The sequence below is a fragment of the Macaca nemestrina genome, chromosome 3, assembly GCF_043159975.1.
Source record: "Macaca nemestrina isolate mMacNem1 chromosome 3, mMacNem.hap1, whole genome shotgun sequence".
NCBI classification, from domain to species: domain Eukaryota; kingdom Metazoa; phylum Chordata; class Mammalia; order Primates; family Cercopithecidae; genus Macaca; species Macaca nemestrina.
Genome location: NC_092127.1, coordinates 18,555,383 through 18,627,471, shown reverse-complemented (window position 1 = coordinate 18,627,471; position 72,089 = coordinate 18,555,383). Strand labels below are relative to the sequence as shown.

General features: G+C 34.0%; 1 long non-coding RNA gene across 1 annotated transcript; it reads right to left on the bottom strand.

The window, feature by feature from the left end:
- Positions 1-41,678: 41,678 nt before the first annotated feature.
- Positions 41,679-70,175, bottom strand: LOC139362148 (uncharacterized). Its single transcript, XR_011620485.1, has 3 exons — positions 70,071-70,175; positions 42,140-42,327; positions 41,679-41,768 (listed from the first exon to the last, which is right to left on the bottom strand). It is a non-coding gene; the product is annotated as an uncharacterized lncRNA (long non-coding RNA).
- Between the last annotated feature and the right edge of the window lie 1,914 nt (positions 70,176-72,089).

Below are 72,089 nucleotides of genomic sequence, written 5' to 3'. Positions count from 1 at the left end.
ACATTTTTGTATTTCTAATATCCCAGGTGATGCTCAGTATATTAAGGGACACAATAATGTATGTTTATTAAGGTAACTACATTTGAAACCAATTAATGTAGTTTAATGTAGGTGATCAACACACCATTAGGAAATCATTGCATTCATATGTTTATATACATGACAAATATTTTAAAACTAGTGTTTTGAGATGCAAAAGGCAATATTCTCTTATAAGATTCATGAGTCCATTAAGCTGGTACTAATTAAAATATATATCTATATCCATAAAAGTCAAATTCATAATTTATGTATTCAAGTTAAAAAGTCTAATTCAGAATTCAAATGTTTATGTTTATGTAGATTTATAAGGCATTTTCCTAATGCTTTTTCATAATTCAGACTAAAACCTGATTCTAGGCCAGGAGCGGTGGCTCACGCCTGTAATCCCAACACTTTGGAAGGCTGAGGCAGGTGGATCATGAGGTCATGAGATCGAGACCATCCTGGCTAACATGGTGAAATCCCATCTCTATTGAAAATACAAAAAAAGTAGCCGGGTGTGGTGGTGGGCACCTGTCATCCCAGCTACTCAGGAGGCTGAGGCAGGAGAATGGCATGAACCCGGGATGTGGAGCTTGCAGTGAGCTGAGATCATGCCACTGCACTCCAGCCTGGGCGACAGAGCAAGACTCGGTCTCAAAAAAAAAAAACCAAAAAACAAACAAAGAAACCTGACTCTAATATTAGATATGACCGTAGACAATAGAAGACTAGATTGCCTACCAATAGAGCAAAGATATCACTCTCCTGGTCGCTGCCTTCATCAGGAAGACTGTTAATATTCCTTCTCTACATCGCAGAAACTGAGAGTTCAGTAGATTAGGTTATATATGAAATTATCTAAAAATTCACAAAACCAATTAATTGTTGGAAAGACGACCTTGAGGATTGAAGAAAATTAACATCTATTTTATAATTTTATGTAAGATGCTGCTATTTACATATCTTAAGACATACATTAAGAATTTCTGCTCTGTTCCTTATCACAGATTTCTGTCTTAACCATAGCATTTTACCCTCGAATTTATAACTTTGGTTACATAGAGAATGGGATGTGTTAATTCAGACTAAATTCTCCCATAATTGAAAACAAAATTAACAATATGTAAAATACAAACAAGGCAAGGAATAATAAGAAATTAAGACTATAATGGGATTACAAAATCTCTTACATTTTAATGTAATTTTTGAAACTAAATTTTTCTAGGAGTGCTTTTACAAGCAAATACTTGGTATGAAGTTTGAATTCCATAGAATGTTAATGTTACTTAATGTCTACATCAATTTGTTAAGAATAAGTCACACGCCTTTTACTCACTATACAACAATGAATGCTTTTCAAGAAAAATACTTAAAATACCAAAATGAGAAAAAGTGACTTTAAATTTGAGGAACATGAGGAAGCTATGACAAAGGAACCATTCATGATTGTTTATACTTACCATGTTTTGTTTCCTTAAATAATTCGGGATTTCTAATTTCTAATGGAAGGCTTTCAATCCTATGGCATCGCAGACATACTGTATGGATTCCTGTCAGTTTGTACAAAGCATTATATAGCATTATAAATTAAATGATAGTGAATATGCTATAATATTGGTAATAAAATCTGTAAAAATGGCTGGGCGTGGTGGCTCATGCCTGTAATCCCAGCAGTTTGGGAGGCTGAAGAGGGTGGATCATGAGGTCAGGAGATCCAGACCATCCTGGCTAACACGGTGAAATCCATCTCTACTAAAACACAAAAAATTAGCTGGGGGTGGCAGCACATGCCTGTAGTCCCAACTACTCAAGAGGCCGAGGCAAGGGGAATTTCTTGAACCCGGGAGGTGGAAGTTGCAGTGAGCCGAGATCACACCACTGCACTCCAAGACTCCGTCTCAAAAAAAAAAAAAAAAAAAAAATCTGTAAAAATAAGATATGTTTATATTTTCTTCCTCTGAACTTTTAATAAGCATATAAATGGGCAAAGTTCCCTCAAGTACTGCCTCATAGATTTTATTTTTTCAAAACTGTCTTAAACAGAATACACTGTTTTTATCCTTTCACGAGGCTAATAATTGGTCTACATCTCTGGCAATTCACTTTCCTTTGTGTTTAGTTATTTTGGACTTCTCTTATCTCATAGATTCTAAGGCCCTTAAGGTCTTAATTTTAAGCATTTTCCCCTCTCTGTTAGTGAATTCCATGTTTAGTAATTGCAAATATGTTTTGTTCAATCATTCCAAGTAAAGACTCAATGTATAAGAATTTTAAACAATGTAAATATATTATCATTTTCATTAGTTACTTTGCCTAGGTGCTGATGAATACTCAAAAAAAAAATCATCGTGATTACAACTGTCTCCTAAATATCTATCATTCTGATTTTAATTGGTATGAAAAATGTAAGCAACATACAAACCTATTTATTATATAACATTATTACTTATATCTTTTAAAATTAAAGTTGAATTAGTATGTTTATAAAGTGATATTTAGATTTATTTTCATCTAAATAACAAAATATCAATCTATTATTTAAGTTATAATCTATTAAAGGCATTCAAAGTAAAATAAGACAACTGAAATATATAAATTACTAAAGAAAGAAAATAAGAAAAAGAATACATTAAAACTTAAAGAAGACCAAAAAAATTCAGATGACTACTTATTATTTTCCACACATTACAGTATATTCATGCTATACTGTAGGTTTACTGTAGGAAAGGCATGTAAAATTAAAGATGTGAAATGACAGTTGATCAAATCTTCTGCTGTAAGACCTAACCTTTCATCAATCCGTTCAACAAAAATGAAAGCTAATATTAAGAAATATTGAGAGAGTATCGCTGAGAAATAATAATCTAAAGTTGATACCAAAATCTGTCAGCCACTAAACTATGATTAAATATATTAGGTCAAGCACTGTTTTATTAGCCATATTACAAGGGAGATGACATATTGAAAATCTTTAACACCAGTTTCCTGTCAGTAGTGAAAAATCTTATGTTAACCTGAAATCAACCTCTCCCTTCCAAGAGTTATTTATCACATAGAATAGATTGAAGTTGGTGACCTGATGCCCAGTAAGGTAGATTGATTTTGACAGAATACTGCCTGGATAAAAAGTGAGGCCAACAAGAAAGTGGATTGGCACCTATCTAGGCTGGAGCCTGGTTTAAGAAACTGGGAATTTTTAGCCACCTAGGGAGAATGAAGTATGAAATCCTTTGAGGGTTGCCATAAAATATCGTGCAGTTGCATTACTGCACAAAAGCAGCCAGCTGGTCAGGTAAGAAGGTGCTGAAATCCCTGAAGTTATTCTAGGCACAAGCCCTTAGTTCATAGCTTCCACTACAAATGGGGAGTGTGTGTGTCTCTGTGTGTGTGTGTGTGTGTGTGTGTGTGTGTGTCTTTATCCAAATACTCATGGATAAAAACTAAAGGCTCTAAGAGAAGAACAATTTCCTGCTTTAAATCCCCTTTATAATACTGGTCCAGGGTGAATTAACAAATGTAAATCATGTTTTTTGTTCTATCATTCACTCACAATTATATCTATTATGGACATCACTTATCAAAAATGCTACAGAGAATCATTTGTTAAGTGGATCTCTTTTATGAGTCTAGTTCATTTTAGAGTCCAGTTTTCAAGTGGTAAATATATACTGTAAATTTTGAGCACTTTATCAAAACTGTTCCAGATTGCATTTTGAAGGTATTTTATATGATATGTAGAATTAATTATTATGTATGTCTATATTTAGTTTTTGATATTTTTGAATAAATCTCTAAATATATAGATAAGTCAGTATAGAAGTTCTGTCAACATTCCTTTGCCAAATAAATAAACATGAACCTAAAATTATGACAATGACTGTGCAAAAGCTGGTGGTTTTGTATAGCTTCAGTTGTTAACAATCATATTGACCTTTTTAGTATTCTGATTTACACCTTCACATAATCTGGAAATAGAATTTCTCACAGTTTTAGAGTTGAGAATGTCTGAAGTCAGATTATTTGCAAGATTGGGTTCCGGTAAAGGAAAACTTTCTGGCTTGGGCAAGGCTTCCTTCTCACTGTGTCCTCACATAGTAGAGGGAGAGAAAAAGAACAAGCTCTCTAGTGTCTCTTTTTATAAGGGCACAAATTCCATGTTGAGTGCCCCAGCCTCATGACTGCATTTAACGTAGTTACTTCGCAAAGGCCTCCACCTCCTATACCATCACCATGGGCGTTAGGGCTTCAACATATGAATTTGGTTTGGAACACACATCTGTTCTTAGCTGTATCTATATATGTTTACATTTACATATATATGATTTGTTTTAATGTAGCCTACCTTCCTCTCTTTTTGAAACATCACTAATTGAAAATTGCATTTATCTCTTCCAGCATATGGAACAAGAGATGAATATTTTTAGACCGATTTCTTCAAAGTTTTAGGACAGATGTTTTCAGAACCCTGACTTTTAACAATTTTTTGGAACTTTCTGGGAATTAAGTCTGTGGGAGTGTAGCTTTGGGCCAAACAATCTGAGCTGCCTTTCTCAGTTGATTTCTCGACTGAAGAAAAGGAAGATTTAGAAACTTGCTGTGTGTGGTCGCGTGTGAACGGGTGTGTGTTGTAATTTTCTTTTGCTTCAAACTCATTTGAATTATGTCATTTTGTTTAAAATGACCTTTAGATTACTTCAAAACCATATCATTTTTCATGATTGCTAGGGTGATTGTAGGAACTGAGAAAGCAAAATCTGCCCCACACTGATTTTCCTTGGAATAAAGGGTGTTGTAGGTTGAAGAAGAAATTAAGAAAGCAGTTTCTCAGTGCGAGGGTAGGATTAAGTTGACTTTCAAGCTGTAGTCCTTTCTTAACTGTTTCCAGAAATGTCATGTAAAAATTTAGTCATACAGATAAGTGACTTCTCATGAATGATGTCCCTTATACCTAAGCGTTTAATTGTTTTTCTTCTTGAAGTAGTTCATACTGTGTTCCTAATTTAGTTCAAAAATGAAAAGTAACTTAAAAGGCTCATCAGAGCACGTTATGAGATTGTTCCTCATGGACTATCTGAAATGTGAATAATGAGCTGCTATAATACACTGTTATGGCTTCATCAGCTTAATCAGAATCCCCTTTAACCTGGAGTAGGTTGGCTGCTTGAATCCTGCCTCTGCTAGCAGCTTTCTGGACAGGCTAGCTCTCAGTGAAGTTAGACTCTTTTCTTCATAGTGTGGGTCACATGTACTATCAGCAGAATTATTAAAGCTCAAAGTAAGGTGACAGCTGCCAAACTTGCAAAGTTGAGATTTCATTTCCATTACCAGTAGATGAACTGTTCCCTGGGTCTCTTATTAAGGTCAGCCTGATTCAGTAGCCTGTAACCTCCTTGAAGCCAGTCTACTTTCTCGCTCTCTTTTTTTCCTATCTTTGTAATTGCTTTTGTCTGTTAACCAGGTAAGTGCCATAAACTAATGTTTGTCTAGGGACAGATATCAGAATGGAATCCTATGTAATATTTCTATATATCTTAAAATTAAAACTGTGTTGCCAATAATCATTTCTTTTGATGTTTCTGGAGTATAGTATCGAGGTCATTGATAGACAATTCTTAATACTTCAAACACATTAAATGAAATAGCAAGTGAATGTCTTCCAAATCTATTTTATTTCCTTTTATAACACATTATACCAGGTTTGATATCCTAGGTGGAAATAACAAAATGTCCACAGGCCAGTGGCATTGAAAAGAATCTCTTCCACCCCCAAATTTTCCTTTCTAAAGATCAAGAATTAATGAGAAGAGAAGCTCAGAATTTTGAAAGTCAGAAAGCAGTAGAGTAGAATAGAATGGGAAATAGCAGAACACATGGAATTCAGAAAACTCCTTAATGTAGGAGTCTATTATGTTAATTGTCATTTTGTAAACATGACATTCAAGTTTCTTTTGATTTTCATTTGGTTTCCTTTTCTTCCATGTCAGACAAGGAGAAGACGCTCAGCTTTTTAAGAGAATGAAGAGATTTATAATCAGAGACAGAGAGGAATTATTTGAAAAGACTAAAAGAACAAATAAAGAATATATTTTATTTAGCTTTGTCACTTAAATTGAAGTACTTGCTAATTTTGTGGTACATTAAAAGATCTCTAGAAACAGAATCATGTATTCTTTTTCTCCCAGTCACCAGCCTTCTGACCACAATAAATACTTCAATAAATCATGTACATTAAATCTTCTTTTTAATTACTAAGATTTGCAGTTCCTCCTTGTTCTGAGTGACAAGAACTTTTTGTAGTCTTAGGACATTTTCTATATTTGTTTGTTGAAGCAGTTCTTTTAGAATACATTTTTTGAAAGAGAATTATAAGTATGTAGAAAGGAAGTGATTATACTTTTCACGTAGAGAAGCAAGATGAATTTAGTAGTAAGGAGAACATGTTTTAGACAAAATCAAATTTAAATCTCTCATTACCTCAATACAGTCTTCAAAAGGCAAGTTACATAAAATATCTGATACTTAATTTTCTGGCACAGAAAATAAAAAGTAAAATTACCATGTAGTGCTGAGTAAGAACTAAACTAGATAATTTTACCAATATTCAATTTTAGCCATCACAGCCAATTATTGTCATGATTTTATAGTTTGTTCTCAAGCTTCTAATTCATTAGAAATATAATGTTTTGTAGATGTGGCAGACTTACTAGTTAACACGGGGAAAGGAGGTTAATATGAAAAGAGTTATTTAAATGGATGAACTTACTTGCCTTATTTGACTGAAAAAAATGTGATTTTGAGAGAATCATACATTTTGTTTTTCCAAAAAAATTATGAAAATAAAAACAAAAGCAGACACTTTAAATGTACTTTTAAATACTTTCCGTATCCCTGCATTGCTGAAACCACATGGATTCCTTATATAGCTACTGTAACTGCCCATCACGTTCTCCTTGCCCACTGCCTAGACAGAGCCTATTTATCAAGAGGGGGATTGCAATAGAGAAATAGTTTAATTCACGCAGAGCTGACTGTATGGGAGACCAGAGTTTTATTTTTATTTGAATCAGTCTCCTCGAAAACTTGAGGATCCGGATTTTTAGGGATAATTCGGTGGTAGGGTGTCGGAATGTGGGGAATGCTGATTGGTCCCATTAGAGATGAAATTATAAAGAGTAGAAGCTGTTCTCTTGCACTGAGTCAGTTCCTGGGTGAAGGCCACAAGACCATATGAACCAGTTTATCTATCTTAATTGTGCCAGCTTATCCATTGAGTGCAGCGTCTGCAAAACATCTCAAGCACTGATCTTAGATTTTGCAGTAGTGATGTTATCCACAGGAGCATATTGGAGAGGCTCAGAATCTTGCAGCCTTCAGTTTTATGACTCCTAAACCATAATTTCTAATCTTGTGGCTAATTTATTAGTCCTGCAAAGACAGTCTAGTCCCCAGGCAGGAAGAGGGTTCGTTTTGGGAAAGGGCTGTTACTGTCTTTGTTTCAAAGTTAAACTATAACCTAAGTTCTGCCAAAAGTTAGTTCAGCCTAAGCCTAGGAATGAACAGACAGCTTGGAGGTTAGAAGCAAGATGGAGTCAGTTAGGTCAGTTCTTTTTCACTGTCGTAATTTTCTGTTATACTTTTTGCAAAGGTGGTTTCACTACTCAGCTGAAGTCAATACAGGTTTGTTATATTTAGTCATGTTTAGGAAAAGTTCTCTGAGAAAAAGTGTCAGTATCTTAATTAAATTTTAGAGATTTCCATCTTCTTAAGCTATTCATAGGTAGTGCTATGGTAGCATAAGTAGCTTATTTACAATTTATTAATGATGATTACTTATTGCAACCAATAACCAAACACATCTTGTCATGTTTTCATTTTCTTCGGTTTCATTGCAGCAAGTGTCAATTTCTGTATCTCATCTAAGCTAAAAGTTAATTTATTCAATAGTTTTATATTTACTAAATACATCCTGAAATTAGGGAATTGTGATTTGGGGAGGGTATTATTTTCTACTAATCATTCCTCTTTGAGAAGGCAGAGAAATTCTCAGAATAAGTTGAAAACACTTAAATTAAAATTGCAATATAACTTTAAGAGTAAAATTTAATAAACTCTGCTTGTATTAAGAAAACTTATAGTCAAACGAAATCCCATTAATCTAAAATTAACCAGTGAGTGTTAGAAAGAAACTTTTAATGAAAGAAGAATAAAATTGTGTCACATTCGAAAAATGTTACCGGAGCAATGATGCTAAACGTTCAGTAGAGTTTGGGGTTACTTTTTATTTCCCCTTTTCTTTGAAAGAAATCAATACTTACAGAATAATTTTTGTAAGAAATGAAAAATGTAAATTTGCTTTGCAGAATAATTTTTTCTTTGCCACTTATTGACTTAGAGTTTTAATCTTTCTTTAGATTAATAGAAGCAATAAAAAGTTGTCAATATATGTAATAACAGTATCATTAAAATTTTTTAAAATGTTAATAGCTCAAAGAAATTATTGAACAACAGAATCACTTATATAATAGAGGAGAATATAAGAGAAAAACAATGTTTCTTAGAACTGAAAAAAAATTTTCAATTAAAGTTAATTTATTCTATTTTTTAATTTTAAAAATGTTTACTATTGGCTTATTTCTTATTCCTCTGTCTGGCATTTGAAAATTCCACTGTGATTGGCTTATGAAGTCCAAGGAAGTCCAAGAAATCAATGTTAAAAAATGCTTAAATAAAAGCCCAGTGGTAATTTAAAATGTGCAAGATAATGGAACACAAATCTCTAAGATAATATACAAAATATATTTATGTGTATGTATATATTTAATTTTAAGACAGCTATTATAAAAATGCTTCAAAAAGCAATTAAAAACACATTTAAAACAGAGAAAAAAGGTAGCAAAAAAGAACTATAAATTCCCAGCATAGGAATGGAATACACGAAGAAGAACCAAATGTAAATTTTAGTATTCAAAAACCAAACAACTGAAATAAAAAACTCAATGGATGGGATCCACAGCAAAATGGAGAAGATAAAGAAAAGAAATAGTTAGCTGAAAGATAGGGCAATGGAAATTACACAATCTGAACATAAGAGAAAATATATTGACAAAAATTGAACAGACCCTGAGAGACATGTAAGACAATCATAGCAGGTCTGATATTCACATCATCTGAGTCTTAGAAGTGAGGCTTAAAAAGTGCTTGAAAAAAATAATGGCTTAAAACCTCCCAAATTTGACAAAAGATATAAACCTACAGTCAAGACGCTAGGTCCCAAGTAAATGAAACACCCAAAAAAGATATCTCCAGACTCTGGTGATTTTACTGAAGAATTCTACTGAACATTTAAGGGAGAAATCTCACTAAATCTAGACAACCTTTCCTAGAAAATCTAAGAGCAGGCTATACTTTCCTGTTTATTTTATGAAACCAGTATTGCCCTGAAACCAAAACCAGACAAACGTTGTAACAAAAAAGAAAATTCTAGAACAAGATCTCCTTGTTGAAAATGTATACATCAGAAAAACTAGAGTTTATTTCAGGGACCCAAAACAAGTTCAATTTTCAAAAATCAATAATGTAATTCAGCATATTAACAGGATAAAAAAGAAAAATCACACATCATATCAATAGAAAAAAAAAAGGCATTTGACAAAATTCAATACCTCTTTGTATTAAAACCTACCAGAAAACCTACGACTAGAAGGGACTTTGCTCAACTTGATAAAGAGCACATGACATTATATTGGTGGCTATATACCAAATACTTAACCCTCTGAAATTAGGAGTAGGGCAAGAATGTCCATTCTCCCTACTTTTATTGAACAAAGTGCTGAAAAACAATCGTAGCTTCTACCATAAGGAAAAAAAGATGCACATATTAGAAACAAAAAGAAAGAAACATAAAGAAAGAAACAAAGCAGTTCCTGTTTGTGGATGACATAATGCTCTACATAGAAAATCCTAAATGAAATGTTGTATAAAAATCATCTAGAACTACTAAGTGAATTCAACATGCTCACAGGTTACAAGATAAGCAATAAACAATAGTACATATTTCTATATACTAGCAACAAACAGTGTACACTGAAATAAAAAAATACAACACTATTTACAATCCTTCAAAAACGAAATACTTGAGGTCATGTCTAGCAAAAGATGCACAGGACTCAAATCTAAAAATTACAAAAATTTGATGCACAAAATCAAAATATATCTTGGCAAACAGAGAGAAACTTGATATTTATAAATTGGAAGACTCAATATAGTAAAACACTCAAATCTCCCCCAAATTAATACAGGTAATGCAATTCCTATGAAAATTCCTGGAAGGTTTTTTTTGTAATAAAGACAAGATGGTTGTAAAATGTAAAATTTTCATTTGAAAAGTGAGAAAACAGTCTGCCCAATTGCCAGGTTATTATATATTATAGTAGTCAAAACTGTGGGTTGATAGAGGGAGAAATGAATAGATCAATGGAACAGAATACAGAACCCAGAAATAAATTCACACATCATATCCAACCAATTTGTGACCAACAAGTCAATATAAGAAACAACAGCAACAACAGAAAACCTCAAGAAAAAAACTAAAAATTAACTGAAAATGGATCACAGACTTACATGTAAAATCTGAAACTATCAAACTTTTAGAAAAAAAATGTAAGGGGAAATATTCAGAGGCTAAGGCAAAGAGTTATTAAACTTGACACTGAAATCATGATCCATGCAAGAAAAAAAAATGTGATAGATTTAACTTCATTAAAATTAAAATTTATATTGTATGAAAGACTGACCTCATTGAGGATGAAAAGACAAGCAACAGACTGGTGGGAACTACTTGCAAAACACATATTGGACAAAATATTAGTATCTTGAATACATAAAAAACTACCAAAATGAAATTTTTAAAAATCAGATTAGAAATGGGCAAAATGTAGAGACATTCTACTCAAGTGGATATCCAGATTACAAGTAAGTACATACGGAAATTTAGCATTCTTATTCATTAGGAAAATGCAAACTGAAACCACAATGGAATATCATGATACATCTATCAGAATCATTTTTTAAAAAGTAGTTATAATATCAAATGCAAATAAGAATGCAGAAAATCCTGATCACTCATACATTGCTGATGAAAATGTAAAGTTGCAAACCCACTGTGAAAAACTGTTTGGCATTTTTAAAAATGTAAGCATACAACCACCATACATTTCAGGAGTTGCATTAGTAGGCATCTTCCCCATAGAAATGAAGACGTATGTGTATGCAAAATCTTGCACACAATGTTTATACAGTTTCCGTTTCTAATAGCCAAAACTGAAGACAACCCAGATTGTGTTGCAGCAGGTGAATAGTTAAATAAACTGCACGACATTCATACCATGAAATATTGCTTAGCGATGAAAAAGAACAAATTATTGCCTTACACAAAAACCTGCATAAATCTCCAGAGAGTTATGTTGACTGAAAAATGTTAGTCACAACAGGATACATATTGTATGACTCCATTTAAATGATATTATTGAAATGACAAAATTATAGGAGTGTTGCAGAAATTAGTGATGCCAGGGGTTCATCAGGATTTAGGGCAGGAGGGTAATGGGCAAGGATATATACATAACAAAAGGAACACTTTTGGTAGTGGAAATGTTCTGCATTTTGATTGTGCCAAAGTCAATATTCTGGTGTCATATTGTACTATAGTTTTGCCAGATATCGTCATTGGGGAAAATTTGGTTCATCTCTATGTATCATTTCCTACAGTAAACAACACGTAAACCTACAATTCTCTCAAACTAAAAAGTTTAAATAAAATTTACAATTAAACTCAGGCATGAAGTACGTTGAATGCTCCCTTTGAGGATATTGCTGTGAATTTCTAGTTCCTAGCTCTATTTTGGGATGTGCTGGACTGATTGAAGTGGGGGAAAGTGATTGCAACTCTAAGGCAGGTTATCTCAGTGAGGTCACAGCTGACTAAACTGGTAGATATTTACAGCAGAACCGTACTCTTTGTCCATGTTTCTTTCATGAATTTTAATAACTTTGCCTAGCTTTGCTTTTAGCACTTCTTCAGTATTAAAAAGTGAATATCCTGAATACAAATTTTTAAACTTTCCGTTAATCTTTAAGAAGCAATGTGCTCCACTTGGAACTCCTGAAGGTATCTTTGAAGGTATTATGGCACAAGAAAATAGAAAGTAACCCATCTGTAACCAGATGTCCTTGGTTAACAAGCTACTTCTAACATGATTTGGGGTTTGGAAATCAATTCTACTTGATAATTGATGAACCCTGGAGGAGGAGGTAGTGAGGCTCCAGGGTAGTGGAGAAAGTGACATCTGTTACCTTTGAACTTCCCCTTTTGGCTCATCATTGGATTTAATGTTTATATACTTTATGTCAGACAGTATTTGCAGGAATAGTATGTATTGAATGTGAGAAATGAATATGTAGGTAAACTCATTTACCAAATACAACCTAATGCTGGAACAACAGAAAACAAAAGGTTAATCTATTCGTCAACATAATAATATTAAGTTTGTTACAACACATTTTTCAGTGATCAGGCCATTTCCTCTTTTCCTCAAACAGCTCGAAACATGCAATAGATACCTTAGACATTAACATTTTACTAATGGGCTGTACTTCAAAAATATGTAATTTTGTTGTTAGACATTTTGAAAGCATTGGTACATAGAGAAAAGGTTATAATTGTTAAGATTGGTTTTATGACTTACTGCCAAAATGAAATTAAACTTTAATATTACTGAATTTTAATAATGTTACCAATCAAGCAGAGGTGCTTGGAGCAGAAGTTAATGGAAAAGTAGCTCAAAAAAAATCTCATCCTTTTTTATAGGTTTCACTTTGGCATACAATTTGAAAGACGGAAATTTTGTTGTTTCTATTCATCACTTCAATTTTTGGAATATTTCACACAAATTAGGAAATTAACTTAGAAGTCATTCGCGGATCGTGATTTCCACTTTAAACCATCGATAACTCTTCCATGTCTGAACATATTCCGTTCTTGCCATTAGAAAGGACTAGTTCCTACCACCACCTGTTCTCCTCCCCTCCATAAAATCCATGCTCACATGTAATGTAAAAGAATAATGGATTCACATTCAGACCTGTGGACTAAGAATTACTTGCTACGCATCACCAGAGGTATTTGATTTATTTTTATTGTTAAAAAAATTTGACATGCAGTAAAATTCATAGATTTTTAAATGAACAATTTGATGTGCTTTATAGGTGTCTGCAGCCATATAATCAATCAAATAAAACTATAAAATACTTCCATTACCCCAATAAGTTATCTCTTATTCAACCTAAGTAATCCTTCTAACCCAAGTAATCTCCCCAGCCCAAACCTGGAGGGAACCATTGTTACTATTTCTATCATGGTAGATTGAGATGTTTTGTTGGATTTTATATTAATGTTATGCTACACAGTAACGGAATCATGTTTTGTTCCTGTCTTCTTTTGCAGAAAATACTGTTTTGGGAATCCACTCACGTTGTTATGTGTATCTATACTTCATTCTTCTAAATTGTTAAGCCATGTCTGAATACATGACAATTTGTTTATCATTATTACACAATTTTTATGTAGAGGAACATTCAGGTTGTTTCCTGTTTTGAGCTATGATAAATAAAGGTGTTATGAAAATTAATGTATTGAAGTATTTAAGAGGAAATGTGCCTTCATTTGTCTCTGATAAATCTAAAGGTTATGGCTAGGTAAATGTAGGTCTAGCTTATAAGAAACTGCTGGCCCAGAACTGTGGCTCATGCCTGTAATCCCAGGACTTTGGGAGGTCGAGGTGGGTGGATCACGAGGTCAAGAGATCCAGACCATTCTGGCCAACATGGTGAAACTTCGTCTCTACTAAAAATACAAAAATTAACTGGGCATTATGGCACGCGCCTGCAGTCCCAGCTACTCCAGAGACTGAGGCAGGAGAATCGCTTGAACCCCGGAAGCGGAGGTTGCAGTGAGCCGAAAGCACTCTATCCTGGTGACCGAGCAAGACTTCACCTCAAAAAAAAAAAAAAAAAGAACAAAAGAAACTGCTGAAACAATTTCCAAAGTAGTGTATCATTACACTGCACTTTTGCCAACATGTGATACTGCCAATCTATTTAATTATAGTTTTAGTTATTTTAGTGGATGCACAGTCTTGTGTTATAAGGGTATTGATTCTATTTCCTTACACTCTAATAATGTTATTAGCCATTAACATATTTCTCTTGTGGATATCTGTTCAATTCATTGCTGACTTTTATTGGTTTGTCTTCTTATTAAAGCTTTTTTGACATTCCTTATATTTTCTTGATAAAACTCCTGTGTCAGATATATGAATATTGGCATCTTATAAAACTGCTATAAATATTCACCCACAGTATTTTAAGTAGATATAGGTTTTCAAAATTGTTAAGAAAATACTTAGTATGATTGCTGATGGCAATCATGACAGCAACATGGTGAAACTATGTTTAGCTTTGCAACAAGGTGAGAAAATGCCTTTCAGAATGGTCTTGCCATTTGAATTCCCAACTCTTTATTGTTAGATATGCTTTGATATTTTCTACATATACAGTCATTTCATTTGCAAATAAACAGTGATTTCATTTCTTTCAACCTGTATGTATGTATTTTCTTTTCTTATTACAGTAGCTAGGACTTCCCACATGACATTGAGTAGGAATGGTGAGAAAGGATTTCCTTGCCTTATTCTCAATTTTAGGAGGAAAGTATCTATTTTCTCACATAAATGATGATGCTAACTGTTATAATGTTAGAAGTCAGGTTTTTTGGTATATATTTTGTAACAAGTTGAGGAGGTTACCCTATAATCCTACATCCTAAGGAGTCTATTTTTATGAATGGATGTTCGATTTTTGTCATATAAACTTTCTGTATCAACTTATGATGCTATGATTTTTCTTCTGTTTCCTGCAATTTGGTAGACTACATTAGTAAATTTTTACAATTAACTGGACTTGTACATCAGGATTAAATACCACTTTGCTATGGTTGATAATTTTTTTTTTGCATTATGAATTTTATTTTCTAAATTTTGTTGAAAAATTTTTGCATCTATGTTCATGAGATATATTAGTCTGTAGTTTTTGTTTATTGTACTGTGTTTATCAGAATCTGTTATTTTGCTAATGCTAGCCTTATGGAAGAAATCAAGAAGATAACCAGAAGCAATGGTTCAGGCCTGAATCATAGCACTTTGGGAGGCTGAGGCGGGTGGATCACTTGAGGTCAGAAGTTCAAGATCAGCCTGGCCAATATGGTGAAACCCTATCCCTCCTAAAAACACAAAAACTAGCCGGGCGTGGTGGCTTGCACCTGTAATCCCAGCTACTCAGGAGGCTGAGGCAGGAGAATCACTTGAACCCAGAAGATGGAGGTTGCAGTGAGCCGAGATATTGCACCACTGCACTATAGCCTGGGCAACAGAGCAAGACTTCTTCTCAAAAAAAAAAAAAAAAAAAAAAAAAAAAGGAAAAGAAAAAGAAGTGTATCTTCTGCTTCTATTTTCTGGAATATTTGGAAGGATTGATACCATGTCTTTTATAAATGGCTGGTAGTGTTCACAGGTGGATACGTCTGAAATCACTGCCTCTTTTATGAAAAGTTATTAATAATATATTCAATTTAGTGAATAAATACAGGTCTATTTAGATTATCTGTTGCTATTTGTATAAGTTTGGTAATGTATGTCTTTCAAGAAATTGATCAATTTCATCTAGTTTAACAATTTGTGAGCATAAAATTATGCCCTTTGTTATCCCTTAATGTCCATAAAATGAGTAGTGACGACTCCTCTTACATTTTTATTAGTAATTTGTGTTCTCATTCTTTTTTTTCTGTGTCTGTCTAGGGCTTATCAATTTTATTGATCTTTACAAAGAAACAGCTTTTGTTTCATTAATTTTCTATTCTGCCTTCTTGTTTTCAATTATATTGATTGCTTATCTAATTTTTATTCTTTCTTTCCTTCTGCTTGCTTTAGGTTTTAATTGCTGTTTTTTTCTTTAGGTTTCTAAGGTGGAAATTTAGATTTTTTAAAATCTTTATTTTATTTATATATATTATGTGTGTATAATATATATAAATGTATAATGCTATACAATTTCCTCTAAGCAGTTTTCAATGCATTCAACAAATGTTGATGTTATATGTATATTTTCATTTAGTTAAAAATGTTTTAGTTAATCTTGTGACTTCTTTGAATCATTTGTTACTTAGATACAAGTAGTTTAATTTTTAAATATTTGGGATTTACAGCTATCATTGTGTTATTAATTTTAATTATTTTGTTGTCTGGGAATGCAGTATGCATTACTTTCAATCTTTTTTAAAATTTTATTTTATTTAAAAATACATAAAATATATACATCCCAGAATACATGTGCAAGAAGTACAGGCTTGTTACATAAGTAAACGTGTGCCATGGTAGTTTACTGCACCTATCAACCCATCACCTAGGTGTTAAGCCCTGCATGCATTAGTTATTTATCCTGATACTTTCCCTCCCTGTGCCCCCCTAACAGGCCTGTGTGTGTTGTTCCCCTCCCTGCGTCCATGTGTTCTCATTGTTCAGCTTCCACTTACCAGCGAGAACACGCAGTGTTTGGTTTTCTGTTCCTGTGTTAGTTTGCTGAGGATAATGGCTTCCAGCTCCATCTATGTCCCTGCAAAGGACATGATCTCATTCTTTTTATGGCTGCATAGTATTCCATGGTGTATATCTATCACATTTTCTTTAACCAGTCTATCATTGATGAACATTTGGGTTGATTCCATGTCTTTGCTATTATAAATAGTACTGCAATAAAAATATATGTGCATGCGTCTTTATAGTACAATGATTTATATTCCTTTGGGTATATACCTAGTAATGGGATTACTGGGTCAAATGGTATTTCTGGTTCTAGATCCTTGAGGAATCACCACACTGTCTTTTACAATGGTTGAACTAATTTACATTCCCACCAACAGTGTAAATGCCTTCCTAATTCTCCACAGCCTCACCAGCATCTGTTGTTTCTTGACTTGTTAATAATTCTGACTGGCATGAGTTGGTATCTCATTGTAATTTTGATTTGCATTTCTCTAATTATCAGTGATATGAGCTTTTTTTCATATATTTGTTGGCCACATGAATGTCTTCTTTTGAGAAGTGTCTGTCTATGAACTTTGCCTACTTTTTGATGGGTTTGTTTTTTTTTTCTTGTAAATTTGTTTAAGTTCCTTGTAGATTCTGGGTATTAGACCTCTGTCCGATGGTGAGATTGCAAAAATTTCCTACCATTCCGTAGGCTGCCTGTTCACTCTGATGACAGTTTTTCTGTGCTGCAAACTTTTAAATATATTAAGATATATTTTATGTCAAGAATGTGTTCTATCTTGGTGAGTATTCCACATGAGCATGGAAACAAATGTATATCCAGCTGCCACTGTATGGAATATGTATAAATGTCAGATCAAGTTGATTCAGAATGTTGCTCAAGTTAACCGTATCCTTAATTCTGGATCCATCAATTACTGAAAATGGTTTTAAGTCTCAAACTCTGTAAGTAGATTTGTCTATTACTACTTTTAGTAGTATCAATCTTTGCCTCACATGTTTGGATGTTCTGTTTTTAGTTATACAAAAGATAAGGAATATTGTTTTCTGCAGAAATAACTCTTTTATATTTAAGTAATACAAGTAATACTCCTCTCTAACCCAAATAATTTTCTTTTATCTGAAGGCTGCTTTGTTTGAAATTAATATAGCTACTTCAGCTTTCCTTTGGATAGCACTAGAATTGTCTATCTTTCTTAATCCCTTTAGTTTAAATTATCTGTTTCTTCAAATATATGGTGAGTTTCTTTTGGACTGCATATAGTTGAGTTAAAATATATATATATATATGTGTGTGTGCGTGTGTGTGTGTGTGTGTACCCCTAGATCATTTCTGTGGTTATTTGGTGTATTTAGGCTATTCACATTAAAGTGACTATTGATGTAATCATTAATATCTATTGTGTTTTTAATTGCTTTATTTTCATTGCATTTGCTCTTTGTTCTCATCTTTTTGGCTACTTTAATTGCTTTCTCATCGAGAATTTTATGTGATTCCATGTTATTTTCTTCTTAGAATATCAATTACATATGTTTTGTTTGTTTCTTGTTTTTTGTTTTGGTTCTTTTAGTGTTGTCCCAGAGTTTGCAATGTGTAGTTTTTCATGTTTCATGGGCCTATTCCTAATTTCTATGAAGTAAGCAGCAAAAATAACCAAAACTAGAAACTGTAAAATTTCCTACTGTTATGGTTCTGCGTTCTTTGGTTTCTGATTTCCTTAGTGATATATTTACAAGAATCCCCATTAAGCTTCTGCATTTTGCTTTTACTCTTAAAGGTAGGAATTATCATATTTCCCTTCTCCACTCTCCTGAGATTGGTGCTATACGATATACACATTTTTAACTCCTTTACATTTACCTTAAATGACACTCCACCTCCCTATTTGTAGTGTATTCCTTACAGCAGAGTATTCCAAATTCTTTCCTTCATACCATTATTGCTCTCTGGGCTTCCTGAATCTCCAATTCATTTTCTCATTAATTTGAGAGTTTTTGAACATCAATAATTTAAATATTTGTACTTTTACTCTTTATTTTTCATCTCCTTCCAATATATACAGTTGTAAATATAATTTTCACTGATTTTTAAAACAACCATTAAAGAAACAATTTAGGCAAATATAAAATAACTGGCAACCGATTGTAAAGCTCCAAATTTAAAAGAAAAAAGTGTGCTGAATGATAAATCTCCTTCCTTGTATAGCATTGTATTCCTTTGGCATGGTTTTCTTTATTCAGAACTGGAATGCATATCTTTGAATTTTATTTCTAATTATGATAGTCAACTTAAGCCTATTTGGCCCTCAGGAATGCTAAGAACACCATGTTAAACTATTTTGATATACTTGGAAGAAACACATGTAAATAATAAGTATTGTTCAAAATAGAAATTATTTGCCTTGGGAATTTTGACTGTTGAATTATTTGTATATTGCCAGCAAGATATTTTGCGTATGATTGGGGGAAATTATCTTTGAAATTCATGTTGCAACATCTAATTATTTTTTATGATCTTACCTTAGAAAATGCACTCTTAAAACTTATTTTGGATGAAGTACTATGTATTATGTCACTGGTCTCATCACCCCAAATCAAACCCAGGCATAAATATGACATTGCATAATTAATCTTTAACTTCTCCAACATATAATTTCTCTTCTGTTTTCCTCTCATGACAACCATTAAGCACCTTATGAGTGATATTGAACTTTTATGATCACTTATGCTCCAAGTAAGTAACTGTATCAACACAATGATTTAACCTTTAAGGTGGATTCCCATGAATCATAGATTTTACCCACCACCAAACTTTATTAATAATCCAAAAGACATAAGGAAGAACAAAGCAGAAATATGTTATTTATTTCTTCCAGAGATTGAACCTATTAATTCCACTCAAATTATCACTTCCATTATGGTGGCAGATGCATTGTTACAATGTACAGAGAAGCACTGTTCTAAAAAAAAAAAAAAAAAAAGCCATTTCCCCATTGATAATCTTCAGTTTTATATTTTGTTAGCTGCCCAGGAAGAAGAGACCTATATGATCACCTTCCATTCTCTATACTGTACAGTGGATTCCTAAACACAATGTTTTCATTGTTTTTTTTTTTTTTTAAATTTCGTTTATATATTTCAATAAGCAATGAAGGCAGGCGGAAAAGCAATTTTAATGTAGGGACTCTCCATTATATTACTGTAGTAAAAATCATCTACCTATTTACAAACACTTCTTGAGTGATGTTACATGTATGTTGGATCACTCGTCAAAACGGAAATGTGATTATATTCATTAAGGAGAAAAATCCCTTTGTTATTCAAACTGGATCACTTTTATTATTCTGTCTATATCCACTGACAATTTTTATCTTTCTCTCCCACTGCTATTAAGCCTATCCAATGACATTTTCTATTTGAGCATTTACGTTTATGTCTACGTATTGAATTAATGATTCTTTTAATTGCCATTGCTATGCCGATTCCAAACATATTTAATTATTTTGACCATATTTTCACTGTCATTTATTATAATAGATTATATAAATTCTTGTCTTAAATATCTGAATCATCTGTGAGCTTGTTTCTATTAACTACCTTTAATTTTGAGCAAGGTTCTCATTTTTCCCTGTCATCACATTTTTAAACACCTTTTTAATTCTGCTTATTGGTAATGATCCACTATAAAACCCCAGAATCTGTTATCTGTCTTTTAAAAATATTTAACATTCTCCTAGAAGAAACTTAAGTTATGAATTGGTCTTTTGAAACTTGTGGTGGCTTCATTAAGATAAGTCTCTTTCAGTTTAACTAAGTCCTTAATGAATCTCTAAATTCTGGGACACAGTCTTTCCCTTCTAAGCCTGGTACACTTGCAATTTATTTTTATTTAATATTTATTATTCTTTTTTTATTTCAATGGATATTCGAGGAACCAATGATATTTGGTTGCATGAATAAGGTCTTTAGTGGTGATTTCTGAGATTTGGGAGTAGCTATCACCCAAGAAGTGCACAATGCACCCAATGTGTAATCTTTTATCCTTCACCTCCCCCTCTGCACCAACCCTTTCGCCCGAGTCCCCAAAGTCCATTATATAATCCTTATGCCTTTGCATCCTCATAGCTTAGCTCCCACTTATGAGTGAGAACATACAGTGTTTAGTTTTCCATTCCTGAGTTACTTCACTTAGAATAATGCTCTCCAATTCCATACAGGTGGCTGTGAATGTCATTATTTCATTCCTTTTTATGGTTGAGTAGCATTCCATGGTAAATATACACACACACACAATTTCTTTATCCACTCGTTGACTGGTAGGCATTTGGGCTGGTTCCATATTTTTGCAATTTCTAATTATGCTGCTGTAAACATGTATGTGCAAGTATCTTTTTTGGATAATTACTTCTTTTCCTCTTGGTAGATATACAGTAGTGGGATTGCTGGATCAAACTGTAGTACTACTTTTAGTTCTTTAAGGAATCTCCCCACTGTTTTCCATAGTGGTTTTACTAGTTTACATTCCCATCAGCAATATAAAAGTGTTCCCTTTTCACCACACCCATGCCAACATCTATTATTTTGTGATTGTATGACTAAGGCCATTCTTGCAGGAGTAAGGTGGCATCACATGGCGGTTTTGATTTGCTTTTCTCTGATTATTAGAGATGTTGAGAATTTTTTTCATATGTTTGTTGGCCAGTTGTATATCTTCTTTAGAGCATTGTCTATTCATGTCTTTAGCCCACTTTCTGATGGAATTGTCTTTTTCTTGCTGATTTAAGTTCCTTATAGATTATGGATATTAGTCCTTTGTCAGATAGACAGACTGTGAAGATTTTTTCTCACTCTATGGGTTTTCTGTTTTCCCTGCTGATTGTTTCCTTTGTTGTACAGGAGCTTTTTAGTTTAATTAAATCCCATCTCTTTATTACTGTTTTGTTGCATTTGCATTTGATTTTGGGTTCTTGGTCATGAAGTCTTTGCATAAGCCAATATCTAGAAGGGTTTTTCCGATGTTATCTTCCAAAATTCTTACGGTTTTATGACTTCGATTTAAGTCTTTGATCCCTCTTGAGTTGATTTTTGTGTAAGGTGAGAGTTGAGGATCCAGCTTCATTCTTCTACAGGTGGCTTGCCAATTATCCCAGCACCCTTTGTTGAATAGAGTGTCTTTTCCCCAATCTTTTGTTTGCTTTCTCACATATCAGTTGGCTATAAGTATTTGGCTTCATTTCTGGGTTCGCTATTATTTTCCATTGGTCTATATGCCTATTTTTATACCAGTACCATCTTGTTTTGTTCACTATGGCTTTATAGTAAGTATAGTTTGAAGTCAGGTCATGTGAAGCCTGCAGATTTGTTCTTTTTGCCTAGTATTGCTTTGGCTATGGGGGCTCATTGTTGGTTTTATATGAATTTTACGATTGCTTTTTTCTGGTTCTGTGAAGAATGATGGTGGTATTTTGATGGGAATGGCATTGAATTTATAGATTGCTTTAGGCAGTATGGTCCTTTTCACAATATTGATTCTACCCATCCAAGTGCATGACATGTGTTTTCATTTGTCTCTGTCATCTATGATTTCTTTCAGCAGCATTTTGTAGTTGTACTTGTAGAGGACTTTCACTTCCTTGGTTAAATATATTCCTAAGTTTTCTGTTTTTGTTTTTGTTTTTTGCAGCTATTGTAAAAGGATTTGAGTTCTTGATTTGATTCTCAGCTTGGCCATTGTTGGTGTATATCAGAGCTACTGATTTGTGTACATTAATTTTGTATCCTGAAACTCTACTGAATTCATTTATTAGTCCTATGAGTTTTTTGGAGGACTCTTTAGGGTTTTCTAGGCATACAATCATATCAACAGCAAACAGGAAGAGTTTGACTTCCTCTTTACCAAGCTCGGTGCCCTTTATTTCTTTCTCTTGTCTGATTGCTCTGGCTAGGACTTCCAGTAGCATGTTGTATAGAAGTTGTGAGAGTGGGCATCCTTGTCTTGTCCCAGTTCTCAGGGGCAATGCTTTCAACTTTTCCTCATTCAGTATAATGTTGACTGTGGGGTTTGTCATATATGACTTTTATTACCTTAAAGTATGTCCCTTCTATGCTGATTTTGCGGAGGGTTTTAATTATAAAGTAATGCTGGATTTTGTCTAATATTCTTTCTGCAATTGAGATGATCATGTGGTTTTTGTTTTTAATTGTCTTTATGTTGTGTATCACATTTAATGACTTAGAGATGTTAAACCGTTTCTGCATCCCTGATATGAAACCCATTTGATCATGGTGGATTATCTTCTTGATATGTTGTCAGATTCAGTTAGCTAGTATTTTGTTGAGGAGTTTTACAGCTATGTTCATCAGGGATATTGGTCTATAGTTTTGTTGTTATTGTTGTTGTTGTTGTCTCCTTTCTTGCTTTTGTTATTTGGGTGATACTGACTTCATACAATGACTTAGGGAGAACTGCTTCTCTATCTTTTGGATACTCTTCTTTGAGTCTCTGATAGAATTCACCTGTGACTCTGTCTGGTCCTGTACTTTTTTTTTTTTTGGTAACTTTTTAATTACCATTTCAATCTTGCTGCTTGTTTTGGTCTGTTCAGAATTTCTATTTCTCCCTGGTTTAATCTAGGAGGGTTGTATATTTTCAGAAATTTATCCATTTCCTCTAGGTTTTCTAGTGGATGCTCATAAATTTGTTCCTAGTAGCCTTGGATGATCTTTTATGTTTCTGTGATATCAATCGTAATAGCACCCATTTCTTTTCTAATTCAGTTTATTTGTACACTCTCTCTTCTTCTCTTTGTTAATCTTGCTGATGGTCTATCAATTTTATTTATCTTTTCAAAAAACCAGTTTTTGTTTCATTTGTCTTTTGTGGTTTTATTTGTTTGCTTATTTCAACTTCATTTAGTTCTACTCTGGTCTTCATTATTTTTATTTTATTTTATTTTATTTTATTTTATTTTATTTTATTTTATTTTATTTTATTTTATTCTTGCTAGGTTTGGGTTTGGTATGTTCTTGTTTCTCTAGTTACTTGATTTTCCTCAATTTTTTTCCTTATTTCCTCAAATATGCTTTCCAAACTTTTACATTTCTCTTTTTTCTCAGTTCAATTTTTTTTTTTAATTTCCATTTTGATTTTTTTGTTGACCCAATGGTCATTCAGAAGCAGGTTATTTAATTTTCATGTATTTGCATGGTTTTGAGGGTTATTTTTGGGGTTGATTTTCAGTTTTATTCCACTGTGGTCTAAAAGAGTACTTGATATAATTTCATTTTCTTAGATTAATTAAGACTTGTTTTGTGGCCTATCATATGAGCTGTCTTGGAGAATGTTCCATGTGCTGATGAACAGAATGTATAGAATTTTCTGTAAATATCTGTTAAGTCCATATCTGTTAAGTACAGTTTAAATCTATTATTTCTTTGTTGACTTTCTGTCTTAATGTCCTGCCTAGTGTTGTTAGTGGAGTATTGAAGTCTCCCACTATTATTGTGTTGCTGTATATCACATTTCTTACAACTAGTATTAATTCTTTTATAAATTTGGGAGCTCCAGTGTTAGGTGCCTATATATTTAGGATGGTGATATTTTCCTGTGGACAAGTGCTTTTATCATCATATAATGTCCCTCTTTGTATTTTTTAACTGCTGTTGCCTTAAAGTTTGTTTTGTCTGATATAAGAATAGCTACTCCTACTCGTTTTTGGTTTCTATTTGCTTGGAACATCTTTTTACATCCCTTTACCTTAAGTTTATGTGTGTCCTTATGTGTTAGGTGAGTCTCTTGAAGACAGCGCATACTTAATTGGTGAATTCTTATCCATTCTGCCATTCTGTATCCTTTAAGTGGAGCATTTGGGCCATTTACATTCAATGTTAGTATTGAGATGAGAGGTACTATTCTATTCATCTATTTATCATGCTATTTGTTGATTTCATATCTTGTTTGTTTATTTTTCATTACGTTTTTGTTGTATAGGTCCTGTAAGATTTATGCTTTAAGGGTTTCTATTTTGGTGTATTTCAAGAATTTGTTTCAAGATTTAGAGCTCCTTTTATCAGTTTTTCTAGTGCTGGCTTGAGAGTGACAAAGTCTGAAAAAGACTGTATCTTTCCTTCATTTATGAAGCTTAGTTTCACTAGATACAAAATTCCTTACTGATTATTGCTTTGTTTAAGGAGGTTAAAGATGGGCCACAAAACCTTCTATCTTGTAGGATGTCTGCTGAGAAATCTGCTGTTAATCTAATAGGTTTTCCTTTTAGGTTACCTGATGTTTTTGCCTCACTGGTCTTAAAATTCTCCCCTTTGTCTTGACTTTAGATAACCTGATGACTATGTGCCTATACAATGATCTATGTCTTATATAAATTTCCAGGGTGTTTTTTGATATTCTTGTATTTGGATGTCTAGATTTCTAGCAAGGCTAGAGACGTTTTCCTCAATTATTTCCTCAAATATGTTTTCCAAACTTGTAGATTTCTCCTTTTTCTCAGGAATACCAATTATTTTAAGTTTGATCATTTAACATAATCCCATACTTCCTGAAGATTTTTTTTATTTTGTTAATTATTTTTTATTTGTCTTTTTTGATTGGGTTAACTTGAAAGCCTTGTCTTTGTTTTTTTTTTTTTTTTTTTTTGAGACGGAGTCTCGCTCTGCCGCCCAGGCTGGAGTGCAGTGGCCGGATCTCAGCTCACTGCAAGCTCCGCCTCCCGGGTTCACGCCATTCTCCTGCCTCAGCCTCCCGAGTAGCTGGGATTACAGGCGCCCGCCACCTCGCCTGGCTAGTTTTTTGTATTTTTTAGTAGAGACGGGGTTTCACCGTGTCCGCCAGGATGGTCTCGATCTCCTGACCTCGTGATCCGCCCGTCTCGGCCTCCCAAAGTGCTGGGATTACAGGCTTGAGCCACCGCGCCCGGCCTGAAAGCCTTGTCTTTGATCTCTGAAGTTCTTCTTCAATTCTATTGCTGAGACTTTCCAGCGCATTTTGCATTTCTCTAAGTGTATCCTTCATTTCCAGAAGTTGTGATTCTTTTATATCTATGCTATCTATTTCACTGAAGATTTTTTCTTTCATAACTTGTATCATGTTTTTGATTTCTCTAATGTGGAGTTCAACTTTCTGCAGTGCCTCCTTGATTAGCTTAATAATTGACCTTCTGAATACTTTTTTGGCAATTCAGAGATATCTTCTTGGTTTGAACCTGTTGCTGGTGAGCCACTGTGATCTTCTGGTGATGTTAAAGAACTTTGTTTTGTTATATTACTAGAATTGTTTTTCTGGTTCCTTCTCATTTGGCTAGACTATGTCATGCGGAAGATCTTGGCCTTAAGGGCTGCCAGATTCTTTTGTCCCACAGACTGCACCCTTGATGTGGTGCTCTCCCCCTTACTCTAGGTATGGGGCTTACTAAGAGCCAAACTGCAGTGATTATTATTTCTTTTCTGGATCTAGCCACACAGTGGAGCTAACAGGCCCAGGTCTGGTACTAGGGTGTGTCTGCATGGTCCTGTGATGTGAACTGTCTTCAGGTCTCTCAGTCGTGGATACCAGCACCTGCTCCAGTGGAGGTGGCAGGGGAGTGATGTGGACTCTCTCTGATGTGGACTAGTGTGATAGGGAAAGACCATCAGGTAGGGGAAGGATTAGGTGTGTCTGAGCTCAGACGCTCCTTGGGTGGGTCTTGCTGTAGCGGCTGTGGGGGATGGGATTGTGGTTCTGAGGCCAGTGGAACCACAATCCCATTTTTTGAGGATCACAAACTCAATTATCTTCCTAGGGGGATTATGGCTGCCTCTACTGTGTCATGCAGGTTGCCAGGGAAGTGGTAGAACATCAGCAGTTACAGGCCTCACCCAGCTCCATGCAGTTCAAAAGTCTGGTCTCACTACCACTGTTCTCTCCACCCCGCCCAACAGCACCAAGTTTATTTCCAGGCAGCAGGTGATCAGGGCTGAGAACTTGCCCCAGGCTACCAGCCTCCAGGCTGAGAAAGCAAGCAGGGCTTTCAGGTTTCGTGCCTCCCTGGCTGCGGCAGCATCTGTGTTGTGCCTGCACTCCCAGTTCACTGCCTGCCCTGGATTCTGTCCAGGAAACTTTGCTTTCAGGTGAAATTGCTACAAAATTCATCTGGAAGTTTCCTTCTTCTTGCGGTCTTTTCCCAGTTCCTCTGGCAGCCCTCCCCAAGGACCCCTGTGAGGCAAAGTTAGAAATGGCTCCCATGGAGACAGAGAGAACCCACAGGGCTCTTCCCGCTGCTTCCTCTACCCCTGTATTTCACGCAGCTGTCTCCCGGAGCCTTTGCTTCCTTCACAGGGTCTGTGGATTGTCTCGACTTTTCTGGCATGTTCCTGTGAGAGTTCTTGGAGCAAAAGTGCACATTGTGAATCTCCACGTGCTCCTGTGTCTGTCTGAGTGGGAGGTGCAAATTAGTCATGATTCCTATCCACCATTTTTGGGGGATCACAGACTCAAAATCCCTTGCAGTTTAAATAAAAGCTCAAAGTGTGTACTTTGTTTCTCTAACTCAGTAAGACTCAAATTGAATTGCATTTTTTTCTGCAAAACACAGAATTATAAAAATTATGAACAAAGTTATTTATACTTCCACAAAAAAATCAGTAAATGAAAGGAATCAATCTAAAATGTCTATAAAATTTGTGGGCTGTAAAAAAAAAACTATTGAAATATATTAATGACTAAATAAATGGAGATATCTAACATTTTATGTTCATGGATTAAAAAACAATCTTAAAAAGATATAAATTATTCCCCATTTCTCAATTTGTGGAATTAAGCAAAATTACAGTATATATTTATAAAAGTTGACTGATTAATTCTAAATGTATATAAACATTTTAGATAGCAAATTATGGATATAATTTTAAAAATAACAAACTGTCAATTAAATTTAAAATATATTGACTTATCATAAAGCTAGAATAATCAAGTTATTGCGGTATCGGTACAAAGGGGCTAATGTGACTAAACAGTAAATCCAGAAGCAGACCTACATATATATGAACATCTGATTTACAAAGTAGTTGGCATTACAGAAGTATGGGAGGGCAATAATTTCTTTTAAATAAATAGATCTGAATAAATTAATATATGTAAGTGGGGTGAAAATAAACACAGCTCCTGTCTCATACCATACCTAAATATTCTTGATATAATGCCAATTTAAATATGATAGATAAAAAGATAAAAGAACATTTTTTCATTAGTGGACTTTACATTCTTTGAGCACTGTAAGATTTACGGAAAAATTGAGCAGAATGTACAGTTCTCAAATATTCCCTCAACAACCTACCCAGTTTCCTCTATCATTAACATCTTGCATTGATGTCCTATATCTGTTGCAATTGATAAGCCAATATTGATGCATTATAATTAATTCAATTCCACAGTTTACAGTAAAGTTCATTCTTTGTGTTGTAATTCTATGGATTTTGACACATGTAATGACATTTATTCACCATTACCGTGTCATACAGAATAGTTTTACCGTCCCCCCAAATCCTTTGTGTTTTACCTATTCATCCCTCCTTTTCTCCCTGAAACACCTGGCAGTCACTGATTCTTTTACTGTCTTCATAGCTTTGTCTTTTCCGGAATGTTACATCATTTGAATTACAAAGTATGTACGCTTTTCAGACTGGTTTATTTCACTGAATGATGTATACTTAATTTTCCTCCTTGTCTTTTTATGACTTGCTAGTTCATTTATTTTTCTTTCATCGAATAGTATTTCATTGTATAAATGTACCACAGTTCGTTTACCTATTCACCCGTTGAAGGAAATCTTGGTGGTTTCCAAGTTTTAGCACTTATGGGTAAAGCTGCCACAAATGTGTATATGTGTGTGTTTGTGTGAGCATAAGCTTACAACTCATTTGTACAAATATTAAGAAGCATGATTGCTAGATTATATGATAAGAATATGATTAGGTTTTTAAGAAATGGCCAAACTGTCTTCCAAAATGGTTGTGCTATTTTGCATTCCCACCAGCAATAAGTGGGAGTTCCTGTTACTCCGCATCGTTGCCAGAATCTGGTGTTTTACAATGTTCTGTATCTTGATCACTCCAAAAATAGGGTAGTTGTATCTCACTGTTGTTTTAATTTGCAATTCCCTGATGACATATGAGGTACAGCATCTATTCATATGCTTATTTTCCATCTGCATATCTTCTTTGTTCAGGTATCTGTTCAGATCTTTTGTCCAATTTTTAATTGGGTTATTATTATTGAGTATTAAGAGCTCTTTGCATTTTTGGGGTACCAATCCTTTGTCAGATTTGAGTTTCCTCCCAGTCTGGGGTGTGTCTTTTTATTTGTTTATAGTGTAGTTCACAGAGCAAAAGTTTTTAATTTTCATGAAATCTAACTTACCGATTTTATGTTGCATGAATTATTCTCTGGGTATTGGAGACAAATAGTCATTGCCAAACCCATGATTACCTGATTTTTTTCCTCTATCACCTTCTAGGAGCTTTATGTTACAGTATTTAACTTTAAATTTAGGTCTATGATTCATTTTGAATTAATTTTCATGAAACATGTAAGGTCTGTTTCTACCTTCATTTTTTTTTTTCCCACATAGATGTCCAGTTGTTCAAACACCATTTGTTGAAAGGACAGTAATTTCTCCATTGAATATTCTCTGCTCCTTTTCCAAAGATCAGATGACAATATTTGCATAAAAGGCAGTAATTTTGCAATATTTTTAAAACCTTAAATATAAATGAAATTATAGATAAACTTCACTTTATTAAAACCCTAAATTTCCCATCATCAAAAGTTTTCATCACATCATGTATACCTAACAAAGTGCTTACATATAAAACAAATAAACTACTCCTATAAATCATTAAGAAGTAAACTGGACACCCAAATCAATTTTTAAAAGTGGAGGAGAAACTTGAACAGTTATAACATGAAAAAAGCTATTCATTGTCAATAAATATTTGAAAAGGTGTTCAACCTGCATATTAAACTGCGATCAGCTTCTACTAAATGCCTACAAAGTTTGTTAAAATTTTGTTGAAAGTTGGTTGAAAGACAAAAATTGCCAAATGTGGGTGATGATATGGAGCTTTGGAAACCTGAACAGTGCTAACGAGAGTTTAAACCTACTCCTTCAGTTTAGAAAACTGGCAAAATTTGATAAATGTAAATTTAGTAGATTCGTATACATGCTCACGATAGTACAAAGATTTTATTGCTTTAAAAGTGCAAAGGAAATGAGTGTAAATATCTACAAAAAGACATGCTGGAGAGTATTGATATCAGCGTTATTTATAATCATTTCCATTAGAAATAATAGAATTTTCATCAAAAGAAGATAGCAAACTATGCCATAATGCTAATGAAAAAGCATACAATTTGGAATACAAAGATTAATTTTGCAAATACAATAAGAGAAAAAATTATTTATGTCTATAAAATTATATGATGTATAGAGAGCTGGCTTTATGGGTCTGCAACCTGTGCAGTTGCACAGGACCCAAACTGTTTAATCTTCTACTATCACAATCTCAAAATTAATGACCATTGAATGACGGCCTCAGCATTTTAATTTTGCATGTGGCCCTCCCTCCCCAATTCCGTAGACAATTCTATTTCTACTTATATAAATGTAAAAAAAAAAAAAAAAAAAAAAAGGCCAAACTTATACATGGATTATGTCAGGAAAATGATTACACAGAAAAAAGAGTAGGTGGTTTCGGGGAAAGATCTCTGGATATAAATATTAAAATATTATTTATCTAGCTCTAGTTACTGTTACATGGGTAGGTTCAATTGCTGAAAATTCACTGAGCACTTTTCTGTACATACGTTATATTTTAATTTAAAAATGTTTTAGGAAAGATTTACTTTTTGCTGATTTTCACATTAGAACTCAGGTGTCTTAAAAGTATTTTTAATAACATTAGTTATGAGGTCCAGAACTTTGCTAGCAATAAGCTTGTGATTTAATTGTCTGTCCTCAGTAGAAAATAAAATAAATGGAAGCCTGACCATTACATTACCTATATCTTTCACTAAACTATATTTTGTGGGCTATTTATTTTTAATTACTCTAAGCTTAAAAGACAAGTATATTAACTACTCATCACATTGGCGTGATGAAATAGCTAAGAATTATGAAAGTACATGGGAATTTTATTTGATTCCTCTGCCATGATATTTTTCATGCCCCTTAAGTTATGTGATGGATTCAAGTAAGCCAGTAACTTTCAAAATTCAGAGGAAACAAAATAGCATATTACTCCAGCCAGGTAGAGCAAATCTGCCTAACAGCTCTAAAGAAAGTGCTCTGATGTCTTGCAGTGGGGCTTGACGTAGTTACTGTTTTTGGTGCCCTTTTGAAAATTAGCATGTCATCTTGGGGAAATCTTAAATGACACAGTATTGCCACACAGATTTTTTACAGAAGAGTGTGTTTCACATAAGTGCCCCATATTGTATACTTTGAAATTTGGTTTTGTAGCAAATCGTGGGTTTACTTTTTAGAAATGGCCACAGTTGAGGAAGTATACTTTAATGGACAAATCAATAAAACTAGATGAAGTTCTTTTAATGAAGAAATCCTGGTCATTTCAAACTCTGTCTGCCAATCATGATCAGATACATCAAAAGCCAAATGCTTAAAAGAGTTTTTTCTTCCCATTAAACTTTTGAAAAATTGTTATCCTGTTTTACATCTATACAAATCTTCTCTGTATAAATTATATGTAGTGTTGTTGAGAATAGAATCGTAGCTTATCTTATGAATAATTTTACAGAAATATAATTTTTTCTGTTAACTTGAGATGATCAGAAAGTGAACATAACTAAGGTGTGCATGTTGATTTTTCTTTTGTTTACATTTTCACTTTTGAATAAATAGTGGCCTTTGTGCACAGAAATAGCTGACACAATTATCAAATTATCTGTAAAGATTATCTTTAGATTTGAAACTTTAGCCAGTGCTGGTAGAACCTGGCAGTCTTTGAAATTTTGCCTTTCTCCTTCACAATCAACCTGTACCCATACATCAAAAATATCCATTTTATCTCTGATTGCAGTAGCTGGGACTCTATGTTCTGTCTTCCCAGCAGGGCCACGCTACTGGAAGTTCTGCTTCAGGGTGTCCTTATTATTATTATTTTTTCTACTCATGCACACTACTCATGACTGACCCACTTCAGTTTGCAGTCTAAGAGCTATTTCCCCGTCCTAAGCCAGATGGCTGGAGGATTGCATTTTTATGTTTAGATGATGGTAGCCATCTCAGTCCTACCCACCCACCCCTGGAGCAAAGGAAGAAGTAGAACAGCTTTTGATCCCAGTAAAAGACAACAAGGATTTTGTGCTTTCTTTTCCCCAAAAGAAAGCTGTTCTACTTCCCTAAACAAAAGGAAATGGAAACAAAATGTGGATTATTGAGCATTGCATGCCACAGGGTGTGCCATACTAGGGCGATAGCTGCAATGTGAAGTACAGTTGTCAGTCATCCTGCAGTGTAGAGGAGATATTGGGTCTAGGACTCCAACCCCATACCAAAATCCATGCACACTCAAGTCTCTTGAGTAGGCCTTGTGGAACCAGCCTGTAGAAGTCAGTCCTTGCTATCCATGTGTTTTGCATTTCCTGAATACTGTATCTTTCTTCTGCACTTGGTTGAAAAAATCTACCCATAAGGCTGAAGCAGGAGGATCGCTTTAGCCCATGAGTTCAAGGCTACCATGAGCTATGATCACACCACTATGTTTTAGCCTGGGTGACAGAGCAAGACATGAACTCTTACAAAAAATTGCTTAAAGGTGGATCCACTGTTTTGTTTTTGAACAACACGGTGTTGTTAATATGCTCAAACATACTACTATGTTTAGAAGTTGATGACAGTTGTTAACTGTGTTGTTCAGGGGGCAATTTTAAAAATAATTTGCTTAAACCTAAGGGAGTTACTGCAACAAATGATGCCAGGGGAAGCTTTGGGTCAAAGAGGAATGAACAGAGCAAAGGACAGAAGTCTCATTCATCAAAGCCAAGAACATAGACCAAATATATATATATATACATGAGGAAGGGACAGAGAAGAGAGAGATTCAAACACTATTAAAAATGTACAGTAAGGTTTATATCCAGGAAATTCTTGATTAAGAGAACCAAGAATATCATGTAAGGAAGAGCTAATCTGTAAATGTGGCTATCTTGAGACTTTCAGAGGAGAAATGAAAACATATTGTCGGTACAAATACAAGAAAATAAGGAAGCAGGAAAGAGAATGGCTCCCTGATGTGTGCTTCCTAGACAGAAGAATTCTCAGGGATATTTTTAACAGCATAAGCCTCAGGGTTTTTTATTTCAGTTTCATTTGCAACCGTGAAAGACCAGTGACATATTGGAATTCCTGCACATTCTTAATTACACTATCAAATCCTCTTCAATTTTTGCGGTAGGCTAGGGAGGAATAAGAAACCAGAGAAAGCAAATCACTAGATTCAACTAATAAATATTTCTTTTCTAACTATTCTTTTAGTTTCCACTCTCAATTTCTAAATCAAATATTTTCTTCTATCTACAGAAAAAGTGAGATTAAATGAGTTAGGCAAGTGTAACTGCCAATACTGGATGTCTGTGGGTATGAAAGCTGACTATACTATCTCTTCTAAAATGCAGCAGTCATTATCCCACCTACCACGAGCAGGACACTGTGACAGTACACAAGGCTGGAGTACACAAGGGGTTGTGAATTTTGAAAACTTCTAATCTAGCTGAAGACTGAGCAAGGCAATTTTTGTGGCTCTCAGTTTTGCCTTTGTGGACATTCTACCCCTGAAAAGCTACATGCCTACTGCTCAGGTAAACCTTCAGATATAGGTCTGTCATTAGCACATCAGTTCTTCTAGAGGAAAAGTGCATTCTGCTTATATCTTACAAATATAAGATCCAAATGATCTGTATGATAAAAACCATTCTTTAATCTTAGCCTCCTGTAGTTAAAATAAACATCTTTTAAAATCCAAGTTGAGATTTTCTTAAAGTTCTACCAAGTTTTGTGTCTACCACTCCTAGTTTGCCCCCGCTGTGTGTATCTTATGGACCACAGATAAGCTGAAAAGAAGTTCATTTAAAAGAAATCATTTGTGTTTTATATGAATAGCCCACATTACCCAGATGACAAATTTATGAAGTCATATTCAGAACAAAAGTAACTTATTTCATACCCATTGAAGATGAAAAATATCACTGCAATGATTTGCAGAAACCACAGTAATACCTGCAGCATGAAATATTGAAATAATTATAGTCATGATTTAAAAGTGATGAATGTCTTAATTATTACTGTAATTGATTGAGGTGAGAGCATTTTCTTTGTACCCTCAGTAGCTTGAACATATAATGAAGCATTATACTAAGAAGTAGTCATGTAGGGAAACAATTTCTCATTGTGGAAAATAAGGCTGCATTATTAAAATCATATGAGATACCGAAGGAGCCTCTCTTCCAGTAATATGATTGTTAATCAATTTCTAGTAACAGGATGGATTAACATTAGGTGCTACCATTCTTTTTCTCACTTGTTTCTGGATGGTTTAAGGCACTTGAAATTCATTTTCTCTATTTTAAAATGTCATCTGAGTATTTTGGCTTACCCTCTGGTTCAGCGATTGTGGGCTGCTTGTGCAATTCTCTGCCCAAGAAGTGACAATATTGTTCTTTAAGATACTCCAGAGAACTGAGCTTTTCTTTGTCTCAAGCCTCCTATTAAATTGTTATATGTGGTGTTATATTTTAACAAAATTCTTAGATTGGATACATGAACTCCACTTCTAAGTGCTTTTTGACTGGGACTTATAGGAAAACTTATGAGTAGGACCGGGGTGTAAAATACAACCAAAGTTGTAAGCTTTCAGCTCTCCCCATTCTGGATACCATTTGGAGGAAGCACCTTATCTTTCAATTGCCTGTGGTTTCATAATCTTTCTTCTACCCCATTCAAAAACATGTTCTTAAGGAAGTATTCAAAGCTCAAGTAGCATAACATAGTATACATTATGCAATAATAACAGGGATATATGAAATACATAACTTTTTTTTCCAATGTTTTTATTATACTTTAGGTTCTGGGATACATGTGCAGAACGTCCTGGTTTGTTAAATAGGTATACACGTGCCATGGTGGTTTGTTGCACCCATCAACCTGTCAATTACATTAGGTATTTCTCTGAATGATATCTCTCGCCTAGCCCCCTTAGCCCCAACAGGCCCCAGTGTTTGATGTTCTCCTCCCCGTGTCCGTGTGTTCTCATTGTTCAAGTCCCACTTATGAGTGAGAACATGCAGTGTTTGGTTTTCTGTTCCTGTGTTAGTTTGTGAGAATGATGGTTTCCAGGTTCATTCATGTCCCTGCAAATGACATGAAGTCATCCTTTTTTATGGCTGCATAGTATTCCGTGGTGTATATGTGCCACATTTTCTTTATCCAGTCTATTGTCAATGGGCATTTGGACTGGTTCCAAGTCTTTGCTATTGTGAACAGTGCCACAATAAACATACGTGTGCATGTGTCTTTATAGTAGAATGATTTCTAATCCTTTGGGTATAATCCTTTGGGTAATGGGATTGCTGGGCCAAATGGTATTTCTGGTTCTAGATCCTTGAGGAATCACCACAGTGTCTTCCACAATGGTTGAACTAATTTACACTGTCACCAACAGTGTAAAAGCATTCCTATTTCTCCAGATCCTCTCCAGCATCTGTTGTTTCCTGACTTTTTAATGATCACCATTGTAACTGACATGAGATGGTACCTCATTGTAGTTTTGATTTGCATTCTCTCATGACCAGTGATGATGAGCTTTTTTTCATATGTTTGTTGACTGCACAAATGTTCTCTTCTTTTGAGAGGTGTCTGTTCATGTCCTTTGCCCAATGGGGTTGTTTGATTTTTTCTTGTAAATTTGTTTAAGTTCCTTGTAGATTCTGGATATTAGACCTTTCTCAGATGGATAGGTTGCAAAATTTTTTCCCCTTCTGTAGGTTGCCTGTTTACTCTGACAATAGATTCTTTTGCTGTGCAGAAGCTGTTTAGTTTAATTAGATCCCATTTGTCAATTTTGGCTTTTGTTGTCATCACTTTTGGCATTTTAGTGATGAAGTCTTTGCCCATTCCTATGTCCTGAATGATATTGCCTAGGTTTCCTTCTAGAGTTTTTAATGGTTTTAGATCTTACATTTAAGTCTAATCCATTTGAGTTAATTTTTGTATAAGGTATAAGGAAAGGGTCCAGTTTCAGTTTTCTGCATATGGCTAGCCAATTTTCCCAACACCATCTATTAAATAAGGAATCCTTTCCCCATTGCTTGTTTTTGTCAGGTTTGTCCAAAATTACACAGTTGTAGATGTGTGGCATTATTTCTGAGGCCTCTGTTCTGTTCCATTCATCTATATATCTGCTTTGATACCAGTACCATGCTGTTTTGTTTACTGTAGCCTTGTAGTATAGTTTGAAGTCAGGTAGCATGATGCTTCCAGCTTTGCTCTTTTTGTTTAGGATTGTCTTAGCTATATGAGCTGTGTTTTGGTACCATATGAAATTTAAAGTAGTTTTTCCTAATTCTGTGAAGAAAGTCAATGGCAGCTTGATGGGGAGAGCATTGAATGTATACATTACTATGGACAATATGACCATTTTCACAATATTGGTTCTTCCTATCCATGAGCATGGAATGTTTTTGCATTTGTTTGTGTCCTCTCTTGTTTCCTTGAGCAGTGGTTTGTAATTCTCCTTGAAAAGGTCCTTCACATCCCTTGTAAGTTGTATTCCTAAGTGTTATATTCTCTTTGTAGCAATTGGGAATGGGAGTTCACTCATGATTTGACCCTCTATTATTGGTGTATAGGAATGCTTGTGATTTTCACATTGATTTTGGATCCTGAGACTTTTCTGAAGTTGCTTATCAATTTAAGCAGATTTTAGGCTGAGATGATGGGGTTTTTTAAGTAGACAATTATGTCATCTGCAAACAGAGACAAATTTACTTCCTGTCTTCCTATTTGAATACCCTTTATTTCTTTCTCCTTCTTGATTGCCCTGTCCAGAACTTCCAATACTATGTTGAACAGAAATGGTGACAGAGGGCATCTTTATCTTGTGCCGGTTTTCAAAGGGAATGCTTCTAGCCAAACTAATCTTCATAAAGAGAAATGAAATCCTTTACAGACAACAAATGCTGAGTGATTTTGTCACCACCAGACCTGCCTTAGAAGAGCTCCTGAAGGAAGCACTAAATATGAAAAGAAATAATCAGTACAAGCCACTGCAAAACCATACCAAATTGTAAAGAACATCGACACTATGAAGAAACTGCATCAACTAATGGGCAAAATAACCAGCTAACATCATAATAAAAGGATCAAAATCACACATAATAATATTAAACTTAAATGTAAACAGGCTAAATGCCCCAAATAAAAGACACCAACTGGCAAGTTAGATAAAAAGCCAATATTCATTTGTGTTCTGTATCTCAGTGATACACGAAAAAGCTTTTATTTAGCTCATAGTTCTGAGTTGTCTGAGTGTTAGATAGAGGTCAGCAGATATACACTTAGTATAGATAGGGGCACTTATCTGGGGCAGCTTTGTTTTGTGTTTCTCTCTTCCATCATCTGATACCATCAGCTTTCATTGAATCTGTAGATTGCTTTGGGTAATATCTTAACAATATTGTCTCTCTTTCCATGAACATAGAATATATTTTAATTTATTTATGTTTTATAGTTTTTATTGCATGTCTTTCACCATTTTGGTTAGGTAAATTCCTAATTATACTTTTTATACTATTATATATGGCATTGTTTTGATTGCTTTTAAAAGAGTGTTTATTATCAGTATATAAAGACACAACTGGCATATGCAATGTTGACTTTGTATCCTGCTACTTTGCTGAATTTGTTTATTAGTGTTAATAGTGTGGAATCTTTAAAATTTTCAAAATACAAGATTCAAGATTCAACAAAGAGAGATGATTTTGCTTTTCCTTCCCAGTTTAGATGCCTTTTTTTCTTGCATAATTGCTCTGGCCATACTACTATGTTTAGAAGTTGTGTCAACCAACTTCTTTATTCCTGATCTTACAGAAAAAGCTTTCAGTCTTTGAACATGGAGTTTAATATTTGCTATGACCTTTTTACATATGACATATATGTTGAGGTAGTATTCTTTTTTTTTTTCCTTTCCTTTTTTTTTTTTTTTTTGAGATGAAGTCTTGCTCTGTCGCCCAGGCTGGAGTGAAGTGGCGCAATCTGGGCTCACTGCAAGATCCACCTCCTGGGTTCACGCCAGTCACCAGTTGCCAGTCACCTCTCTCAGCCTCTCGAGTAACTGGGACTACAGGAGCCCCCACAACACCTGGCTAATTTTTGTATTTTTAGTAGAGATGTGGTTTCACCATGTTAGCCAGGATGGTCTCCAGCTCCTGACCTTGTGATCCGCCCACTTCAGCTTCCCAAAGTGCTGGGATTACAGGCGTTAGCCACTGTGCCTGGCCAATAGTATTCTTCTACTGGAATTTTTTGAGTATTTTTTATTCTGAAAGGATTTTAAATTCTACCAAATGTATTTTTTCAATCAATTGAGATAACTTTTTTTCTTCTCATTCTGCCAATCTGTATATTACATTGTTTGATATTTGCATTTTGAAACATCCTTGCATTCCAGGAATACACCACACTTGGTCATGTGTATAATTTAATGTATTCACATTTAAAGTAATTACTGAGGAGGGGCTTACCTCTGCCATTTTGCTATTTGTTTTCTACATACCCTATAGGTTTTTTGCCTCTCATTTCCTATATTACTGTCTTTTGTTTTTAGTTGCTTTTTGTACTGAAATGTTTGACTTACCTTCTCATTTCTTTTGTATATACACACCATCCTTAACTTATGTTTAGACTTACAATTTTTCAATGTACAGTGAGTTTGTCAGAATGTATTCATATTGTAAGTCAAGAAGCATTTGTATTCTATAACTATTTTTGTGGTTACCATGGAAATTACATTTAACAACATAAAGTTATAACACTCTAAGTTTATACCAGCTTAACTTCAGTAACATAATAAAACTCTACTAACTTACACTTGTTTCACACCTTTTTAAGTTATTGGTGTCACAAAATTATATCTTAGTACTTGTATCTGAAAACAAAAATTAGTAATATTTAATGCATTTGTTTTTCAATTATGCAAAAGCAAAAATACAGATTTACAAAATCATACTACTAACTTTTTGACGATTTTTTTTCAAATTGTTAGTCTCTTAAATCATGTAGAAAACAAAAAAATGGAGTTACAAACCAAAGTTTAAATAGTACTAGCTTTTATAATTGCCCAGTATATATATAGAGAGGTGTTTGTTTGTTTGTTTGTTTGTTTGTTTCGAGACGGAGTCTCGCTCTGTCCCCCAGGCTGGAGTGCCGTGGTGCGATCTCGGCTCACTGCAACCTCTGCCTCCTGGGTTCACGCCATTCTCCTGTCTCAGCCTCCCGAGCAGCTGGAACTACAGGCACCCACCACCACACCTGACTAACTTTTTTGTATTTTTAGTAGAGACGGGGTTTCACCGTGTTCTCCAGGATGGTCTCTATCTCCTGACCTCGTGATCTGCCCGCCTCGGCCTCCCAAAGTGCTGGGATTACAGGCATGAGCCACCGCATCCGGCCACTTGCCCAGTATATTTAATACCTTTACTGAGATGTTTATTTTTTCATACGACTTCACGATACTCACTAGTGTACTTTCATTACAGAATTCCCTTTACTGTTTCTTGCTGGGCAGCTCTAGTGGCAATGAGTTGCTTCAGTTTTTGTTTAACTTGAAATGTCTTAATTTCTCTCTCAGTTTTGAAGAACAGTTTTGACAGATACAGGACTCTTGGTTGACACTTTATTTTATTTCATCTTATCTTTAGCCTTTTGAGTATATTAGTTCAATGCTATCTGGCCTCCAAAGTTTCTGATGATAAATCTGCCAATGATCTTATTGAGGATCCCTTTTATGTGACAAGTTGCTTCTCCCTTGTTACTTTTTAATTTTTTTTTCTTTTGAGATTTTAATTATAATGAGTTTTATTGTGAATCTTTTAAAGTTCATCCTACCATTATTTCTTGGAATATTCGCTCTCTCTGTTCTTTCTTGCTTGATCTGTTGTTGTTATTGTTGTTGTTGTTTCTGAGATTCTCACAATGCATTTTGCTCAACTTGATTGTGTTCCTGTCCCACAGGTTTTTAAGACTCTTTTGACTTTGATCTCTTTCTTTCTGTTCCTCAAACTCAATAATTTCAATTGTTCTGTCTTCAACTGTTTCTTTCTTCTGCCTGTTAAAATCTGCCTTTGAATTCCTGATAACTTTTTTATTATTATTTTAAAAATTTATTATATTTTTCCTTGCTAGAATTTTTTTGTGATTTTTTTTAGGTTTGCTATTTTTACATTGATATTTACTTTCTGTTTGTATATAATTTTCTCGTCTTTCTCCACCTCTTCCTTTAGTTTCTTGAGTATTTTTAAAACTATTGTTTTAAAGTCTTTAATGCATCATCACCTTTTTCAGGTACAGTTTTAGTTATTTTATTTCCATTGAATTCGCCACACTTCCCTGTTTCTTTTTATATCTTATAATTTTGTTTTTGTTTTTGTTCTACAAATCAGACATTTGAAACTAGTATTGTAGCAATTCCAAAGAGTGAATTCTACCCCTTCCCCAGAGTTTGTTGTTTTTGTTTTGTTTTGTTTGTTGTGCTTTGGATTATGGTATGCTATCTGTCTGCTAAAGATCAGCCTGAGGGGTAAAAACTTAATGTCATTTCAGGTTTTCTTTTTTTTTTTTCCAGTCTTTGACTTTCTCTGGTGTGCATGATATCTTTCCAATTTCACCCTTATATGCGTTTTTTGGAGTGTCCTAGTCTTTAATTTCTGGTTATCAATAATAGAAAAAGAGAAAAAAATGAATGTGGGAGAGAAGAAGGCACACTTGCCTTTGAAATCTCCTGGATGTCTCTGGGGAGGCAGGCAGGTTGCAGCAATGACGGGTGTGCATAGTGGTCACAGTGGTCATAATCATAGTGACCATAGAAGTACCTTTGTGTTTATACTCCCTTGGTTAGAAGCAGCAATTCATAATCCAAATATGGATCTCTGATACTTGTAGGATAGGATCTTTATTGCCTAGATGGCTCCAACAAGCTGTGCAAGCTCCTCCAGGAATATGTGCAGGCTGCTTACCATGGGTCTGGGGTAGAAGAATGAATGGATAGCTGCCGCTGTGATATGAGCAAAAAATTGAGTGAAACTAACTGTAATTTGCCATCGAATTCTTGTGATGGAAGTTTCAAGCTTTCAGTAGACCTGAGTTTCATAATTGGCACATCCGAGACATTCTGCTATTGCATTGTTGTCCTGGTAAGGAGACAGGTTCCTGGTGTTTTCTGTCCCACTGTCATCCCAGAATCACCTCTTCAGGCTTAATTGTTTTTTGTTTTCTTTTGCTTGTTTTGATTCTGGGAAAAAAACCAAAACAACAAAAAAACAACAACAAAAAACAACTTTTCAAATTAAGAGTTAATTCTCAATGTTTTCAAAGTTTATCACAATGATAATATAATTAGGAAAATGATGTTTGGTGATAATAGAGCAATTTTCCTAACACAAAAAGAAAATCTAATATTCCTTGCTAGGCAGGGATGATGAGGTGGGACACTTGTAAAAAGAAAAGAGAGAATTGTGACAGGAATGAGAGCCTCTGATTATTGTTCCCCTTTGAATGATTACAACGTGTACTGGAGATGATAAATTGCCCAGATAGGTAACGTGAAATTTCATAGAGATTTTTTTCTCACTTATATGAAACTACTGAAGACGGCAACCTAGGTGACTGTCCTTCCCTAAAATGGGGCAGTCAACCACAGTAGAGAAAAAATAACTACCTCGCAGGTCTAGGCAGATGTAAGGCCTATGTGGTCTTCACCATGGTTGTCCTCATATCAACAAAGGGATGAAGAGAGCCGCAGATTTGCCTGTATTTAAGGAGATTCCAAAGGTAGTCAAGAATTACGAACCTGTAGGCCGGGCGCGGTGGCTCACGCCTGTAATCCCAGCACTTTGGGAGGCCGAGGCGGGCGGATCACAAGGTCAGGAGATCGAGACCACGGTGAAACCCCGTCTCTACTAAAAATACAAAAAATTAGCCGGGCGCGGTGGCGGGCGCCTGTAGTCCCAGCTACTCAGGAGGCTGAGGCAGGAGAATGGCGGGAACCCGGGAGGCGGAGCTTGCAGTGAGCCTAGATCGCGCCACTGCACTCCAGCCTGGGAGACAGAGCGAGACTCCGTCTCAAAAACAAACAAACAAACAAACAATCAAAAAAAAAAAAAAAAAAGAATTACGAACCTGTGTGCCTGCTTCGTGGTTACTGTGTTGTAAGCCAGGAAAACTCACACTAGAGGCTGCAATGTGAACAGATCAACCCAGGAGCAGCTGGAGAAGACATCTGAACCTCTGAGGATCATTGGTGCCAGTAAGAGCTGATGTAGGGCAGATTCAACCGGAGTAAACCACCCGCTCCCCTCAAGCACCCACTTTGCATTGTTTGTGATATGAAAATAGAAAAGAAGAAAGACCACAATATGAAAAAGCAGGGGGAAAAATCACCTTAGCATTGATTCCTTTCTGTCAATATAAGAAGGATATATGAGGTCCTGTGGATCATTTCTGGTAAGAGAAGAAAGAAATTGCAGGCAGAGAAATGCCTGGGGGAGGTGAGAGAGTGCTTAACTAGGAGTTAAACAAGAGATTGAGCTTAAAACTAGAAGTACCTAAGAAATGGAAAAATAAAGCAACTTTTATCTCTATATATTCCATTTTGATCCTATGTTGAGAAGTGGCCATTATTCTTTCCTTTTCTTCTCCTTCCCTCACCTTTCCCTACCGTTCCTCCTCCTCTTCTTCTCCTCCTTTTTTTTTTCCTTCTTTCTCTTCTCTACCTCTCCCTCCCCTTAGCTGTCAAGTTATGTATATATTATACATTCATAGATATGCCCTCCCTCCCCCTTATCTATCACGCTGTGTATATACTGTACATTTATACATATGCATGTACATAATCTATTTCAATATCTATGTATAACTATATACATATAATGTATATTACATATAATTGTATAATATATGTGATGTTATTAATAATTAGTTAACAAAATTTGTTTATGTAGTAAGGTATATGTGTGTTTGTGTATATGCGTGTATATCTATTTAAACTCTTAATATACATATTTATATACGTATATGTATTTTTTATATTTCTATGTTGTATGCATACATATATATTCTTAAAAACAGGGTTGATGTAGTATTTCAATTTTTACACAAAATGGAACCAAGAGCTCTGAGACACCAATATATTTCGGCTTTGTCCTATTTTAGTGCATGTCTAAATCTATTACTTTGAAATCCTTTTCACCCTATCTGTGCTATGTGGTAAAAGCGACACTAACTTCTGCCTCTTCTTTTGATAAAATCCCATCTTTTAACTCATTTTCTATTTTTAACCCATTAAGTTTGGCTCTGAGAAGCACTGTCGTGTAATCTTTACTCAGCACAAGATGTGTCCATGCGTTTACTGCTGCCGGCACTTTCCTCATCTCTTCTCATCCTCCCCCACTTTCAGGCCTGCCTTCAATCCTGTTACTCTTCCCAAGTAACAAGCTGCGGCTGTCGCTGTAGCAGTAGCCTTTTCCACTGGTGCAAAAGAGGGTCAGAGCCCACGAGAATATGCACCTCTGCACTTCAGCACAAACAGCAGCTGTGCAAGGCCCAACAAGCAGGCAATGGAAGGCTCACTGTATCATAGATTTGCCTAAAATATGCCCTCCTATTCTAAACCCTCAGGGATTCATTTTTGTCATTTTCTTATGTGTTATCAAGCAGTTTTACTAGAGAGAAAGTTAATTACGAATTTGTAATAATATTTTGCCAGAGTGAGAAATAGCATTTCTATGAAGATTTTTCACTTCTAAACTGCTGTAAGCTTTCTATTATCCCAACAGCTTTCCTACAAGAAGCTGCAAGAGTTTTCATTTTGAAGTTAATCTTATTTTAGCCTCAGATGCTCTCAATTAGCTGCTGTCTTTGTTTCATGAGAAATTGCTTTTGATTAGCAGATTTCTTTGTTTACATGGTTGCTCCGACCACACTGACACAGAAAAGCTAATTTGCTACCCAACTGCTTCTCTCCTACGTTAAAGATGGCTAGAGTATTACAGAGAATTTTGCTTGTATTTAAGTTATCAAGTAGTAAAATATGCCTGAAGTTTTATCAGATAGAGATTATTCTCTTATAAATCATATCACATCTTTATGTAAGCTTAAATTCAGTCACCAATTCTTAAAATAGGGAGAAAAAGTGAGAAGAACTTTTTATAACGTTAATTATAGCTATAACATTGAACATTAAAATACTGTATTTTTAAGTAATATTTGTAAATTCTAAGTATCAACCTCCTACATTTAGGGTATTGGAGAAACGGATTCTCCATACGGAATCTTTTCTTCTCTGAAAGATGTTTATGATTCAGAAGCAATGGTCAAAATATAAATAAATAACATTACAAACAAGAGTTTGTCATATGACAAACAAAAAATGCCATCGGGGTAAGACAAAATAGATCATGCTTAAATGTTTATTATTCACCAATGTTTGAGCAATGCAAATATAAAAACAATAAAGCCTTCTTAAATTAAGAGTCCAATTGGTATATTTCTGAAATTATCTCTCTGCTCATTTATTTGCACACTAATTAGTAATATACATATATTTCAATTTTTAGAGTTATTTATTTTGTGATGGTGATCTAAATTTTTGCATTAATATTATTTTTAATTGATGAATCATAGTTGTATACATTATGTGGTACAAGGTGGTGATTTGTTATATGCGAACAATGGAGAATGACTAAGCCAAGCTGATTAATACATATAACACCTCACTTATTTAATCTTTTGTGGTGAAACATTCAAAATTTAGTATCTCAGTTATTTTAAAATATGTAGTAGATTATTTTTGATCAGAGTCACTTTGTTCTGCAATATATATCAAGCTTTTAAGCCAGTTGAATTTATCAACATTTTCCCTCTGGATATTTATTTTTCCCTGTTTTTCATGAATTAGTTCATCCCTATTTCAATGTATTAGAAAATGTTAACCATTTAACGTTAAACATATCATTAAATAGCATGGTATTTGAAAGGTCTTTCTTTCCTCCATGTTTTTTTCTTTCCTTCCTTCCTTCCTCCCTTCCTCCCTCCCTCCCTCCTTCCCTCCCTCCCTCCCTCCCTCCCTCCCTTCCTTCCTTCCTTCCTTCCTTCCTTCCTTCCTTCCTTCCTTCCTTCCTTCCTTCCTTCCTTCCTTCCTTCTTTTGTTCTTCTCCTTCTCCAACTCCTCCTTCTCCTCCTCTTCCTTCTCTTTCTTTCCCTTTCTTTCTTTCTTTCTTTCTTTCTTTCTTTCTTTCTTTCTTTCTTTCTTTCTTTCTTTCTTTCTTTCTTTCTTTCTTTTTCTTTCTTTCTTCTTTCTCTTCTCAAAATAGTAGGCAAGCAATTTTAATACTACATTTATTAATTTCTATTGTATACCTATTACTAAAAACATACAATTCTATTCCAAAGAGAAATAACTTCTAAAGAAATCAAGCTGAGGTATGAGAACTGCTCAGGTACGTGTATTGAATTGGATGTGTAGTTGTTGCTACATAAATGAAAACTCTTCTGTTGTTGAGTCTATTGTAGTGGAGGTTATCAAATATTTAACAGTATGGGTCCACTTTAGCTCAGTCAACCAGTTATATTTCTTTTTCATAAATGAGATATTTTGGGACATTTATGCACTCCATTGCTTTTTTATATCCAAAATTTTCTGTCAAAAAACCTTTCTCTGTCCATATCTAGAAAAATATAGATGGTAATGTAGGGAAAACCAGTCTGAGCACAGTTATTGAAACTGAGTGGAAAAATTTGCATTAGAATTTTGGGGAAACTAAAATAAATAAAAATAAACAGTTCACTTCATGATAAATATTTCAATAGATCTTTGAATATGATGCCCCAACACAAGAAATACTTTATGATGTCTGTAATAGTGAATGTACGTCTAGATAATACAAATTGACTTTAATGGAATATATATATATATATATATATATATATATATATATATATATATATATGTAGAGAGAGAGAAAGAGAGAGCTAGGTATGAGGATTTGTGGTTTGAAAATTCATCTGTATTACATCCCTTCTTTGATTAGTCTATGCAACTTATATTACAATGAGAAAATACCCTCTTTCAATCCCATTGTGTCTTCAACAAAGAAAAAGTTGATTGTTTTGATATTTGCCTAGTGTATCACCTTTTAAATCACTGAGAATCATAACTTTAAATGGAAACTTCCAATTGAAAAGCACTTTAAGTGATTCCCTTCCCCCTTGCGCTTCCCAGCCAACAGACACATGAAAAATGCTCATCATCACTGGCCATCAGAGAAATGCAAATCAAAACCACAATGAGATACCATCTCACACCAGTTAGAATGGCAATCATTACAAAGTCAGGAAACAACAGGTGCTGGAGAGGATGTGGAGAAATAGGAACACTTTTACACTATTGGTGGGATTGTAAACTAGTTCAACCATTATGGAAAACAGTATGGCGATTCCTCAAGGATCTAGAACTAGAAGTACCATATGACCCAGCCATCCCATTACTGGGGATATACCCAAAGGATTATAAATCATGCTGCTATAAAGACACATGCACACGTGTGTTTATTGCGGCACTATTCACAATAGCAAAGACTTGGAATCAACCCAAATGTCCATCAGTGACAGACTGGATTAAGAAAATGTGGCACATATACACCATGGAATACTATGCAGCCATAAAAAAGGATGAGTTTGTGTCCTTTGTAGGGACATGGATGCAGCTGGAAACCATCATTCTCAGCAAACTATCACAAGAACAGAAAACCAAACACCGCATGTTCTCACTCATAGGTGGGAACTGAACAATGAGATCACTTGGACTCGGGAAGGGGAACATCATACATCGGGGCCTATCATGGGGAGGGGGGAGGGGAGAGGGATTGCATTGGGAGTTATACCTGATGTAAATGACGAGTTGATGGGTGCTGACGAGTTTTTGGGTGCAGCACGCCAACATGGCACAAGTATACATATGTAACAAACCTGCACGTTATCCACATGTACCCTAGAACTTAAAGTATAATTTAAAAAAAAAGAAAAAAAGAAAAAGAAAAAGTGGAAAAAAAAGAAAAGAAAAGCACTTTAAACTTTAGTTAGGAATACAAATTATTCATTCTTAAATTGAGTTGAAAATGTATCTGTGTGGATGTCATGGGTTTTGTCATTGCAAAGTCTAAGCAAAATTGAAAGAGCATGAAGTTTCTCCTTTCTTCTATCTCCTTTCTATATTTCTTGCCTATTTCTTGAGACACTAATTCCTGTATTCCCTGTATTGTATTCTACATTTTTAGTAGCCTTACCCTCTGGATATTTAATGTGGAATTTTAAATATTCAAAAGAACGAAAAGTCAAATATATAGTTTTAAGCACCAACAACCAATCTAGGTAAAGGACATTTTATAAATTTGAGTTGGGGTCTTGTGCCTTCAATAAGACTGCAAGGGCTGTTTGTAGTGTTCAAATATAAGACTAAACCTAGTCTTTGATATTAACTTTATTATATCTCACATATATGTAGACTGAAGACAGAAAGAAATAATACTTAACAATAAAATCAAAATAAAGAAAATAAAAATAGGATTTAATCTCTCCACATGGGAAAACTTGTTAAAAATTTTGTGTGTAAACTTCTTATTTTTTTTCCAATAACATACAAACACACATTCAGTCACACATTTGTGGTAAAACTAGCTTCAGGGTTGTTATCTGTATGTCTAACACTGCAAATTTAGCAAGATAACGTAAGTCACCTCTAGGCTAATAAATATTCATAAACTATATTTTACCTGGAAGGACTAAGTTATTATTTGGAATCTAACAAAGTCCCTAGAACGGCACTTCTTATTTGTACAAAAATACTATTATTCTCTGCATTGCTGTTAAGAATGTCTTTACAGCTTATTCACGGTCCACTCCTTTCACATATTTACTTCAGAAGAATTTCCAAAGTAAAAATACAGTTGTAAATCAATATTAAATGATATTCATTTGATAAAAGCATAATTCCTACATCAAGTTACAAAGTCCCGTGCTTGTGTAAGAGTTTCTTCTTTCAACATACGCTTTCCTACTCCAGAATACATGCTGTTAAACCCTTCTTTTTCATCAATAGAAACAGAAATAGATCACATAGAAAGGAATTGCTTGATTTGATTTTGCCTCTTGTGAATCCATTTTTATGCTTAACCTCAAGAGTAAGGAAGTCATTTTTAAAAACATAATATCTTCCTATAAAATCCTATAAAATGTAAAGAATTTTTATTTTATTTCACATAATATATTTTGCTTATATTTAAACTAGCATACAGGTTGAGCTGTATTGAACAAACCAACATTATTCAGACAAAAAAATAATTCAAATTAGAAGACAATCACTTCATTTTAAATAACTGATCAATTCTCCTTGGTCGTGAACGTGTGTGAGAGTGTTCCTAGAGATAGAAGAGTAGGGTGTTGGAGGGGAGAAAGAGACAGAGAGAAAGGTATACCATACATGAATTAAAAGTGTGAGCATGTGTGTAAATTATTAAGTATACTCAACAGTTAGAAACATATAAATTTAAGTGAAAATTAAAATTTAAATATGTTTTAGGTGTAAATGTAATGATTAAGACACAAATAGAAGCTGATAAAAATTCAATGTTGCATAATGAAAAGAAAAACAGTAAAATAAGTTAGTTCACAAAGCTGCCGGTGCATTCCAAAGTCACATTAGATTCCACATGCAGCTTTCTTGAATGCTCATATTATCTCTACTCTTTCCATCTCCATCATGAAATCACATATGATGACCACTATTATCTCTGATTCCAGGAGAAGAAAGATTTGATTCCTTAATAAATTAAACCGATTCCAAAAATGATGAATAAAAATGAGTATTACCTCCATAACAGAGCAATGAGTATAAGAAAACTCTGAGGCAGCAACTGCCTTGATCTAAGTTGGGTGCTAGACCAAACATTGGCCTGAGTGAAGGAAGATAAGTTTCCCTGAGATAAAATTGAAGAAATGTTGCCCTGAGAAACTGGAGTAAATATTGAAAAACCGAACAAAAGAAATCTACAACACAAAATAAACAAAATCAATACAACCAAAAAAAAAAAAAAAAAAGAAAGAAATTGTATGTTATTTTGTAGTAGAGTATATTTATTGAACAAATGGAAATGAGTGGCACATTCATTACATAGGAACTCTAGCTTCTTCTTGATAAATGTGAAACCAAACATAAACAAAAATATCACAATCTCAAAGCTGCAAACCACTACCAGGAGCCTGCACCTGTAATTCTTTGACTTTGAGGGACACATAGCACAGAGCAACAAGAGAACTTTGCTATTATAGAGGCTATGAGACTATGAGATATGTGAAATAAACATGGAACTATTTTCCCAGAGGTAAATGTACCTTTAGAAATGACAGAAATTAAACTAAGGAATCTAAGGAAAGGTTCTATCACAGAAGAAAGACTGAACTCTTGGAGACCAAACCCACTATCAAGATTTAATAAGAAAAGAGGTGAATGTTTTGTTTTCATATCAAAGAGCATGATGAACGGTCCTAACAGGCTTAAGAAAAGAGGTCAGCAAAAGGATTTGAGTACTCTTGGATTGGTTAGTAAGATACTACCTTAACTCACATTGAAACTATAAGTGAAATCTCCCAAAAGAGAAATTGTATTTATAAAATGGTTGAATTAAACTCTGAAGGCTCCTGGGCTTAGAAAATTACTCTTGATAAGAAGTTGAAAGTAAACAAATAAACTTAACAAGAAGATGAGAGAAAGGTATGCAGATCTTAGAGTAGAAGCATGGGAGATCTTCATGAAATAGAGAGATTCATAAATTGAGAAAAAGGAAGGACATGGGCTATGAAGAAGTAAAAATTCGTGGGTGATGGGGAATGTATAGGTTAAGAATGAAATGGTAAAAGATGATACAGTTCAGAGAAGGGGAGCCAAGCAGGATCACATCAGAGTCCAAAGTTAATTTAGATGATGGAGTAACTATGAGAAGATACATTCTGGAAGGATCTACTCCATCATCAAAAGCAGACATTTACTTGTAAAAATATGACAATAGGTGAATTACTCCCCAAAGCACACTGCCTTTTTCTCATATTTAAATCTATTAATTTTATTTCCTTTGGTCCCTATATTCCTGACACCATAATGCTGAGCCAGATGTGACCTCAACCTTGAAGACCTTGCACTTTATTATGAACAATGATGCTTTCTTGATAATTACTTGAAGGAAATAATTTGTTGAAAGTGACAATTTCTTAAAAGATTACAATATTTTTATAAGTCTAAGTTACAATATATAACAGAGTCTCCACTGCTGCTGTGTCCTGCCTAGGGGTTTCTTAAACCTTTGCTTAAGAGTGAAAACCCAACTATTTCTTTCTTTATTCTCTCTTTTTTTTTTTTTTTTTTTCCCATTGGCAGAGATTGGTAGAACACCTCCAAATTGGACATGATCTCGCATGTTTTCTCATCTGTTCTTTTGTTCTTACTCTTATGTCTATCCAAGCAGTCTAAACAATTCTGAACTCAGATTTCAGCGTAGGGGGAAGAGATGGTGAAAACAAAAAGGTCCCATGCTCACGATTTTGTCAAGTTTAAGCATTGTATTGCAAACAATGCCCTTCCTGGCCCAATTCAGTGTCTGCAATGAGAATTAGGCAGAATCCACACTTACCAGTAAAATAACTACTTTTATATTAAGTTGGCAACTCTGTTGTGCTTGTATTTTCCCAAGGGTTTTCATAGAAGGGATGTCTGTGGCCTAAGGTAGGATTTGATGTTCTTTTCTCTTCTCACTATAGGAATATGGCTACTTTACTATAATCGCTCATTTATTATTCTACATTTAACATCCTGATTTATTTCTTCTCGAAGCATCTTCAAAAATTACTGATACTTGACTAATTGTCTTAATCTAAATTTTCTTTGAAACCATAGGACTAAATTAATCCTAGTCAAGAAATTTGAGCCCCATTTGTAGGTACTCATTTTATTTGTCACTTTTAGATTTTCTTTCCCTAATATAAATGTTTATTCTGCCTAGTTCAGATGTAAATTTTAAAAGTTCCATGTATTTATCATAAAATCCACTCTTAAAATGGCAAAGTAAATATAAAATAAATATATTTGATGGTTAAATAAATACGATATCAAAAAAAAGATAAACTTGAATGTAATAGCTCCAGTGAATTTAACTAAAAATAACTTAAATCTTTAGCAGAGAGCATTGAATTAAATTGCATTTAAATAACCAATTACTACCGTCTGAAAATCGAATGACTTTCAGTCACAAATAGCGTTTAAATTGAAAAATAAAATTAGATAACGAACATATAAAAACATGCCAAACATTGCCAATAAACAAATTGGTGAAAAGTTAAAGTTACCAATGTGATGTATGTGATCTAGGCAAGTTTTAGTATGATTATTGCTATGTCAAAAACAAAACCTATAAATTGGATATCAAAAACTAAAGCTGCAAAGATATACATTAAACTAGCAAAGATTGTCCTATCTGGTGATAGAAATCTTGGTGATGTTTTTTCTCCTCCTTCTCTTTCTTTTTCTCTTTCTCCTTCTCTTCCACTTCTCCTTTATTCTTCTTCTATTTTTAAACTTATGATAGTGTGAATTGTTTTAATAATTTAAAAATATACATTTTAACATAATAAAACAAGAAAAAATAATTATCACATTACCTTTGTATAACAGAAAAAAAATTGGGGATATTACCATTGTTTTGGATTGCTTTTTCTAGGTTTGGTAAAATTCTTAAAACTTGCATGCCTAGGCTTTCTTCCTCTTTAAGGTGTGAAGTGTTTTAATTGATAAAAGAATATAAATAAAGAAAAAATATCTCAGTGCATGGCTTTTAAAAATAAAATTAAAGTAATGATAGCTCAATCTATGCATTTATTTATTTTTTCACAAATTTACTAATTGCATGTCAGGTGCTATACTAGGCTCCTGGAATTCAAAAAGGTATAGCCATATCCCTGCTGAAAGATCAGATCCAACCAGCCTCTTGGATGTCTTACTACTCAACCATGAACCATTAGTTTCATCAGCAGTGTAGTTGTCTTTATTAGTTAAAAGAGACTTCCTTTTTTCTCTGCTATATTTATTTTTAGAAAATATACAAGTTCTCTATTTTTATTTAAAGGCAAGTTTTTAACATTTTATTTTGTATACCATAGATGTTACATGTTCTTTAATTATGCTATTGAAAACTCTTCATGCCATTAAGCATAAAATTGAGTTTAAATCATATATCAGGATACAATTTTGAACACCAGCATACATCATTTTCTCATTGTTTTTCTGCCTTTCCCTCCCCATCATTCAAACAGATAGTCATTGCCTAAATCAAGAAGAATGTACACCAGTCTCTCTGGATTTTCGGTTCCAAAAGCACAAACAATTAGGAGGATTCTAGAAAAGGTGTATGGTTAAGTACAAGAAGTTTCAAGGCCGTGAAAATGTCTTGGCCAAAGAGAGTAAAGAACGTAGCTTTATCTCTGAAGTGTGAGATTCTACAAAAATGGGAAATGAATGAGGGTACAGGATTGGGCTGAGAGTAATGCTGGCAGGAGTTTAATACTGAAATTAATTGTATTGTTTTAAATAGCCTCTAGTTGCCCTACCTTGCTTCCTTTCACTAATTGATATCTCTAAGTCTTAGCACACATGCTGTGCATAGAAAGACACCAACCCAGCTCTAGAACTGGACACAGGATCAAAATCAGTCTGTTGTGCATTTGTAGTGCCACTGATTGACTCAGAAGTGGTTATTGGCTCAGAAATGGTTATGATCTCAGCCAGGTGAATAACAAACTACCAGGAACCTTTGTTAAAACAATTGTCAAAGAGAATTTCTCTCTTCACCAGGATAACTTTGGTAAACATAAAAGAAAAGAATCTGCTCACAGATTCAGCCAAATGAGAGGAGAGTATATCTGAGATGGTAAAGGAAAGCGAATCAATCCTGTATTATTTTCTGATTCAGTCACACCTATGGGAGAGAAACTGGTTTTAAGCACCGGTAGCAGTGAGAAAACAGAAACCCCGGGAGAAGATAGCTCTGTTCTGTCTGTATTCTGGCAGAATCAGAAAGTGAAATAAGTAAGTAAGCACACAGTGAACCATAGAGTCAAAGATGTAATGCCAACTATTAAAATGAGCATCTCAACAGACTCCTTCAAATCTAAAATGCCTGTGCAATAAATTCACAACCCAGGGGAAGTGGAATGACAACAATGGATCTGGGCTGTAAATGAAAAATAAGTTGTAGAAAAAATAGTTTACCATCCTTGTACACGTGAGTTGACCGACTAAGAATCGTACACAATACATATTGTGTAGCCTATCCGGTTGAAGGCAATTCTGAAATACTTGGAAAGTCTAAGAGATATTTCTCTGGAGGCATTTAGCATTTCACATAAGTAGTTTCCATAAAGTTCTTTCTTGAGGCGAGAGATAGATTAAGTGTTCTTTTGAGATTCTTTTCAGAATAATGGTTCAATAGTATTTGCTTTCATGTTCAGTATAAAAGTTAGTGTTTATATTTCAAAACCAGTGGCCTTTATGATTTCTAAAATTCTGTGACAGTATGATTATTTATATAGGAAAAAACTTGAGTCTCCTTAAGCACAGCATAATAAAAGTCATGTAGCATAGAAGAATTAAATTTTCTTTTTCATCTTTGGTCACTGCTGTTTTAGATAGCATGGCATACTTGTTCATAGCTCATCCAAAGCAAACTTGTGTAGTAAGTGAAAGCAGTAAGCTTTTGGTGGCTCTCTTTGTTTAAATAACAACTAGGCATCTATAATCATCATGGTGACTTTTGGCTCTCTTCACTCTGACAAGGACATGTGATACATTACATCACAATTAAGAGTCTGAAAAGACACTAAAAAGACAGGATCACAGTCCATTCCTCCAGTTGTTAGCTGTAAGACTGGGAAAATTATTAACTCTGAAATTCTATTTCTTCATAAGTAAATTTACATAAGGGTTATTTCATTAAATAAAGTAAAAATCTGTAAAGTAGACACACATTTTAGACTCTTTTTAATTTCATATACTTCTTAATCAAACTTTCCTGAACCTAAACCAATTCATTGTATTCAATATTTGATTAAAATAAAATCTCAAACAGAATATGTTTTAAATAAAACAACCTAATTTATTTGGCCACCAAAATATTTCAAAACAATAATATAATGTTAAATGCTTTTTAATTATATTTAATCCTCATAACGTTTCTCATGGGTTAGTATATTTTCTGTTTTCCACGTGGGAAAACTGGAGCACAGTAAATTTAAGTAACTTTGCTTAAGGTCACACATTTTGGAAGTACCCAAAATAGGATCTAAACACAAGTCTGAGTTAAGTCCAAAACATTAATTCTGACTATGCTTTGCTATAGTCGTAGTTCTACTTATAATTGATATGACATTGAGATGAACCTGTAATATAAGGGACTGGGACAAAGTAATCTCTAAAGCACCTTGTGGTTGAAGAATTTCATTCTATGATACAATAACTAAGCATGCGGGTGATTCATTAATTATTTATTTTCACTCTCTCTCATTCTCGCTCTCTCTCTCAGACAAAACATAGTTTCTATGTAAAAGACGTAGAATCTGCTATGCTTCACTAATTCAAGTCTGTCTGTCTTTCTGTGTCAAGGGTCATTATGTTCTTCATTATTTGGAAGAAAAGCTGACTTTCCTTAAGTCTGTTGCTGAATCTGTCCTCTGTATAATAGATTCTCAGCCAATTACCTCTTTGTCTACAACACTCTCTTTTCTACATTTGCTCTTTCAGTTCTTTCACTGCTGGCAACCACATGAATCTGGGCATTAACATCCCACCTTCCCTGCAAGGTGCTGCTGGTCAGAATGACCTCAGTGAAGGATGTTGTAGGAAATGATGGGAAGTGAAGAGCTGGCAAGTTAAAGGGAAGTGCCATCTCTTCGCTTCCCACCATATGGTCTGTGCAAGAAAATTTACTGACTATTATAGATATTAAGATGATTTGTACCACAGCAAGTGCTGTGGGCTGACTTGGGTCAATTGTGAGCAGACAAATTATTCACAGGTTTGTTTAAATAGAATTCAATAGATTCGTAATTAGAGTTAGGTGAGTCCTATAGCTTCCTCCCTCCTCAACCTCCCTCACAATCTCAAAAGCAAATGAAATTTTATAAAAGCAAATTATGCTACCATAAATAACATTTTTATCAAATAATCTCCAAGTATTCATATTGTTTTCTATAAAGGCCCATTGAAACTTTAACTCCCTGTTTTCTGTTTGTTTTCATGCTAGACAATGACCTTGCATGAAATGAGCTCTTGAAAGAATGGTTTTCATAGTTTACTGACTAATTCAGCTAACTTCTTATGATATTTGACAACACAATCTTCCAAGGGTACCCCATGGGCTGTGAATTGAAGTTCAAATGGTATAGGTTGCAAGGTTCCCTAAATTCTGATACTCTTGCACATTCAAGCATCAAAGTGTTAGTATATTTCTAAGCAATTAATACATCTGGGAGCATTACTTATTCCTCAATAAAAAGTAATTCCTCATTTTTTTTTCTAATTAACAGTTCCTTTGTGCATGTGAGGGTAATGTAGCTTTAGATATTTAGGGCCTTCTAAATAACCTAACCCCCCTGGAATATGTACTGGTGATTAGAATACAACAGATGTTAGCAAATAACAAACATTTGGCAAAGACTTTGAAGTTTTATGTTTTGTCTATATCTTGGGTCTGTTCTAGTTGTCAGAGGATTCTCTCACTAGCCTATTCTCTAATTAAGAGCAGTCATAGATAACTGTATCATCTCTCTTTATAGAGCATATTTCTAGATGAGAAGTAGGGACAATTGTTCTTTTTCTTTAACTTTCATTTAATTTGTTTATGGAATAATAAAGTAGATAAATACATGTGGCTAAACTGTGAAAGACCTTTACTTGAAGTATATAATTAATACAGCAGGACTTTAGTGATGATAATGCAGCCAAACCATGGAAGACTAAGGCTGACAAGTCACAGATGTTGAGGAATCTAAGAGCTGTGAATTAAGAAAGACATTGACACAATCAGATAAAATTTAGATGTTGAAAATTATATTTAGAAACAAGAATAACTTAATATAGTTATTTATATGCTCTATGTAATTCATAAAAATATAATTTTGAGATATTAAAATCATTTCTTAAATTATGCTAAGTTTTCTTCTAAGCCCACCAGCCAAAGCACACTGGAGACACAGCCAGAGTTAAAGAAATTATTTTTATTTAGCCTCCTTAAGAGTTTATTAACTAATTTATTCAATAGTTAAATAAATTATTTTGTTTAGCATTTTGGAAGAGGTCTTAGAAATATTTCACAAAATGGAGTGAGGGGACACTTTTATTGGGTTTAGTCTTGTAGTGAATGATTCTAAGGAAGGTAAAGTGAAGACCAGCTATGAATTGGATGCTGTCAAGCAAACAGGGCATTTAGCAATTAGACAGTTCAGCAACATTTATTCAGGAGATTAGATCAATGAAGTTAGACCAAAGTGTCATTGTTTAAAAAAAAAAAAAAAAAGGAGCAATAACTCAAAAGGAGGGATTGTTATTCATTTTACAGTCATAGAGGGTTCATTGGAGAAGCATTATAGCCTTGTTGAAGTCTCATGGTTAACATTGCTTTATGTCCTGTTAGGAATAGCATAGCCTGTTTACCAACAGGAGTGGCTTTTGCTTTTGAGTATTTATGCTTCTCTCTAAATGACTCAGGATGGCCAGCCATTTACTCATTCTAAAATTGTTTGCTAGAAACCTATTATGTGTTAGGATCTGACTAAGATATAAATCCTGCCATTCAAAGGATGTTTAGTCTACCGGGGAGGAGAAAGGTATTGATGGCAATTATTGTAGTATATTGGCAATGGGAGCATTCAATGAGAGCATTATTGCTGTAAACTGACCCAGGCCAATTTAGTGGTTCAGCAAGCCGCAGGTGCCTTTGGCAAGATTGTTAGGCTAATAATGGATAGATATCTTTAAGAACCACGTATCCAAGTAGAATGTCTTAATAAAAGTAAGCCTAAGGCCAAATTTCTTGAAGCATACAAACATTACTAGAAATCCGGAAAAACAGTCATATATTTATTCTACATGTCTGAGAATTTCCATTTGCTGATCAAGGCACCATGATTTAAGCATTTTGTACAAGGATGACTTGAAAGCAGGTGAGAGAATACATAAACAGAAGACCAGCCAGAGTTATAACCCTGTGAAGTGACAGATCCTTTGTGAAAAGGAGGGATGCAGAGCCAGTAGGACTCTGTACCTTGAATAGTGCTCCAAGAGCATTGGCTGGGCCAGATTCTACACATTTCCCACGCACTGCTTGAGATACATGTATGATATTTTCTACCTGTTAAAACTATGAACATTCATTTCACCATAAAAATATTCTAACATCATTTCTACTAATGAATAAACTCAGGTGCCAAATTTGTTAACCAAGTTTAAACAATAGATTGCATTAATTACATTGATTCTGACTCCACTGATTCATGATTGGAGTAAGCGTAATACTATTAAAAGCATTGGTTTCTGATTTGGTTACCTTAAATACTAACTAACCATGCATAAGTTCTAGATTACAGGAAATATATACATATACACACACACACACATATATGTAAAGCACACATATATACACTTATACTCACATGTACATGCACATATATACACATATACAAATGCACATATATACATATATATATACACACATATATATACACATTATTATTTCTCTTATATATGAAAAAATTGAGGCATAGTAAATTTAAGCAACTTTGCTTAAGGCCACACATTTTGTAAGTAGCTGAAATAGAATCTATACACAGGTCTGAATAAGTCCAAAACACTAATTCTCGACTAAGTCCTTTGTGCTAGCAGTAGTCGTAGTTGTATACACACACACACATATATGTATATATACATATATACACACATAGTTGTATACACACACGTGTATATATGTGAATATATATGTGTACAAATGGATATATGTACATGTGTGTATATGTATATATGTGTTCATGTATATATGTATATATTCATGTAAATGTGTGTTTATGTATATAAATATGTGCATATACATATAAAATATATATGTGTATGCTATGTATACACATGTAACATATATAAACATATGTATACACACAGAGAAAAATATATGTATGTATATGCATAAACAAGAACTATAATTTAGATGTCTCTTCACAACTTACATAATCTTACCTAAGACTGTGTTAGATAGTCTCATCTTAAATGTCTTTATACTTTTCTAAGTTTTCAAATAGATATTGACCCTCATTTCAAAATCCCAGAAAAAGCCTCACCACAGGTAGGCTCCTTCTTCCAGTCTCTGAAATCTCTTATTCTATTTTCTGTTGAATGTTCTCTTATTTGACCTTTCCTTTAACAAAGCTTAAGAGAGGAACAATGACCTTCAAAATCATCAAAACAGTACTCCAGATAGTTGATACCAATCAATGATTATTAGGAATCAAGATGAAAATCACTTTGATTATTGGTAGAGCTGATATGATCAAATGAGTATGTAATATTTCTAAAATGTTTGTGAAGTAATTCTTGGAGATATTAAACTTTAATCCATTTGTGGAGCCTAGGAATATGGTTTCAGTGTGCCAGTGTATTAAAGAGCTTTACAAAACACATACCCTGGGCTTCCTTTGTAAAAAGCAAGCCAAATGTGTTCCTCAATGAGCAGCAAGTTCTAAGAAATCTAAAACTTATCCCACATAACCTTTTAAGTAAAAACCTTTAAAGAATATTTTCCCCAAGTTCTTTGTGCTTTTTGTGAGTTTCTACTACCTTTTATGCTTGACACATTTTCACTGTGTGTTTGCTAAGTTGTGCTTTAACATGTTATAGATTCTTCCATTCAACTTCCAGTATGGGCTGCCTTTAAAAACAGCTGTGCTTCATCATCCTTTCTTTTGTCCAGAGAATACTAAGTGGTAACCTGCTGTCATGCGGCTGCCAGAGCAAATTAGATGCTGTGATTCCTGTGTAGTGCCCCAATTACAAGTAAGGAGGGCACTTATCCATGCAGTACTTGTTTTGATGTAAGGGAGTCATAGATTTCAACTGAAAAATGGTTGTCCCTCAGAAGGACACTCGTGTCTGCCTACACATATTAGATACCATTTTGAAATTAGAAAACAGAGGTTTTTTTTTTTTTTTAAATAAGTGCCTAGCTTTTTGTAAATGTCATTGCATATAAGTGATCCAAATACCAATTACAGGAAAGAAGTTTGTATAATATTTTGAATTAATTTAACTATGACCTTGATAGAATATTTACCACTTGAATCTTTATATAGTTTTAGGCCACCTTTTGTATCAAATGGAATGACCTGGTTAATTCTACTTAAAATATTTTAAAACACATATTCACTTGCATGGCACATATTAAAATGTTTATATGCATAGATACTTGATAAAATCATATATAATACACACAAATATGCACTCATGCATGTTAGATTTTGGACATATACTTTTATCTTGTTTCCTGTTCTCATGAGAGCATTTAAATAATATGTTTCTACTCTTGCAGAAATCATCAATCCATTCAAATCCACTGTTTCCTTTTGACTGTTGGCTGTTTTGCTTTACAATGTTTTGTTTTTGTTGTTTGGTTTCATCTTTGCCTGGCAGGAAATAAATAGCTAACGGCTAAATAATGTGCACCAGGAACTATTATAAGGACCTTTGTATGCATTTTTTAAATTATATTTTCCAGATAACTCTAAGATGGGGTTGTTTTTCTTTTACAGATAAAATTGGGGATGGGAAGTTTAGATTACTGGCACTGGTACAGGATGGAGTAAAATACATCAGAATTCTAGAGCCATGATACATAGTCCTGTCTGTCTGCTTTCTTATGACATCTCCTTGTACAGCACTTAAAGAAATGGGGGAACAGGGACATTTTCTGATTCACCTTCAACCTCATGCTAGTTGATAGAGCAGGAACACTTGATACCTCCTACACATCATCTAACTTCATGCCGTGATCTATTCCATGATGCATTCTCTTCCTGTACTTTTGTTGTTGTTGCTCTTTCCCTTCCCCCATCCCAGCCTCTTCACTTGATGCCCATTCTTTAATTGCTTATTCCAAGGCCTCTTTTCTGAGTTAAAAGCCCTATGATCATTCCAGACTAGTTGGATCTCAAACTTTCCAAGCTCCTTTGCTCTTACTGACTGAAACACTTTGGCAGCAACTAGTAAAATGCCACTTGTCTTTTTAAAAACAAACAATTTCAATTTTTATTATAGATAAAGGGGTACATGTGCAGCTTTGTTAAATGGGTATATTGTATAACACACAAGGTAGGAGACACAAACGACCCCATTACCCAGGTAGTGAACATAGTACCCAATAGTTATTCACCTGTCTATTAAAAGGTATAACTTAATTTCAGATTTTACTTTTTATGCCCTGTGACTATGAAGTAAAAAGCATATTTTCTCCAGATATACTGTAGAATTGGTCTTCTGAGTCCTTATTCAGTATTTTTTACATGTGGATTTTTTTCCTCTCCTTCTAGACTGAATGATTTTGTGAGTAGACTATATCCTCCACATCTTTTTTAATGCCACAGAGTTTTAGTACAACAGGAGCGTAATAAAAAGTGTCCAAAAGTATTTGATGGATTGAACTGAATGCAGTACTCAGTAACCTTAGGGTCATTCTGGTGCTCTAGACACTAGATTACCCTAGTTGCTATGCCACTAGGATTGACATTAAACTTTACAATCATGTACATGAGCAGTTCAAAATAATTCCCAATATAACTCAATTCTGATGACATTTGGCACTACTGCACTTTCCAGAAATTGATGGAAAATGTCAATTCTTCCCTGTGGTAGTTTTGCCAATTTCAACTAAAGTGAAAAGTAGATGTGTTACTGGGCAAAAGACTAATTTCTTCCAGAAAAATGAATGGGCTAATGAAGAATGTGGTTTGCTTCCACAAAACATGCACCCTCAAAAAGGATATAGTATAGTACTGATATTAGACTGAGCATATGAACATGGAAATATTTTCATTAATTAATTACCAGGCTGAATTCATTTACTTTGACCAATTTAGAATTGCTGTAACTTTGAATGTAAAGTAAAATTTGTTTTGTTAAATTTAGGAGAAAATGTCAAAAAATAATTTATTCTGCAAACTAATAACCTTTAGATGTCTATTATATGATAATCAATCCTTATGTTAGGCACAGGGGATTTAAATTTGATAAAGAACTAAGGAAATGATGATCCCAAAGAGATAAATAAGTGCAGTTAATTGTGATTATTGGTAAAAAAAGGAGAATTTGTGATCTGCACAAAGCTTGAAGCTCTAATATTGATCTTGGAGTTCAGGCAAAGAAGGCTAAAGAATTGTGAGCTAAGGTTTGAGGGATAAATAGAGGTAGAGGAAGATTATTATTTCAGCTTTGATATCATTATCCCTATGCAAATAATATATGCTGTGGAAATATAGGTTATACAAAGTGAAAATGGGAAGAAAATAGAGTTTGTAAGACTTGGTGTGGTGAAATGTATAATTTGAATACCTTAGATAAACATTTAAGAAATTTCTTCAGAGAAGTGAGACATGTTCTTGTGTTTTAAACAGACCTTCCAGCAGGATAACTGAGCAGGAATGGTGGTGGAGTGGAAATGTTGGAGAATACAATCAGGAAGAATAGTGAGAAGATATTTCTATCAGTGAGATACCACTGGCTATGGATAATGAATATTAGATTAGATTGGTCAAGATTGAGTGACCTCAAAGAATTTTACTGTTGCCCTCCCACTCTTAAAACTCCAGAACTTCAACATGTTTGCTATATTTAAGAAATTAGATCATTAATACATGGCTAATGGAAAGAGATTAAGCTTGAAACAGAATGTTCTCTCAGGACATTCCAGTAAGAAATACTTTCTAGGGAAGTTAAATTATGAGCAAAGGTGACTTTCTGAAAATTGTGTTTGCAGAAGTGATTATTTCCATTCCTGCTCAAATCTCTGAGGTGCTGATGAAGAGGTTCTGCTTTCAACAAAGCCTGGAAAAACATTTTCCTGCATTTCCCACTCCTTTCCATTTATCAGTGGAGATAAGTCCTGTAGAGAATAAGTTAATTCAATTCTCTACATAAAGAGAATGAGAGCAGGACACTGATTTAAATTTTTTAGGCCAAACTGCCTCGCAGGCAGCTCCTCCAGCATTGGCTCTGGATTCAGTGTGAGTTGCAAAATGTTATTTGCAGTCCAGTTCTCCTGGTAGCCTTGAACTGACTCATTTCTCCCAACTTTCTCATTTGTAGTTTTCAAGAATAACTGTAGGATGTGCTGGGAATTAGACATCCTGAGATAAAAGGAGATTGGAGAGAACAGCCTGGGCTCTTTTCCAGTCCTCTCAGAAATAGGATAATCTTGAACGTTTTAACCCAGTGCTTCACAGGACCCCAGGGTATAAAACCTATGCTGGGCTGTTTTGGGGGGTCCCTCAGCTGCGGTGCAAGGGAAGCATGCACAGATGAGACTGCGTTGATCCCAGGAGGCTTTCTTGAGCCTTGAGGGTTCAGCGTGCAATGAATCATAGGCTTCCGTTGCCCCTTGCTGGCTATCTGTAAGCAATACATCCACTTCTTTGTATGAATAAGTTCCGTCTTGACGGATTCAGACAAGTTGGTAACCAGTGCACAGTGAACCTGTTTTACATCAATAAATTCCCAGTTCCCAATGATCTCAAATGACCTAAAGATGATTCTTAAATATAAACAAACTTTAAAAATTAAATGCATGTGAATATCTACTTTAATGTTACCTTTTTAGTGGTTTGAGAAAATTTCAAGAGTAAATTTTACTCTATCAGTTTTCTACAACATTTTTCTATGTCTCTGACTTTATGTTCATGTAAAAATTTACATCCTGGTTGATTCAGGAGGGGTTCTTCTAATGTCTAGCTTGCTGTCACTTTTTAATGCGATTTTGATGTCTATCCACGTTTTTTATATTGGTCTATCTATATCCCTTGAGACTTTCTTCACATGAAATTCTTTTGTAATAATGTTATATGAATGATGGTATTACTTCTAAAAACAAATCAGATATTCTAAGTTAAGTCTAGGCTCAATAGTATTTTTGCTTTGAGATTGGGGGTACAAATATTTATACTTTCTTAATCTTAGTTTTCTCATCTGTATTAGATTTCTATGCTGTTATTAAAATTTACCAAAAACTTAATGGCTTAAAACAACATCATGCATTTATTATCTTATAGTTCTAGAGGTCAGAAGTCCTAAAATGAAGGTATCAGCAAGGTTATCTTCCTTCCAAAGATTCTTAAGGGGAATCAATTTACTGGCCTTTTTCAGTTTTTCCAGGTAGCCTACCATCCTTAGCTTCTAAACCGTTCTTCCATCACTCCACTTCCATCATCACATCTCCTTCTGTGACTCTGGCCCTCCTAGCTTCCTATCACAGTGACACTTGTGATAACACTAGGCCAACCAGATAATCCAAGACAAGCTTTCCATCTCAATATCTGTAACTTAAACAATCCGCAAAGTCCTTTTTGCTATGCAAGGTAACAGTCACAGGTTTCAGGAACTAGGACTTGGGTATCCTTACATGTTTATGAGTGGCTGCGGGGGGTGTCACATTTTTTGTCCATAACAACATCTTCTAGAATTGGTAAACTAATATCTTTCCTACTTATTTCTGTGACTTGCCGTTAAGCTCAAATATGATAATTTATGAGAAAGATTTATGCAATTCATGAAGGTGTGATTTACTATAGGAGAACTCATTCTATTGATCCCACTTCACATTTTTTTTATTTACTACATAAAGCATTTTCCCTTTATATTTGGATCATTATATGAACTGATTCCAATTCTGTGATTCATACAACTTCTTGTAGTACAGTGTGTTTTACCATAAAATCATGACTTCTTCCATTTCCAGAAAACCATATTAAGAAAATATTAATAAAGGATACACATAAAGGCACAATGTAAGATGCAGTATTGCTGTAGATTATTTTAACACAGAAAATGTTTATGTAGGAACTGAAATTAGGAAAGAAGAAAGGGAAAAGATTGTCATTTTTGCCAGAGCTGCTCTAGCCACCAGCTAAATCCACAATATTATTTTCTTCATTTTTCCAAACTACATAAAGTAAACCATGCAATGAAAATATATGGACACCCTTTAGTATATATTAGCATTGTTACTTCTTTGTGTAGTAGCCTTGTAACCAATGTATACTCATATATATATACGTATATAAATCAAGTATATACAAACAAGTTTGAAATTATGTAAATACTGATTTCAAGAGAAGAGATGTTTGCCTGTTTGACTGACATGTACACATATCTAATTGTCTGATAGAAAGTCAAGCCCATCTAGTTACATAGCAATGTACTTCTTTCTAGTTGTTTGTATTTAAGTTCAAAGAAACACAAAAGGAATGTAATATTTTCATTGGTTGCCTTACCATTATAAAATTAATTACAATGTCTGCCAACTACTTGCATATGGATGACCATCTTTTGTTTGTCAGTGATTTAAAGCAAAATTAATGGTCCATAAAATAGGTGACTAATTTGGCTCATAACTCGTACAAAAATTGTTCTTTAGCCTATTACTCTAAGAAAAGCAATTGGTAGTATTTGGTGTCAATTATAAAATACAAGTCTATAAATGAAAAATTAAATTTTTAACAAACTTAAATACAAGTTTATAAATGAAAAATTAAATTTTTAGCAAACTTGTGCCTACCACCATGGGCTTCAACATTGCCAGTTCTTACAGAATATTTGTATGCTATCACTGGTGAAATTAATTAATGCAACTTTTGTAATTGCAAGTTTTGGCATATGTATTTGCAAAACTCAGGGAAACAAAATTTTCCGAATAACTGTTATATGATGTTATACAATTATGCATACATTTTAAAAATCCACTCAAAATGAAAATTAGAACAATAAACTTTTCTATGTATATGCTTCAAAAAATTATTTATGGACATTGACACTTTGATTTCTCATATTTAGGTGTCACAAACATTTCTTTTCAAAGTTGCAAAAAGTACAGACAATTCCCATATACCCCAGACCCAGAGCCTTCTATTATTAACATTATAAATTATTTTGGAATGTTTGTTACAAGTAAGAAACAAGTATTGTATGCCATTAGTAAGTGCAAACAACATTTCTACAATTTTTAACGCCCTTTTTCTGTTCAATATTCTCTCTAGAGTACCGTAGTAAATTTATTTGTCATGTATTTGTAGACATTTCTAGATTCTGATGACTTCTCAGACTGGTTTCAACAGGTTTTTAAGAATACTGACTAGTCATTTTATAGACTGCTCTTCAATTTTAGTATGCTGGATTTGTTTCTGAGGATTAGAAAATTATTATTATTATTATTATTATTATTATTTTGGTTTTTTGTTTGTTTGTTTTTCAGGTGGTTGGTAGAAAGAAGAAAACCACAGAGGTAAATTGCTATTTTCATCAAATTATATGAAGGGTATATTTTATCAATATAACTTATCACTGGTGATGTTAACTATAACCATCTGACTGACATAGTATTTACCAGTTTTCTCTGTTGTAAAATTACTGTTCCCTTTCCCTTTCCAAAAGTACTCTTAAGAAAAAAAAAATACTATGTATAACTCAAATCCTTGGGGTAGTATCGACATAAATTATTCTGAATTGTTTTGCACGGAAGATTTGTCTGTTGTGATCATCTATTTATCTATTTGCTCATTATTTCTGTCAGTATGGGCTCAAGTATGTACTTTAATATTCAATGTTGTAATATAATACTTTATTATTTATTTTGTTACTTTATTATTTATTTTGTTACTCAAATTGTTTGTTACTCAATTGGACATTGGGAGCTCTTTTAAATTAGTTTATTTCTCCCTTTGATATACTCTCATTATGGTATGCATATATGTACATGTGTGAACTTTCTTAGTGGGGCTTCAAGATGATTCCAGCTCATCAACTATATACCTTGTCAAGTTGTAGAATCAACTATTTCCAAAAGGATTACTGCTTTCTTTATTAGAGAATGGTATTAGAAATGAAAATATTACATGCAGAGTGACAAATGGATTTTAATTTTCCAGAGTATAATAATTTATTGGCATGGTTTGAGATTACACATGAAAAATCCTCTTTAAGAAAGTGCTATGTGACATTAGCCAAAATGTTGGGATAAGAAACTCTAAATTTAGGCCCTTCCTGAAGGGGGTGCAAAGCAAACAAACAATAACAAAAACTAGCAGAAACTCTGAGAACCAATTTTGAGGGAATTTAACAAACACTCGTAGCAAAGAAAAGTCCAAGACCATATATGGCTTCACTGGTAAATTCTGCCAAACCTTTGAAGAATTAACACTAATATTGTTCCAAGTCTTCCAAAAAGAGAAGAGAGAAAACATTTCCTACCTAATTCTTATGGGGCCAGCTCTGAGTAAGACATCAGAAGAAAAAAAAAAAAGTTACAAACCAAATTTTGCATCGTGAATAATGATAAGAACACTCAGCACTCTAGAAATAGAAGGGAACTTCCTCAAAACATTAAAGGTTGTGTATAAAAACAAAAACCCCACAGCCACTGTCATAGTCACTGGTGAAGTATTGAAACCTTTCACCTTAGAATAAAGAAAAAGAAAATGGTGCCCACTTCCATCACTGCTATTTCACACTTTAATGGGTGAACTGTCTAGAGCAATTAGAAGAGAAAAAAGACTTAAACGACATTCAAATTTGAAAGGAAGAAGAATGTCATCTTTCCAGATGACATTAAGCAATATATGTAGAAAATAATAAAGAACACACACATAAATTAATTAGTAGTTAATTTATTATTAATAATTTGTTATTTAATAATAATGAATTAACATTCCAGGATACGAGATCAATGCACAAAAAATGAGTTGTTTTCCTTTAAATTGCCAGCAAATATTCGCAAAAGAAAATTAATAAGCAGGCCAGGTTCAATGTCTCACGCCTGTAATCCCAGCACTTTGGGAGGCCCAGGTGGATGGATCATCTAAGGTCAGGAATTCAAGATCATCCTGGTTAACATGGTGAAACTCTGTCTCTACTACAAATACAAAAATTAGCCGGGAATGGTGGCACGCTCCTGTGATCCTAGCTACCTGGGAGTCTGAAGCGGGAGAATCACTTAAACCTGGGATGGGGAGGTTGCAGTGAGCTGAGATCAGACTACTGCACTCCAGCCTGGGTGACAGAGCAAGACTCCATCAAAAGAAAAAAATAAATAAATAAACAATTTAACAATTTGATTTACAGTAGGTTCCAACAGAATCTTATACCTAGAAATAAGTTTGTCCAAAAAGGTAAAATCTGTGCAATAAAAACAAGAAAGCATTGCTGAAGGAAGGCCTTAATAAATGGAAATAAATCCAGTGTTCCAGATAGGAAGGCATTACTGTTTACATATCAATACTTCCTAAGGAATCTGCAAACTGAAAGCAATCTCTATCAAAATAACAATAGCCTTTTATTTTGAAAAAATGGAAAAGCCTATTCTTAAATTCATAATGAATTGCAAGTGGTCCTGAATAGCCAAAACAATCTATAAAAATATAATAAATTTGGAGGACTTATATTTTCTGATTTCAAAAAGGGTCAATAACATAAATGTAACATCAAAAGCATCGGCAATGAAATTTTTAAAAACAGATAAATTTGATTTCATCAAAATAAAAAACGTTGTGCATCAAAAGACATTGTAAAAGAAGTAAAATCGCAAACACAATAAGAAAAAACATTTGTAAATCACCTATCTGAATATATGTTATCCAGAATATATAAATAACTCTTGCAACTGAACAACAAAAATACAAATAGCCCAACTGAAAAATGGGCCAAAAACTAGAATAGACATCTCTTCAAAGAAGATATAGAAATAGACAAAAAAACATAGGAAATAATTATCAATCCCATTGGTCTCACTGGGAAAACATAAATTTAATCCACAATGAGATACTACTTCACACCTACTAAAATGGATATAGTTCTTTTTAAAATAAAATAAGTAATGGTGAAAATATATAGAAATATGCAAAATTGTTCAGTCAGTATAGAAAACAATTTGGTGGCTACATAAAAAATTAATTAGAATTAACAATTAACCCAGTAATTCCATTTCTAGATACATACCCAAAACTTAAAAACAGATACTCAAACAAATAGTTGTATATATACATTCACAATTTACAGTGCAATATTCACAATAACCAAAAGATGGAAATGACCCAACTGTCCTTTGGCAGATGAATGAAAAAACAAATTGTAATATATACTCTCAATGGAATTTTATTCAGCCATAAAAAATAAAGTATTAATAGATAATGCAACATGGGTGAACCTCAAAAACATCTTGCTTAGTGAAGGAAGCCAGTAAGGTCACATATTGTATGTAATCTGAGATATGACTTATTTGAAATATCCAGAATAGGTACATCTATAGAGACAGACAGATTGATGTTTGCCAGTGGCTGGGGCAGAGATAAGAATGCAGGGTAACTGTTTAATCAATGCAGAATTTTCTTTGGGGTGATGAAAATGTTTTGGCACTATATAAAGGTGACAGTTACATAACATTGTGTATGTTCTAAATGCTTTTGTGCACATTAAAATTATCAATTTTATGTTATATTAACTTTACCTCAAGAAAATCCCACTTTACCTCAATAAAATAACCAAGTGTAAAAATGGGCAAAACTTTTGAAGACAATTTATGGAATATATATATATATATAAAATGAAATATATATATAATGAAATATAAATATATTTTCCATTCATAGATATATATGTGAATGGAGAATATGTTCATGGTAATATGTAATATTAGTTATCAGATAAGGGCAAATAAAAGCCACAATAAGATATAATCAGGCACTTGGTAGAACAGGTTTAAAAATTAACAATACTTAGTGTCTACAAGAGAAGCAACTGGAATTCTCATAGATTCTACAAAGAAAAAAGCGGTACCCCACTTTAGAAAACAGTTTGGCAATTTTATAGAAAGTTAAACACTAAGTGACATCACAATTTTAGTCTAGTATTTATACAAGTGAAATAAAAACTAACATTCTTACAAAACTTACCTGTATTTGAATGGTTCTATTGATTTTTAAAATAATTAATCCAAACAAGAATCAACTGAAACGTTCAAACGGTGAGCTAATAAACAAACTACAATGTATTTAAATGAGGCAATAATACTCAAAAAAAAAAAAACCTCATACATGCAAGAATCTCAAATTTATTATGTTAAGTGAAAGTAGACAACCTCAGAACCTAGTAATATATTTCCATGATATCATGGAAAATGTAAGAGTATAGAGATAGAAAACATAGCAGTGGCTAACAAAGATTGAGAGTGTGAGGGAGGAGTTGTCTACAGCAGATATGCAGGAATTCAGGGGTTAGAACCACTATAAATTTTCATTATGGTGATGCTTACACTACTAAATGCATATATCTGTATTCATAGAACTACATTAAAAGTGAATTTTCTTTCTATGTAAATTATACTTTTAAAAAGCTCCATTAGAAATTTGAAAAACTTTCATTTTATATACATACTCATCAATTGTTCAGAATCTCTCCACCAACCCCCAAATCTGGATTCCATTTCCTTTACTGTTCTACATCTTGCTTATCCTAAATCGTGCTTATCAAGTTGATTCACTGAGTGGCAGCTCTCAAGCATTTCTGTCTATTTCAAGGGTGACTTGAGTTTATTGCAGTCATTGTCACGACTTCTCACTCATATGAGTATCAATATTCAGCAACTATTGAATAACTAAGAGCCATGTGAAGTGATATAAAGATTAAACAAACAAACAACAACAACAAAAACAAACTTATACTCACACACCCCTCCAAACAGTTCAGTCTTCTGTTTGAAGGCATACAAGTAGCCAGGTAATTTCCATGCAGTCAGAGATAGCACTGATGTTCAAGTTGTGACCAGCTGCTACAGGAATGTAAAAAATAAAAAAGTGAGATAAGACACGCAATCCACATTAGATATGGCAAGAAGGGTGAGTTCTGAACGATGTATTAAAGCTTGTATACTTTACATCACTGGAATAGATTTACTATTATCTATAATCCTCATGCCTATGTTAAATATACTTATGTGTGGCTCCTGCAAATTCGAAAGGCAAGGTCCCTGTATGCTTCCTAACCTGGAAATGTTCTCAGACAGCTGCCTTAGCAAACTACGTGATTGGTCTTCTTTGTGACTTTGCAGTTAGCTTTTGATAACCTTCCAATTTATTTCATTAATGTAAACACTTCAGAGATGAGTAAGTCTTCTTAAATAAATACTTGTCACTCATTGATATACAAAAACTTATATTTACTAATTTGCATCGCTTTTTATTTCTGTCTTGATCACTTAGAGATTCCTTATCATGTATACCACATGCTTCTGTCAGAATGAGTTGGTCTGGTTTGGGAAATGAGTTCTATCAAATGAGGTTTTGAGCAATTTTGCTGCCGCTTCATTTTCTCAAATTTATTTACATGATATATATTTTTGTTTTCTTTAGATAAATATCTTATTTGTTTAACCACCATTTTTGACAATGTGCTGCATTCTAGACCAGGGTAAAAAGTTAAAGAAAGCATAGTTTCCACGTGTGCCTTTGGCTGTGGTATTGAATTTGATCTCTTAGTTCACTGAATAAATAATGAAGTAACCAAAAGAGGGAATATAGAAAGAGAAGTCATTGAATATTAAAGTTATTCTTATATATCTAAAGATTATCAATTATCATTTTTGTGAGCTATTTAAATAGAGCTATTCAGAGTAAAGCTAGATTTATGTACTGAACTTGGGACATAAATTAAGACTATGTGTAAACCTTGATGAAGTATTGGCATATGGCTGAAGGCATGGAATGATTTGATAATACGCAGAGATAATTTATAGAGCAGTAAGGGAGAAGAAAACAAGACTTAGGAAAAAACATGATGTTGGTAAAGAAAAAGGAGTAAAATGGAGACAAAAAAAGGAATAGTAATAGAAACGGAGGCTGAGTAAGGGCAGGGCTCATAATAAAGTTCAACCCTAACAAAGGTCAACTGAACAATGATTTCAAGAATGTGAACTGTTACTACTAATAATAACACAGAAAAATAAAATGTAACAAGAATTGTAAAGGAGCCATGGGCATTGACAATTAGTCTTTGTTGACCTTAGCAGGAAGAATTTCAATAGAGTATTTGCATCAAATTGTTGGAATGAGTGAAATGTCAAAACATTAAGCCTAAGCTACATTTGTCGAAGGTATATATACTCCATGAATATGTAAAATTATATAAAGAACTACACCAAGATGTAATTTCTTGATTTATAAGAACATTAATCAACATAAAAAATTATAAAGTTTCCTTTAAACAAACAGATGTGAAATCATGGTAAAAAGAAAGGTTCAGTGTTTTTTCATTATTTCATTGAAAACAATGCCATCCCTTGCCTTCCCTGCTTTTTAAAGCTCCTCCCTTTTCCCCTTGGAGGTACAGAGCCTGAAAACTTAATTTTCCCAAGTCCCCTACCAGGAGAGTTTTTGTCAGATTCCACCAATGAATGGCCAAATGTAGACTAGGATGATAGAAAAGAGAAAAGCCATTATTCTTCCATGGCAACTTTGGGAAGTCATGTGGAAAACAGCAGACATTAGAGACGTTATGATTTATCTGCAGCTTTTGCATGGTGTCCTGAGAATAACTCACATTGGTACTGTTGGCAGCAGATAAGCAGATGTCATCGGTGGTGGCTTCTAATAGTTCTGAACTTTCTCCCAGAAAATACCCAAGTGATTGCTAGAGACCTTTGAGTCCATCCCTGCTGTTCCTGCAATTCCAGATTCTCAGTCCTGTATT